General features: G+C 43.7%; 2 protein-coding genes, 1 long non-coding RNA gene and 1 pseudogene across 3 annotated transcripts; 1 reads left to right on the top strand and 3 right to left on the bottom strand.

Annotated features, from left to right (window-relative positions):
- Positions 1 to 25257: 25257 nt before the first annotated feature.
- On the bottom strand, positions 25258 to 28975 carry LOC129864822 (apolipoprotein L1-like). The gene is made up of 6 exons (XM_055937106.1): positions 28895 to 28975; positions 28552 to 28613; positions 28348 to 28422; positions 27796 to 27850; positions 27196 to 27384; positions 25258 to 27094 (listed from the first exon to the last, which is right to left on the bottom strand). Exons 1-6 carry the CDS (start codon positions 28973 to 28975, stop codon positions 26240 to 26242), a joined length of 1317 nt encoding a protein of 438 aa, XP_055793081.1. The 3' UTR covers positions 25258 to 26239.
- Positions 28976 to 28982: 7 nt separating this feature from the next.
- On the bottom strand, positions 28983 to 29790 carry LOC129864823 (uncharacterized). The gene is made up of 3 exons (XR_008761255.1): positions 29669 to 29790; positions 29352 to 29454; positions 28983 to 29159 (listed from the first exon to the last, which is right to left on the bottom strand). It is a non-coding gene; the product is annotated as an uncharacterized LOC129864823 (long non-coding RNA).
- A 13126-nt stretch (positions 29791 to 42916) lies between these two features.
- Positions 42917 to 44101, top strand: LOC129864711 (apolipoprotein L3-like; annotated as a pseudogene).
- Positions 44102 to 54518: 10417 nt separating this feature from the next.
- Positions 54519 to 64371, bottom strand: LOC129865536 (serine/threonine-protein kinase PLK4-like). Its single transcript, XM_055938401.1, has 10 exons — positions 64238 to 64371; positions 63397 to 63541; positions 58728 to 58830; positions 58428 to 58531; positions 58260 to 58343; positions 57833 to 57894; positions 57656 to 57730; positions 57065 to 57119; positions 56478 to 56666; positions 54519 to 56363 (listed from the first exon to the last, which is right to left on the bottom strand). Exons 2-10 carry the CDS (start codon positions 63520 to 63522, stop codon positions 55488 to 55490), a joined length of 1674 nt encoding a protein of 557 aa, XP_055794376.1. The 5' UTR covers positions 63523 to 63541; positions 64238 to 64371; the 3' UTR covers positions 54519 to 55487.
- Positions 64372 to 72089: the final 7718 nt, after the last annotated feature.

Genomic DNA, 72089 nt, shown 5'->3' with positions numbered 1-72089 from the left:
AAACTGGTTACCAATGTAATTAGGGCAGTAAAAATACATGTTCTGTCATACCCGTAGTATACGGTCTGATATACCATGGCTGTCAGCCAATCAGCATTCAGTGCTCGAACCACCCAGTTTATAAATAACTTTAACCCATTGTATAAGAGATTCTCCAAATTTTGAAATATTCCAGGCATTTAAATATCAATTCCAATCGTGCTTTATCAAAAGCCTTTTCAAACTCTGCTAATCTCAGCAAAAAAAAAGTCCTCTCACTGTCAACTGCGTTTATTTATGTGGAAATATTTGTACGAACATAACAAGATTCAACAACTGAAACATAAACTTAACAAGTTCTACAGACATGTGACTAACAGAAATGTAATAATGTGTCCCTGAACAAAGGGGGGTCAAAATCAAAAGCAACAGACAGTATCTGGTGTGGCCACCAGCTGCATTAAGTACTGGAGTGCATCTCCTCCTCATGTACTGCACCAGATCTGTCAGTTCTTGCTGTGAGATGTTACCTCACTCTTCCACCAAGGCACCTGCAAGTTCCCGGACATTTCTGGGGAGAATGGCACTAGCCCTCACCCTCCAATCCAACAGGTCCAAGACGTGCTCAATGGGATTGCGATCCGGGCTCTTTGTTGGACATTGAAGAACACTGACATTCCTGTCTTGCAGGAAATCCCGCACAGAACGAGCAGTATGGCTGGGTCATGTCAGGATGAGCCTGCAGGAAGGGTACCACATGAGAGAGGAGGATGTCTTCCCTGTAACGCACAGCATTGAGATTGCCTGCAATGACAACAAGCTCAGTCCGATGATGCTGTGACACACCGCCCCAGACCATGACGGACCCTCCAACTCCAAATTTATCCCGCTCCAGAGTACAGGCCTGGGTGTAACGCTCATTCCTTCGATGATAAACGCGAATCCGACCATCACCCCTGGTGAGACAAAACCATGACTCGTCAGTGAAGAACACTTTTTGCCAGTCCTGTCTGGTCCGGCGACGGTGGGTTTGTGCCCATAGGCGACGTTGTTGCCGGTTATGTCTGGTGAGGACCTGCCTTACAACAGGCCAAGAAGCCCTCAGTCCAGCCTCTCTCAGCCTGTTGTGGAGAGTCTGAGCACTGATGGAGGGATTGTGCATTCCTGGTGTAACTCGGGCAGTTGTTGTTGCCATCCTGTGCCTATCCCGCATGTGTGATGTTCAGATGTATCGATCCTGTGCAGGTGTTGTTACACATGGTCTGCCACTGCTAGGACGATCAGCTGTCCATCCTGTCTCCCTGTAGTGCTGTCTTAGGCATCGCACAGTACAGACATGTTAATGTATTGCCCTGGCCAGATCTGCAGTCCTCATGCCTCCTTGCAGCATGCCTAAGGCACGTTCACGCAGATGAGCAGGGACCCTTTGTTTTGGTGTTTTTCAGAGTCAGTAGAAAGGCCTCTCTAGTGTCCAAAGTTTTCATAACTGTGACCTTAATTGCCTACCGTCTGTAAGCTGTTAGTGTCTTAACGACCGTTCCACAGGTGCATGTTCATTAATTGTTTATGGTTCATTGAACAAGCATGGGAAACAGTGTTTAAACTCCTTTACAATGAAGATCTGTGAAGTTATTTGAATTTTTACGAATTATCTTTGAAAGACAGGGTCCTGAAAAAGGGACGTTTCTTTTTTTGCTGAGTTTATGAATACCAGGCCTGGTTTCACAGATTGTTCTTAGTGTTCTATTGTTTCCAGTATTTGTCTTACATTTTCTCCAATGTATCATCTGTGTAAAAAAACCTGTCTGATTAGGATGAATAATATCCGACAATACCTTTTTAATTATACTGATTGCGCTGTGCACTTTGCTAGAATTTTTCCATCACAAGACTAAAGTGTAAGGGGCCTCCGATTGTTTTTAATGGACTGGATCTTTCATTCTACCACTTGCGTCCTGTTTCAGTAATAATGAAATCAAACCATCTTGTTGAGTATCTGACAATCTACAATTTTTATAGGAGTGGTTAAAACATAGTAATAACTGTAAACTGAGCACATCAAAAATGGTTTAGTTTACCTCAACTGGTATGACATCCAGTCCTGGAGTTTTCCCGGACTTAAAGGCATTAATTGCATCAAGAAGTCCCTCCTCTGTAATTTGGCCTTCAAATGAGTCTTTCTGTACAGCTGTTAATTTTACATTATGAATAGGAAGAAAATCCTTACAATTAACTTCGGTTAGTGGAGATGGAGGAGACTGAAATGAAAACATATGCTATATAGTACTTTCATTCCTCTTTCAAAATATTGTTTGGAGAATCATGTTGAAGATTTTAAAAACAAAATGGTGCATTTTTCCCCATATTCCATCCAGTTCGCTTTATTTTTTAAAAATATAACACTTGATACTTCTTGAATAAGTTCCTCCATTTCAATTTATATTAACAGGTCGACAAATATGAGAAAACATTGTAACACACATGCATCAGTTTAGTATTTTTTATATCTTGTGTTTTATGAAAACAGTTTGGCTAGCTGGCTAGTTCTGATTACTACAGTAGCTGCTAGGTGTGGTACAGTAGTTTTGCTTTGTAAGCTTTGGGAATTGTCTTTGGTTAAAGATAAATAGGAATCCAAAGGTAGGCTATCCAACTCTACCTCTGAGTGATTTTGTGGGGAAAATATCAAAGTCTTGTTTAAATTTCACATATTATAACAATATTTGCATGACCACTAGTATCAAACTGGCTTTGAGCTGATGGATCTAAGAGAGTAAATGGCTGATCAAACTGGATTCTTGCATGTGAAAGAACATGATACTAGACTAATTTGTTTCTTCAAACTTGGTAACTTAAATAAAATGACCATTTATATTCCAATAATGTTTCTCAGATGGACTGTTGCTTTCCTCCTGGCTCCCCTATCTCCCCTTTAGGTCCAAGGGGTACATGTGACCCTATCCTTCCTAAAAAGACACAAACATGATAGCTCTCACTAATCTGGGACATTGGGTTATTTACATTTAATAACCTACAGTATATAATTTAATAATGCGTGTTTGGCAATACTTGATTTACTTTTCTTTCTATTGGAAATTGTGCAATGGCTTGATGATGGTAAAAATGTTATTTAATGTCCCCTACCAGTGTCTCCTCACTCTTCCTTGTTTTCAACATTGGTCATATAGTCAGCAACAACTGAAACGTATGCTCAGAGTCAAAGATTTGGTGCATTACATACTTTACATTTTTTAAATTAACTGAACTTTATCATTTTACCATCAACAAATGTTAATGTATAATGTTTCATATCAGTCAATGTTTTATTAATATGATTCTATACAATCACCATGTACCTTTATGTATTAATAGACTGAATCTGCTAATTTTGCAGTTTCTTACGATTTTAATGCAATTTGTTTCATGAAAATAATATACAGACCAAATCATCCCGACGGTTATAAAATGAAACATTTCAGAAGTAGATGTGTCTGTGATACAGATTTTGATATGTACTACTTAGTATTATCAGAGAAGTTACATATTAACTTATGATTGGATCTGTTGTTTATGCATATCGTACAATCACTGAGTAGTTGTAACGGGTGACGCTCTCCTCATCCTCGGATGAGGTGAGGAGAGAAGGATCGGTAGACCAATGCGCAGCGAGGTGTGATGACATAATGAATTTATTGAACAAAACGAACACTGACACGAACTATACTTTAGAAATGATACAAAATAACAAACGGACAACGTAGACGAAACCTGAACATGGAACTTACATAACGACAGGAAGAACACACGAGCAGGAAACAGACTACATCAAAACGAAATACAACCGAAACAATCCCGTGTGGTGCGCAGACACAAACACAGGAGACAATCACCCACAAAACAAACAGTGAGAATGCCCTACCTAAATATGACTCTTAATTAGAGGCAAACGCAAACCACCTGCCTCTAATCAAGAGCCATACCAGGCAAACCGAAACCAACATAGAAACAGATAACATAGAATGCCCACCCAACCTCACGTCCTGACCAACTAACACACAAAAACTAACATAAATAGGTCAGGAACGTGACAGTACCCCCCCCACAAGGTGCGAACTCCGGACGCACCAGCACAAAGTCTAGGGGAGGGTCTGGGTGGGCATCTAACCACGGTGGTGGCTCAGGCTCCGGGCGCGGTTCCCACCCCACCATAATCCATCCTAGCCCCCTCCCTTCAAGAATGTCCACCCTCTTCTTTCCCCCACAAAATCCTCCTAATAACAAATCTAATAATGACAATACCGGGACAGAGAGATAAACCAAGACAGAGGGATAGATAAGACTATAGAGGTAGATAAAGATAGAGAGGGAGATCAGGATAGAGGGGCAACTCCGGACTGAAAGGCAGCTCCGGACAGAGAGACAGCTCTGGACTGATGGGCAGTTCTGGGTATCTAGCCTTTTCAGGCTGAAGGGCAGCTCATGGCTGACTGACGACTCTCGATGCTCATGGCTGGCTGACGGCTCTCGACGCTCATGGCAGGCTGACGGCTCTCGACGCTCATGGCAGGCTGACGGCTCTCGACGCTCATGGCAGGCTGACGGCTCTCGACGCTCATGGCAGGCTGACGGCTCTCGACGCTCATGGCGCTCTGACGGCTCTGGCTGCTCATGGCGCTCTGACGGCTCTGGCTGCTCATGGCGCTCTGACGGCTCTGGCTGCTCATGGCTCGCTGGCGGCTCTGGCAGATCCTGTCTGGTTGGCGGCTCTGGCAGATCCTGTCTGGTTGGCGGCTCTGGCAGATCCTGTCTGGTTGGCGGCTCTGGCAGATCCTGTCTGGTTGGCGGCTCTGGCAGATCCTGTCTGGTTGGCGGCTCTGGCAGATCCTGTCTGGCTGACGGCTCTAGCGGCTCCTGTCTGGCTGACGGCTCTAGCGGCTCCTGTCTGGCTGACGGCTCTGTAGGCTCATGGCAGACGGGCGGCTTTGCAGGCTCATGGCAGACGGGCGGCTTTGCAGGCTCCTGGCAGACGGATGGCTCAGACGGCGCTGGGGAGACGGATGGCTCAGATGGCGCTGGGGAGACGGATGGCTCAGATGGCGCTGGGGAGACGGATGGCTCAGATGGCGCTGGGGAGACGGATGGCTCTGGCCGGATATGGCGCACTGTAGACCTGGTGCGTGGTGCCGGAACTGGAGGCACCGTGCTAATGACAAGCACCTTCCTACTAGTGCGGGGAGCAGGGACAGGGCACACTGTATTCTCAAAGCCTACTCTATCCCTGATGCGTGGTACCGGCACTGGTGACACCGGGCTGAGGACAAGCACATCAGGATTAGTAGGGGGAGAAGATACAGTGGGTTCAGGGCTCTGGATACGCACTGGTAGCTTAGTGCGTGGGGCCGGAACTGGAGGCACCGGGCTAGATACACACACTACAGGGAGAGTGCGTGGAGGAGGAACAGGGCTCAGGATACGCACTGGTAGCCTAGTGCGTAGTGTATACACTGTAGGTACTAGGCTGGGGCGGGGAGGTGGTGCCGGAAATACCGGACCGTGGAGGCGTACTGGCACTCTTGAGCATTGAACCTGCCCAACCTTACCTGGTTGAATGCTCCCGGTTGCCCGACCAGTGCGGGGAGGTGGAATAACCCGCACCGGCCTATGTAGGCGAACCGGGGAAACCATGCGTAAGGCAGGTGCCATGTATGCCGGCCCGAGGAGACGCACTGGAGACCAGACGCGTTGAGCCGGCCTCATGACACCTGGCTCAATACCCAATCTAGCCCTCCCAGTGCGGGGAGGTGGAATAACCCGCACTGGGCTATGCACTCGTACAGGAGACACCGTGCGCTCTACTGCGTAACACGGCGCCTGCCCGTACTCCCGCTCTCCACGGTAAGCCTGGGAAGTGGGCGCAGGTCTCCTACCTGCCCTTGGCCCACTATCTCCTAGCCCCCCCCCAAGAAATTTTTGGGAATTACTTACGGGCTTTTTCGGCTTCCGTGCCAGACGCGTGCCCTCATAGCTCCGGTTCCTCTCTCCGGTAGCCTCCGCTCTCCTCAGTGCCTCCAGCTGTTCCCATGGGAGGCGATCTCTACCAGCTAGGATCTCCTCCCAAGTGTAGCAACCCTTTCCATCCAAAACCTCGTCCCATGTCCATTGCTCCTTTCTCTCCTGTCCCTTACTCCGTTTCGTTTTCCCTTGCCGCTTGGTCTTAGCGTGTTGGTGGGTGATTTTGTAACGGGTGACGCTCTCCTCATCCTCGGATGAGGTGAGGAGAGAAGGATCGGTAGACCAATGCGCAGCGAGGTGTGATGACATAATGAATTTATTGAACAAAACGAACACTGACACGAACTATACTTTAGAAATGATACAAAATAACAAACGGACAACGTAGACGAAACCTGAACATGGAACTTACATAACGACAGGAAGAACACACGAGCAGGAAACAGACTACATCAAAACGAAATACAACCGAAACAATCCCGTGTGGTGCGCAGACACAAACACAGGAGACAATCACCCACAAAACAAACAGTGAGAATGCCCTACCTAAATATGACTCTTAATTAGAGGCAAACGCAAACCACCTGCCTCTAATCAAGAGCCATACCAGGCAAACCGAAACCAACATAGAAACAGATAACATAGAATGCCCACCCAACCTCACGTCCTGACCAACTAACACACAAAAACTAACATAAATAGGTCAGGAACGTGACAGTAGTTCAGTTGTGCAAGTAACAATCCTCTATCTTAGAAATGAATGAGATGACGTCACTCAGTTAGTCCAGGCTCTCCGGTAGCTGATAATCTGTCTGTTTGATTGACTGGAAAAACATGACTTTGACATATTTCATGTCATTTTATGATACCACATCGTAGGCCTTATGACAGAGTTGCAGTAAATGAGGGATGTGTGGGAAAAGTTCAATATCTAAATTTTTTTGCACCAAATATATATTTAACATGCATCTTAAATGTTTTCTACCTTTTGTGTCATACATTGCACCAGTCAGAAAGAATCTCTTGGACTAAACAACCCACCGTTACTTCCCCGTTGGTAGCTTTGATTTTAAAAAAGGCACATAAACAGAAAATACTATACAGATATAGGGAAGGCAATCAAAACGTGAAGAATTCCAGGTGAGTCCAATGATGCGCATAATGATGGTGAGAGGTGTGCGTAATGATGGACAGCCTGGGGCCAGAGCGCCAGAGAGGGGGAGAGGGAGCAGGCGTGACACATGCAGATCTTGACAAAACAGTCCATATTCTGTGAAGGTATCAAAGTAAAGTATGCTTTGCCTAAAATTAAAATAGTTCTCAGAGTACTCTTCTGTAGGCTTTGTCCTCTGCCTTCGTATATTCTGAGAGCGCAAAGAGGCACTTTTTCTTCAGACGAAGAGGAGGAAACCTGCCGTTACAGAAACACCCACCAACCAAGGGCCAAGCAGAGTGGTAAAGGACAGCAGCAGCAGCAGCAGCGGCAGAAGACACAGGATTCATCGAATTGGTAGGAGATTCTGGACGGCAAGGGACCCTGGACTCAGCCAGGGGAATATTGCCGTCCCAGGGCAGAGTTGGAGGCAGCGAAGGCAGAGAGGCGCTGGTATGAGGAGGCAGCACGGCGACGTGGTTGGTAGCCCGAGAGTCAGGCCCAAACAATTCTTGAGGGGGGCACATGGGGTGTGTGGCTAAGCCAGGTAGGAGACCTGAGCCAACTCCCCATGCTTACAGTGGAGAGAGGGCGTCGTACTGGTCAGGCACCGTGTTATGCGATGGAGCGCACGGTGTCCCCAGTACGCGTGCTTAGCCCGGTGCGATACATTCCAGCTCCTCGTATCGGGCGGGCTAGGTTGGGCATCGAGCCAGGTGCCATGAAGCCGGCTCAACGCATCTGGTCTCCAGTGCGTCTCCTCGGGCCGGCGTATATGGCACCAGCCTTACGCATGAGTCCCCGGTTCGCCAGCACAGCCCAGTGCGGGCTATTCCACCTCGCCGCACTGGCCGGGCTACGGGGAGCATTCAAGCAGGTAAGGTTGGGCAGGCTCGGTGCTCAAGGGCTCCTGTACTCCTTCACTGTCCGGTATATCCGGTGCCACCTCCACGTACCAGTCCGTACCAGCAGGTCCTGGCTGACGGCTCTGGCAGGTCCTGGCTGACTGGCGGCTCTGGCAGGTCCTGGCTGACTGGCGGCTCTGGCAGGTCCTGGCTGACTGGCGGCTCTGGCAGGTCCTGGCTGACGGACTGGTGCGTGGAGGTGGCACCGGATATACCGGACAGTGAAGGAGTACAGGAGCTCTTGAGCACCGATCCGAGCCTGCCCAACCTTACCTGCTTGAATATACCGGACAGTGAAGGAGTGCAGGAGCTCTTGAGCACCGAGCCTGCCCAACCTTGACCTGCCAGAGCCGTCAGTCAGCCAGGACCTGCCAGAGTCGTCAGTCAGCCAGGACCTGCCAGAGTCGTCAGTCAGCCAGGACCTGCCAGAGCTGCCTGTCACGCCGGCGATTCCGGAATTGCTCCTCAGTCCGGAGCTGCCCCTCAGTCTGGAGCAGCCCCTCAGTCCGGAACTGCCCCTCAGTCCAGAGGTGCCTTTCAGTCCTATGAGCCCATTTATTGGGGTTACCAGGCCAAGGTCGGTGGCGAGGATCGCCGATCGTAAGAGGCCACGGGGGCGGTTAAGGAGGCGGACAAAAACTATGGTGAAGTGGGGTCCACGTCCCGCGCCAGAGCCGCCACCGCGGACAGATGCCCACTCAGACCCTCCCCTTAGGTTTAGGTTTTGCGGCCGGAGTCCGCACCTTTGGGGGGGGGGGGGTACTGTCACGTTCTGACCTTTATTTTCCTTTGTTTTGTCTTTAGTTAGTATGGTCAGGGCGTGAGTTGGGGTGGGCTGTCTATGTTATGTGTTTCTATGTTTAGGTCAATTGGCCTGATATGGTTTTCAATCAGAGACAGGTGTTTTGCATTGTCTCTGATTGGGAACCATATTTAGGTTGCCTGTTTTCACTGTTGGTTTGTGGGTGTTTGTTTCCCGTGTCTGTGTTTATGCCACACGGGACTGTTTCGGTTAGGTTACTTTGTTATTTTGTATTTTTTGTCGTGTTCAGTGGATTATATTTAAACATGGACACTTACCACTCTGCGTCTTGGTCCGATCCCTGCTACACCTCCTCTTCAGACAAAGAGGAGGAAACCTGCCGTTACATAGGCCTTGAAATACATCCACATGTACACCTCCAATTGACTCAAATGAGGTCAATTAGCCTATCAGAAGCTTCTAAAGCCATGACATAATTTTCTGGAATTTTCCAAGTTATTTAAGGGCACAGTCAACTTAGTGTATATAAACTTCTGGCCCACTGGAATTGTGATACAGTGAATTATAAGTTAAATAATCTGTATGTAAACAATTGTTGGATAAATGACTTGTGTCATGCACAAAGTAGATGTCCTAACCGACTTTCCAAAACTATAGTTTGTTAACAATAAATTTGTGGAGTGGTTGAAAAACGAGTTTTAATAACTCAAACCCAAGTGTATGTTTACTTCTGACTTCAACTGTAGATATATAGATTGGTCTTTGTCTTGGGTGATCATTTTGGTTGTGTAATGTTTTCTATACACTAGACTAAGAGCAACTTGTTGCTCATGGTGGCTGCTGAGTTCCTATTACACTGTCAATGCCATAATTACATGATATTTTATTTCAGAGAGCAAAGATCTTTGGTTTCTAGGTGACTTTGTAGGTGGGGTTTGTAATGGTGCTTGAGACTAGCCCTTGATCATGACTCTCAGTTCCATTACATTACACATAATTCATTGGATGAAGCATCTTCTTTACGGGGGAGTTTTGTTAAGATCCCCGACGCTCGGTCTGAACATTAACATGCATCGCTTGTGGAATGATTTTGGAAGCATAACGACCTTATCTTTCATATCAGCGAGAAATAATTTTCCAAAAACAAAATGTTAAATTGATATACACCTTCATAGGTTTAGGGTTATGTTTCCCACACGGCCATATCTCCATGTTACCTCGTTTGTTTACAGAAGACAGACGGAAGACAGAGGGACCACCTCTGCTAATTAGCTATCTAGCATGCTCCGAAAACCTTTGTGTAACAGAAGAAGGCCACCATAAGCCTGTTGTCACTGAAAAATACTGTTGCCTGCAACTGTCATAAAGCCGGTTAAAACAGTGTACAGTAAGTGTATATTTTGCATTTGTGAAATTATTTTGATGTGACATGAAAGTAAAGGGCTATATTTTTCTAGAATCATATCGAAATTGAGAATCGATTCACATTTAGATGGAGTATTTGGCTGTTTTGGCTGCTAGAGCCCGTCTACTTCTGAAAAATAACATATGAGATCCTTGGACCTTAAGGAGTAATGGTAGGCTCCTTAAGAGTATTTCTTGGACTAGCCCCAGACATTAAAGAGCTAGCTATCAAGTCCCTACCATAAAGGAGAGGCTATAAATCGGCATGAACACTAACAGCAACTATCGTTCTGTGATCCGATATCAAGTCCCTACCATAAAGGAGAGGCCATAAATCGGCATGAACACTAACAGCAACTATCGTTCTGTGATCCGATATCAAGTCCCTACCATAAAGGAGAGGCCATAAATCGGCATGAACACTAACAGCAACTACCGTTCTGTGATCCGATATCAAGTCCCTACCATAAAGGAGAGGCCATAAATTGGCATGAACACTAGCAGCAACTATCGTTTTGTGATCCGATATCAAGTCCCTACCATAAAGGAGAGGCTATGAATCGGTGTACTATATACATCATCATGCACAGAGCTCAGTATCTTTGCTGTATCAGCAACTATTGTTCTGGGTACTCATCCTGCTTCATATTGACAACTCCCACATAGGTAAGTACATTTTTGAATTTATCAATTTTAAATGCTTTTGCCGCTGGTGCAGCATGCCTTATTGATTACAAAGGGATGTTTTAGCTGCGACTGACAGATATTAAAAAAGTGCAGATGCAACGCTTGCAGAGTGATTTACCTGTAATTCTGGCCCCAAAACATTTTTTGCAGTATTGAAGTTCCCCAAGAACACAGTGGCCTCCATCATTGTTAAATGGAAGAAGTTTGGAACCACCAAGATTCTTCCTAGAGCTGGCCGCCCGGCCAAACTGAGCAATCGGGGGAGGTGACCAAGAACCCGATGGTCACTCTCACAGAGCTCCAGAGTTCCTCTGTGGAGATGGGAGAACCTTCCAGAAGGACAACTATCTCTGCAGCACTCCACCAATCAGGCCTTTATGGTAGAGTGGCCAGACAGAAGCCATTCCTCAGTAAAAGGCACATGACAGTCTGCTTGGAGTTTGCCAAAAGGCACCTAAAGGACTCTCAGACCATGTGAAACAAGATGATGATCTGGTCTGATGAAACCAAGATTGAACTCTTTGGCCTGAATGCCAAGCGTCACGTCTGGAGGAAACCAGGCACCACTCATCACCTGGCCAATACCATCCCTACGGTGAAGCATGGTGGTGGCAGCATCATGCTGCAGGGATGTTTTCAGCGGCACGGATTGGGAGACTAGTCCGTATCGAGGTAAAGATGAACGGAGCAAAGTACTGAGAGATCCTTGATGATAACCTGCTCCAGAACACTCAGGACCTGACTGGGGAGAAGGTTAACCTTCCAACAGGACAACGACCCTAAGCACACTGCCAAGACAATGCAGGAGTGGCTTTGGGACAAGTCTCTGAATGTCCTTGAGTGGCCCAGCCACAGAGCCCAGACTTGAACCCGATCGAACATCTCTGGAGAGACCTGAAAATAGCTGTTCAGCGAGGCTCCCCATCCAACCTGACAGAGCTTGAGAGGATCTGCAGAGAAGAGTGGGAGAAACTCCCAATCTCCAAATACAGGTGCCAAGCTTGTAGCGTCATACCCAAGAAGACTTGAGGCTGTAATCGCTGCCAAAGGCGCTTCAACAAAGTACTGAGTAAAGGATCTGAATACTTCTGGAAAAGGGGGAGTTGTTGGGGCTGTGTTTCTGGACCTAAGGACGGCTTTTGATACTGTTAACCATGAGATTCTCATTTCAAAATTGTCCAAGTTCAACTTTTCCCCCGATGCCTTGAGATGGATGAAATCATACCTTGAAGGCAGAACTCAGTGTGTCAGAATGAGCAATGAGCTGACGCCCACTCTTAGCTATGATGTGGGCGTGCCCCAAGGGTCAATACCCTCCTGTTCAGCCTGTACATTAATGATCTGCCTTCTGTCTGTACTGGGTCTGAAGTTCAAATGTATGCAGATGATACAGTGATATATGTGCATGCAAAGAGCAAACAACAAGCTGCACAAGAACTCACTACTGTAATGGTCCAGGTTACAAAGTGGCTCAGTGACTCATGTTTGCATCTCAATGTGAAAAAAACTGCATGTTCTTTACAAAGAGGGCAACAGATGCTACTGAGCCAGATGTCTATGTGTCAGGGGAGAAGCTCCAGGTGGTATCTGATTTTAAGTACCTTGGCATCATACTTGATTCCAACCTCTCTTTTAAAAGCATGTGAAAAAGGTAATTCAGATAACCAAATTCAACCTAGCTAATTTCTGATTTATACGAAATTGTTTGACTACAGAGGTAGAAAAACTGTACTTCAAATCTATGATACTCCCCCACTTAACATACTGCTTGACTAGTTGGGCCCAAGCTTGCTGTACAACATTAAAACCTATTCAGTCTGTCTACAAACAGGCTCTCAAAGTGCTTGATAGGAAGCCCAATAGCCATCATCACTGTTACATCCTCAGAAAGCATGAGCTCCTGAGTTGGGAAAATCTTGTGCAATACACCGACGCATGTCTTGTATTCAACATCCTAAATGGCCTGGCTCCCCCTCCACTCAGTATTTTTGTTAAACAGAAAACCCAAACATATGGCAGCAGATCCACAAGGTCTGCCATGAGAGGTGACTGTATAGTTCCCTTAAGTAAAAGCACCTTTAGTAAATCCGCTTTCTCTGTGAGAGCTTCCCATGTCTGGAATACACTGCCATCAGACACACATAACTGCACCACATATCACACTTTCACAAAATGCATGAAGACATGGCTAAAGGTCAATCAGATTTGTGAACATAATCCCTAGCTGTGTATTGCCGCTTTCCATGTTATCTGTTGTCTTTATTTGTCGCATGCGTCGAAAATGTATTTGTCACATGCGTCGAATAAAACAGGTGCAGACCTTACCATGAAATGCATTCTTACAAACCCTTAACCAACAATGCAGTTAAGAAAAATAGAGTTAAGAAAATATTTGCTAAAAAACTCAAGTTAAAAATAAATAAATATGAGGCTCCAGTATATACAGGGGGTACAGGTACCGAGTCAATGTGCTGGGGGTACAGGTTAGTTGATGTAATTGAGGAGATATGTAAATGTAGGTAGAAGTAAAGGGGCAAAGCAGACTGCACCGTTTTCTTGTTTTTAAAATGTATGGATAGCCAGGGGCACACCAACACTCAGACATTATTTACAAAAAATGAATTTGTGTTTAGTGAGTCCGCCAGAGGCAGTAGGAATGACCACGTGTTCTCTTGATAAGTGCATGAATTTGACAATTTTTCTGCCCTGCTAAGCATTCAAAATGTAAAGAGTACTTTTGGATGCCAGGGAAAATTAATGGAGTAAAAAGTACAATATTTTCTTTAGGAATGTAGTGAAGTAAATGTAAAAATGGTCAAAAATATAAATAGTGAAGTAAAGTACAGAAACCCTCAAAAACGAATTAAGTAGTACTTTTAAGTATTTTTACTTAAGTACTTTACAGAACTGATCTTTTGTCTTGCCCATTTACCCCCTGAATGGCACACACATATACAATCCACGTCTCAATTGTCTCAAGGCTTGAAAATCATTATTTAACCTGTCTCCTCCACTTCATCTACACTGTGATTGAAGGGAATTTAACAAGTGACATCAATAAGGGATCATAGCTTTCACCTGGATTCCTAATGTTTTGAACACTCAGATTAGCTACAGATCTAAGTTAAAAAAATACCGTAAACCTTAAAATAATATGGCAAGATAAAATCAATTTGAAACTTTGCTTAAACAACGTGCATTATAATTACGTATTGCTCAGTTTACTAAACTCTAGTTTATTACCTCATTACATTGAAGAAAAGTTAATTAAATCACCTTGCCAGATTACAATGAGTTTTACAGTATTTTTGCACAGACTTTAACTGTTTACTCCATATAAGTGTCACCCGAGATGTACTGTATCAAGCCCTTTCTGTGGCTCGTATTCAACATCCCTTGTACCTTACATTCAACTTGTCTTCTTAGTTCGTCCAGCAGGGTTTGCTGTTGTTCCTCTCTGAACTCTGTGGTTTTGGCCCTCATTGTCAAAGCTTGAAGTTTCCTCTCCTGAAATGGAAAACAGTTATTTGAACGAATATGTAATAACATATATTTAGGCAGATCGTATATTTAGGAAGATCATATATCATATTGCACAACAGCTGATGAAACTAACATTGTAAAGTATGAAAAAAGAGAATCAGTGTTATTTCCAGTGTTACATCAGTTATTTCCTGTCTAAACAATACCTTCTAATCAACAGATTTGCATGGGCAAGAGTTTTGGCTTTCCATGGTGACATCACTCTGCATTAAATTGGTTAATAAACCAATAAAATGTTGTTGGTTCGAATCCCTGAACCGACAAGGTGAAATGTGCTAATTTCTCCTGTAAGTCGCTCTGGATAAGAGTTTCTGCTAAATGACTAAACATGTAAATGTCAAATAACAAAGAGAGTTTGAAAACTATCTGTCAATAACAGCTAGTTTTCATTTTTCCCCTCTCCACGGGAGACCACTAAAAAGCAATTTTTGCCCATTTTAATGGAAATCTATTACAGTAAGGTGGCCTCCAACTGCTCTTAAATACAAGTAAAACCAAATGCATGCTCTTCAACCGATCGCTGCCTGCTCCTGCCCGCCTGTCCAACATCACTACTTTGGACGGCTCTGACTTAGAATATGTGGACAACTACAAATACCTAGGTGTCTGGTTAGACTGTAAACTCTCCTTCCAGACCCACATCAAACATCTCCAATCCAAAGTCAAATCTAGAATTGGCTTCCTATTCCGCAACAAAGCATCCTTTACTCATGCTGCCAAACATACCCTTGTAAAACTGACCATCCTACCAATCCTCGACTTCGGTGATGTCATTTACAAAATAGCCTCCAAAACCCTACTCAATAAATTGGATGCAGTCTATCACAGTGCCATCCGTTTTGTCACCAAAGCCCCATATACTACCCACCACTGCGACCTGTACACTCTCGTTGGCTGGCCCTCGCTTCATACTCGTCGCCAAACCCATTGGTTCCAGGTCATCTACAAGACCCTGCTAGGTAAAGTCCCCCCTTATCTCAGCTCGCTGGTCACCATAGCAGCACCTACCCGTAGCACGCGCTCCAGCAGGTATATCTCTCTAGTCACCCCCAAAACCAATTCTTCCTTTGGACGCCTCTCCTTCCAGTTCTCTGCTGCCAATGACTGGAACGAACTACAAAAATCTCTGAAACTGGAAACACCTATCTCCCTCACTAGCTTTAAGCACCAGCTGTCAGAGCAGCTCATAGATTACTGCACCTGTACATAACCCATCTACAATTTAGCCCAAACAACTACCTCTTTACCTACTGTATTTATTTATTAATTTATTTTGCTCCTTTGCACCCCATTATTTCTGTCTCTACTTTGCACTTTCTTCCAATGCAAACCAACCATTCCAGTGTTTTTTTTGTTTTTATTTTACTTGCTGTGTTGTACTCACTTCGCCTCCATGGCCTTTTTATATTTTTATTTATTTATACATATATCTGTTTGCCTTCACCTCCCTTATCTCACCTCACTTGCTCACATTGTATATAGACTTATTTTTTTATCTTTTTCACTGTATTATATGTTTGTTTTTACTCCATGTGTAACTATGTGTTGTTGTATGTGTCGAACTGCTTTGCTTTATCTTGGCCAGGTCGCAATTGTAAATGAGAACGTGTTCTCAATTTGCCTACCTGGTTAAATAAAGGTTAAATAAATAAATAAAATAAAATAAGGTACTTAATGTTTGAGCCTACTGGTCAATGAGGATGGCACTTTAAAATGTAGACATTTCACCTTTATGCTCAGTCTCCATCCTCTCCATCAGGCTCTCACTGGTGCTCAGTCTCCATCCTCTCCATCAGGCTCTCACTGGTGCTCAGTCTGCTCTCCATGGCGGTCAGCTGGGCTGCTTGAGCTACTACAATACATATGACATTCTGTATGTTAGCAGCTGTTGATTATCATTCTGAACATTTGAAAACATTCAGAAAAACAAGTGATTGTTCCAAAGATTTGGATAACCTTTGTTCTCTCTGTGTAGGACAGCAACATTCACCTCCATGTCCCTCAGCCTTTCCACTTGGCTCTCTGCAGCTGACAGTCTGGTCTCCTTGGTTGTGAGCTGTGCTGCTTGACCAAACAACAGCATCAAATGTCATTCTCTTTGTTAGCAGCTGATTCCCAAGTTTCAAAGGGAAGTTCACCCATTTTTACATGTGGCCCTTTTTCACTCTTTCTGTGCTTCTAGTTAATTCCCTTAACAGTTTTTTTTATAGTATGTTTATTTACAGAGAACATTGGTTGTCACATATATCTCTGCACAACAACAAATTAAAAGGGAATGATGCTGTTTACAACAACAACAAAAATATGCAAATATGTGTAATACCCTTGTTAGAACCAAGTATTGAGTTTATTCTTGTTAGAACCAAGTATTAAGTTTAAGTTTTGAACAATAAAGGTCGCTTGTTAAGCTGTGGCCAATGGAAGAGACGTTGGAAAAAAGATGGACATTACATTATGACGGTTGGTGAAGAGAAATTATAAAAGAATACGATAAAAATAGAACAAAACCCATACCTACTGAGTTTTGAAGGGAAACACCGATTTTATTTTATAAGAGAGTTATTATAATTTTGTTAAGAAAGACTTTAGTAAAGACTGAAGCTATCGTCTCATCGTGGAGGTATTTGACAACCTTGAGGTTAGCCTAGCATCATGCGACACCGAGAGAGAATTGCTTGGGGAAGATTAACTAGTTCATGTTCCCATGGGATATCGGTTATTGCTAAGGAGTACTGTCTGCATTGATAGCGGGGCTTGCTGTGGATCTTGTGAGGAAACCTGCACGGAACTGCTATACTTCGCTGAGGGAATATCTACGAGTAGTGAGTAACCACAATGGTGGGGTGACTGTATGTGTGTCGTCATTTTTTTGAGCTCCATCGCGCGCCAATGGGGTTTAACCAAGCTTGAAATAACTTGGACATGGCTTGTGCACGACTCATTGGGGTTTATTATTTGTATTTATTTTGATGTGGTGCTTTGAAAATGTAATAATACACATTTTGAACCTTATGTGTGTTGCTTTGATGGAGTCATTTACAGTTTCAATTTAGTTTAATGCATCGGAAAGCATATCCTTATACAATAACAAAAATCTATAATCTTTCTACCTGAAGTTAATACCCTAGTTGTCATTACCCTAGATAGTTTACAATAGGGATTCTTATTGGAGATGTCCTTCTCACCTGACATCCCATGCCTTTGAGATATTCTATGTAAGGTCATGAGAGTCAAATTCGAGCCGTGTGAGAGGGTTACATATAGTATGGTTTTATGAGACAATGGAACATTTGTTTTTTAAATTGAGTGCAGAGACATTATCCAGACAGAGATTCAGAGATTCAGCATTTTATAACATGTTTTAGACACATTTTAATAATGCGTTATAGTCTATGGCAAGTGATGACTCTCTGTAATTAAACAAAATATTTAAAAAACGTTAAAAACAGTTTGGGGGAACAACTACAAGCACAGGAAGAGTTGAAATAAGGCCACATATAACAATGGGTGAACTTACCCTTTAAGTTCAAAACTTTGTCCATTCTTGTTAGGAATGGACATTTGTCTTCGGCTAACAGGCATGTGGCTAAAAAACAAACACATTCTCATTCTGAACCCTTGAATACACGATATAGAAATATAGCTGTTTCAACATTTGATTTGGATTACTTTCGTTAACCCTTTTGGAGTCAACAACAGCCTCCATCTTTTTCAGTTCCTCCAACTGTTCTCTGTAGCTGTCAGTCGGGCCTTCATGGCTCTTAGTTCCGTCAGAAGGTTACACATGTCTGGCTGGCAGCTACTGACTGTCTTGGCTCGGGCTGGTGCTTAGAGCTGAGAAGAACTTCAGTCTCTATGCCCTGTGCCTGCTCAGGCTGAATCTGTACCGTGATGTCATTCAGGTTCACTTCTATCATGACTCAGGATATGACTCAGAAACAGTTCAAAATATGTATTATACAAGTGGACAGGCCAGGGCAGGCATAATGGTCAGAACTAGAAAGACTCAAAAATGGGAAACCACGCTGGTAAGACTTGGCAGGACAAAACGAACTGGCAACAGACAAACAGAAAACACTGGTATAAATACACAGGGGATAATGGGGACACATGGGAGACACGTGGTGGGGGGTGGAGACAAGCACAAGACAGGTGAAAGAGATTAGGGCGTGACATCGTCACAGAGCATCTGAGTCCCAGACAGACATGGCAGCACCAGGGTCTGAGTCCCCATTCTACAACTTGTACAGTTGAAGTCGGAATTTTACATACACTTAGGTTGGAGTCATTAAAACTCGTTTTTCAACCACTCCACAAATGTCTCCACAAATGGACATCTACTTTGTGCATGACACAAGTCATTTTTCCAACAATTGTTTACAGACAGATTATTTCACTTATAATTCACTGTATCACAATTCCAGTTGTTCAGAAGTTTACATACACTAAGTTGACTGTACTTTTAAACAGCTTGGAAGATTCCAGGAAATTATGTCATGGCTTTAGAAGCTTCTGCTCGGCTAATTGACATAATTTGAGTCAATTGGAGGTGTACCTGTGGATACATTTCAAGGCCTACCTTCAAGCTCGATGCCTCTTTGCTTGACATCTTGGGGAAATCAAAAGAAATCAGCCAATTGTAGACCTCCACAAGTCTGGTTCATCATTGGGGGCAATTTCCAAATGCCTGAAGGTACCACGTTCATCTGTACAAACAATAGTACGCAAGTTTAAACACCATGGGACCACGCAGCTGTCATACCACTCAGTAAGGAGAAGCGTTCTGTCTCCTAAAGATGAAAGTACTTTGGTGCGAAAAGTGCAAATCAATCCCAGAACAACAGTAAAGGACCTTGTGAAGATGCTGGTGGAAACAGGTACAAATGTATCTATATCCACAGTAAAATGAGTCCTATATCGACATAACCTGAAAGGCTGCTCAGCAAGGAAGAAGCCACTGCTCCAAAACTGCCATTAAAAAGCCAGACTACGGTTTGCAACTGCACATGGGGACAAAGATCGTACTTTTTGGAGAAATGTCCTCTGGTCTCATGAAACAAAAATAGAACTGTTTGGCCATAATGACCATCCTATGTTTGGAGGGAAAAGGAGGAGGCTTGCAAGCCGAAGAACACCATCCCAACTGTGAAGCACGGGGGTGGCAGCATCATGTTGTGCATTGCAGGAGGGACTGGTGCACTTCACAAAATAGATGGCATCATGAGGCAGGAATATTATGTGGATATATTGAAGCAACATCTCAAGACATCAGTAAGGAAGTCAAAGGTTGGTCACAAATTGGTCTTCCAAATGGACAATGACCCCAAGCATACTTCCAAAGTTGTGGCAAAATGGCTTAAGGACAACAACGTCAAGGTTTTGGAGTGGCCATCACAAAGCCCTGACCTGAATCCTATCGAAAATGTGTGGGCAGAACTGAGAAAGCATGTGCGAGCAAGGAGGCCTACAAACCTGACTCAGTTACACCAGCTCTGTCAGGAGGAATGGGCCAAAATTACTACCTGAAACGTTTCACCCAAGTTAAATAATTTAAAGGCAATGCTACCAAATACGAATTGAGTGTATGTAAACATCTGACCCACTGGGCATGTGATGAAAGAAATAATAGCTGAAATAAATAATTCTCTCTACTATTATTCTAACATTTCACATTCTTAAAATAAAGTGGGGATCCTAACTGACCTAAGACAGGGACTTTTTACAAGGTTTAAATGTCAGGAATTGTGAAAACTGAGTTTAAATGTATTTGGCTAAGGTGTATGTAAACTTCTGACTGTACGTAAGTAATGTCAAAATTCACACAAAACTGTTTGGCCATAATGACCATCTAGGTAGCTCCTGGTCCTGTCTCTTTTCTTTCTACACCTTTCCATGTCAAATCAAATCAAATGTTATTTGTCTCATACACATGTTGTGTAGCGAAATGCTTAGGTTTCTCCAACATCTCCAACAGTGCAGTAATATCTAACAATTCACAACAATACACACAATACACGCAACCTAAAAGTAAAGGATGGAATTAGGGAATATATAAATATAACGATGAGCTATGTCTGAGTGGCATAGACTAAAATACAGTAGAATAGAATACAGTATATACATATGAGATGAATATAGCACAAATATGTAAACATTATTAAAGTGACTAAAATTCCATTATTTAAGTGGCCAGTGATTTCAAATCTATGTTTATGGGGCAGCAGCCTTTAAGGTGCAGGGTTATGTAACAGGTGGAAGCCACCTAGTGATGACTATTTAACAGTCTGATGGCCTTGAGATAGAAGCTGTTTTTCAGTCTCTCGGTCCCAGCTTTGATGCACATGTACTGGCCTCTCCGTCTGGATTATAGCGGGGTGAACAGACAGTGGCTCGGATGGTTATTGTCCTTGATGATCTTTTTGACCTTCCTGTGACATCGGGTGCTGTAGGTGTCCTGGAGGGCAGGTAGTTTGCCCCAGTCGATGCGTTGGGTAGACCGCACCACCCTCTGGAGAGCCCTGCGGTTGCGGGAGGTACAGTTGCCGTACCAGGCGGTGATACAGCGCGACAGGATGATCTCAATTGTGCATCTGTAAAAGTTTGTGAGGGTTTTCGGTGCCAAGCCAAAATTCTTCAGCCTCCTGAGGTTGAAGAGGCGCTGTTGCGCCTTTGCGCCTTCTTCACCACACTGTCTGTGTGGGTGGACCATTTCAGATCGTCAGTGATGAGTACGCCGAGGAACTTGAAGCTTTCCACCTGCTCCACTGCGGTCCCGTCGATGTGGTTAGGGGCGTGGTCCCTCTGCTGTTTCCTGAAGTCCACGATCAGCTCCTTTGATTTGTCAACATTGAGTGAGAGGTTATTTTCCTGGCACCACCTCCTCTCTGTAGGCTGTCTCGTCATTGTTGGTAATCAGGCCTACTACTGTTGGGTGGTCTGCAAACTTGATGATTGAGTTGGGGCCGTGCGTGTCCATGCAGTCATGGGTGATCAGGGAGTACAGGAGGGGGATGAGCACGCACCCTTGTGGGACACCTGTGTTGAGGATCAGCGAAGTGGAGGTGTTGTTTGCTACCCTCACCACCTAGAGGTCGGCCAGTCAGGAAGTCCAGGACCCAGTTGCACAGGTCGGGGTTCAGACCCATTTCCCCAAGTTTAATGATGAGCTTGGTACTATGGTGTTGAATGCTGAGCTATAGTCAATGAACAGCATTTTTACATAGGTATTCCTCTTCTCCAGATGAGATAGGGCAGTGTGCAGTGCGATGGCGATTGCATCATCTGTGGATCTATTGGGGCAGTAAGCAAATTGAACTGGGTCTAGGGTGTCAGGTAAGGTAGAGGTGATATGATCATTAACTAGCCTCTCAAAGCACTTCATGATGACAGAAGTGAGTGCTACGGGGCGATAGTCATTTAGTTCAGTTACCTTTGCTTTCTTGGGTACAGGAGCAATGGTGGACCCTATCAGACGAGCTAAACTACTTCTATGCTCGCTTTGAGGCACCAGCTTTTATTTTTGTAAATAATAGCTGGTGCACGATATCTAAGGAAGTCTCGAGCTATTGCTCGCCTGAGGTAGAGTATCTCATGAAAAAATGTAGACAACACTACCTACCTAGAGAGTTTTTATCTGTATGTTTCGTAACTGTTTACATACCACCACAGTCAGAGGCTGGCACTAAGACAGCATTGAATGAGCTGTATTCCGCCATAAGCAAACAAGAAAGCGCTCACCCAAAGGCGGGGACAGTGAATGAGGACTTTAGTGCAGTGAAACTTAAATCCGTTTTACTAAATTTCTATCAAATGATAAATGTGCAACCAGAGGGAAAACAACTCTGGACCACCTTTACTCCATATACAGAGATGCATACAAAGCTCTCCCTCGCCCTCCATTTGACAAATCTGACCATAATTCTATCCTCCTGATTCCTGCTTACAAGTAAAAATGAAAGCAGGAAGCACCAGTGACTAGATCAAAAATAAGTGGTCAGATGAAGCAGATGCTAAGCTACAGGACTGCTTTGCTAGCACAGACTGGAATATGTTCCTCCGATGGCATTGAGGAGTACACCACATCAATCATTGGCTTCATCAATAAGTGCATTGATGACATCGTCCCCACAGTGACCGTACGTACATACCCCAACCAGAAGCCATGGATTACAGGCAACATCCGCACTGAGCTAAAGGCTAGAGCTGCCGCTTTCAAGGAGCGGGACTCTAACCTGATAAGCTGATAAGAAATCTTGCTACGAACCATCAAACAATCAAACAGTCAAAGCTTCAATGCAGGACTAAGATCGAATCGTACTACACCAGCTCTGACTCTCGTCGGATGTGGCAGGGCTTGCAAACCATTACAGACTACAAAGGAAAGCACAGCCGAGAGCTGACCAGTGACACGACCATACCAGATGAGACAAATTACTTCTATGCTCGCTTCAAGGCAAATAACACTGAAACATGCATGAGAGAACCATCTGTTCTGGATGATTGTGTGATCACGCCCTCCGCAGCCAATGTGATTAAGATCTTTAAACAGGTAAACATTCACAAGGCCGCAGAGCCAGGCGGATTACCAGGACGTGTACTACGAACATGCGCTGACCAACTGGCAAGTGTCTTCACTGACATTTTCAACCTCTCCCTGTCCGAGTCTGTAATACCAACATGTTTTTAGCAGAACACCATAGAGCCTGTGCCCAAGAATACTAAGGTAACCTGCCTAAATGACTACCAAACCGTAACACTCAAGTCTGTAGCCATAAAGTGATTCGAAAGGCTGGTCTTGTCTCATATTACACCATTATCCCAGAAATCCTAGACCCACTCCAATTAGCATACCGCACCAACAGCTCCACAGATGATGCAATCTCTATTGCACTCCACACTGCCCTTTCCCACCTGGACAAAAGGAACACCTATGTGAGAATGCTATACATTGACTACAGCTCAGCGTTCAACACCATAGTGCTCTCAAAGCTCAGCAATAAGCTAAGGACCCTGGGACTAAACTACCCCGGAACATATCCCAGTTCACATGATCAAAACTATCTTGGAGCGTGGATTCCGATTGGTCAGACCAACGTTGAATAGTCCTTAGCACAGGTACTTCCTGGTTGAGTTTCTGCCTATAGGAAGGGAGGAGCAAAATGGAGTCGTGATCAGATTTGCTGAAGAATGTGCAGGGGAGGGCTTTGTAGGTATCCCGGAAGTTGGAGCAGCAGTGGTCGAGTGTTTTAGCAGCACAAGTACTAAAGTCAATGTGTTGATAGAACTTCGGTAGCGTTTTCCTCAAATTTGCTTTGATAAAATCCCCAGCTACAATAAATGCAGGATATGTGGTTGCCAGTTTGTATAAAGTCCAGTGAAGGGCTTTGAGGGCTGTCGTGGTATCGTCTTGAAGTGGAATATACACGGCTGTGACTATAATCGAAGCGAATTCTCTTGGGATGTAATACGGTCGGCATTTGATTGTGAGGTATTCTAGGTTGTGTGAACAAAAGGACATGAGTTTCTTTATGTTTTCACAATCACACCATGAATGGATAATCATGAAACATACACCGACGCCTTTCTTCTTCCCGTAGCGTTCTTAATTCCTGTCTGCACGATATACTGAGAACCCAGCTGGCTCTACGGACAGAGACAGTATATCCCGAGAGAGACATGTTTCCGTGAAACAGAGTATGTTACAATCCCAGATGTCTAACTGGAAGGAGATTCTCGCTCTGAACTCGTCTATTTTATATCCAGAGACTGAACATTAGCGAGTTATATACGCGAAGCGGTGGATGGTGTGCATGCCTGTAACGGCTTTCCTCTTCCTCTTCATCAGAAGAGGAGGAGCAGGGATTGAACCAAAATGCAGCGGAGTTTGTAGACATGATTTATTAAAGAAAAAACACGAACTCGACTAATACACTAACAAAACAAATAAACGGTGTAGACAGACCTAGACAACGAACTTACATAAAACATGAAGAACGCACGAATAGAGAAAATCGGCTACACAAATGAACGATGAACAAACAAACCGAAAACAGTCCCGTGTGGCGCAACGACATACACAAACACAGGAGACAATCACCCACAACGAACACTGTGAAAACACCTACCTAAATATGACTCTTAATTAGAGGAACGCCAAACACCTGCCTCTAATTAAGAGCCATACCAGGCAACCCATAAACCAACATAGAAACATAAAACATAGAATGCCCACCCAAACTCACGTCCTGACCAACTAACACATATAACAAACTAACAGAAATAGGTCAGGAACGTGACAACGCCTCGTTACGTGTGAAACATTACGCAATGTTACCGTGTCTTTAGGACTCAAGGGAAACAAGGGTACATGTTCAAGGACTCCATGAAAAATAATTAAAAGGGTACTACTCAAACAGAGTATTCTTAGCAACATAAATATTGTAGTTTATCTTGATGTTTTTATACGGTGTCTTACAGTGTAGACATTTTGTGACTCCAAGAACTATGGAGAATGTGTACACGGTTAATGTGTTTCTTTGGGTTCACCTGAGGTCAAGTCTGTCCTTGTGTGTTAACATATGGCCATTCCCAGACAGTCCATTTTCCAGTATACAGGTAAAACACAAACAAGTACCGGATACTAACAGGCTGCTAAATGTTAACGTTTTTGAAAATATATTGGTTGTTTGTACTTTTACAGGGTTTACCAGTTTGTATTTGTGCATGAAAAGGCTACCATCATCAGGCCAAGAGACAGATTTTGTGCATGATATACTTTATTTTTTATTAACTGATCTTTATCATTTTACCACCAAGAAACATTAATGTATAATGTTTCATATCAGTCAGTGTTTTATTAACACAATTCTATACAATCACCATGCACCTTCCTGTATGAATAGATTGAAAATGATCATTTTGCACTTGCTTACTATTTTAATACAATTTGTTTGAAGAAAATTATGTACAGATCAAATCATCCTGACGGTTATGGTAGACAAAATTTCAAGATTATGTTATAATACTGTAATTGCAGCAAAGGGTTGTTTATGCAACAGAATAGAGGGTTCTTAAAACTGTGTCTGCGTGAACTGAACGTGGGCCTCTGGGAAATGTAACACTGACAGAAGATTTACGATGTCTTTGGGTGATAAGCCTAACAAGACCGCATTCTATAGCATGAGTTAATGTTTCTGTACTGGGGTACCGGGGGAGATGGCTCCAGTATGGAGTTGGGGGCCAGACTCTGGTTTCTACACAATGAGAACAGTCTTTACAGCAGATACTGTTTGCTGTGAATTATTAGTATATTTCAAATGAATCCTAACCTTGTGACCCATTCCATACATCTGTGATTTGTCATGAACATCCAGGAGGATGGACTTTGCTATAAAATGCTGTGGCTTAGTCCTGCTGGTTGGGCTCTCAACTAATCACCTACGGGGGGCTCGTTGACAAGCTCCATTACTGCAGTAATTAAATAATAAAGTTGACTTGTTTTGAAGAAATGTTAAAGTCTCTCCTTTTGATTAGAATAATTCCATGACATGGTGATGATATAAAATGAAATGTTTCAGAAGTAGAGGCGTCTGTGTAATTGATCTGTACCACTTAGTTATCGTAGCTGAGTTGTACAAGCAATGTCTTAAGGATTTATGTCAGGTTCTGGGAATCAAAAAGGCAATCTGCCTATGCCTGTCTTTTGCAGACAAGTTGCATTTTAAAGTATGATTGGATCTGTTGTTTATGCATCTCGTACAATCACTGAGTAGGCCAGTCGTCTAAGTAACAGTCCTATATCTTAGGAATGAACGAGATGACGTCACTCAGTTCGTCCAGGCTCTCCTGTAGCTGTTCAGCTGTCTGTCTGATCGTCTGGATGAACTTCATGGTCTCTGACTTGACCTCAGCCTTTGGTTCTTCACATGCAGGGTTCAGCTCAGTGGTGGAGTCTGTGTCCATCACTTCTAACTTACTGGTATCACCAGACTGTTCATTCACCTTTGCCTGTTGGATGTTGTGGATCTCTCTGGCATCCATAGCGATGAAGAAGATATCAACAGCTACAAAAAAAGCTGAAAATATTCCTGTCGCCACCTCTGCCACACGCACTGCCCTGGCACTTTGGGCTGCCACCTTGCCAATATTGGCCACCTGGAGTAGTCTGAAGAGCTCTATTGTGCCCGCAAGGCCTTTCCCAGCCCTCACCCCAGCACTAACAGCGGCCTCTACATTGAAACCGGCACTTTCTATCTTAGAAGAGCTACTTTGCATGAGTGTCTCCAAACCCTCAGCAATGTTTTGTAGAGATGTCACCACAGAGTTCATCTTCTCCTGGAACTCCTTGATGATGTTCTTCATGGCTAGGCGGTCAGTGGACTGATTGACCATGTTGGTGATGTTGGATACTCCTGCTGTGGCTCCACCAGCGACAGCAATCCCAATACCCACACCAGTGACGATCAGGGAGGCGCCCAGAGTGAAGGGAGCCAGGATGAGCCCCACTATAGAGGTGATTCCTCCAGCTGCCCCAATAACACCTCCCGTCAGACTGCCTATGGTGGTGCCTTTGTGCATACTCTCCAAGCCGTCTGCCAGAGTTCTCAGCTTGTCCAAGGTTGTCTGGAGTTCCTCCACAGTTTTCTCACTCTATAGAAATGAATGAATACATACATGTATATTAATGAATGGAAATGTAGATGGTTACCAGACATATTGAATGATTGAACGATTGATATTGCATAGCAAACCTTTTTTGTGAGGAAAGTGATAATGAAGGGTTTCGCCATGATGTCACCAGCTGAAGGCCTAATGGTCGGGTCTTGTTGGAAGATGTCACACAGGAGGTCGCGGAGCTCCGGTGAGAAGCTCTTTGGTAGAGATGGGTAAGGACCGCCCAATATTTTTTCAATGAGCTTCAATGTGTTCTCTGCAGTGAACTGAGAAGAAATAACTGTCTATGATCACACGATATCCATCATTATCTAGGTGGTGGACAGGCAAAATAGAACGAGTTCAACTTGTGTCAGAAATATTGGATTTTGATCGACCCTTCAAGTCAGAATTTTGCAACCTGAGTTTACAAGTTTTTGTTGTGTGATCTTTTAACTTTTCAGCTGAAAATTGATAAAATAGAGCAATCTTACAATCTTAATCATTTTTATAAGATACATGTAGCTAGTTTAACTTTGTCAATGTTAGCTATCTTAAGCTAGCTGGGCAGACACTTATCTCATTGGTTGAATAATTATTTCTACTTTAAAACTATTTGACTGCACTCACGTCGTTTACAACTTCACCAACTGGAAAATGTGAAATAACAGCGAGCATTTGAATGCAGGATTACTTACTGCATCCTGAAGCATACACATCTCATACAGCACACACCCCAAGGACCAAATATCACTGCAAAGGATGGAAAATAAATACGTTAATTCTCATGTAATTATTATTATTTTTCACTGCATAACCCTCATGCTTATTTTTGCACTTATAAACCTGTTATAAATCCTCTATAAATGTTTCATAAACATATCCTATGGTAACACTGTGTGTGCGTGTGTGTGTGTGTGTGGTGTAACAGCCATGTCAGTGGATCTCTGCAAATGTCAACTTCACATTTTTATTATTGTCTAGGTCATCTTATTGGCCCGGTTTACCTAACGTATGGCTTGTGACATATATCATGTCATTTTATGATGCCACATCATAGGCCTTGTGACAGAGGGTTCAAGTTACAGTAAATGAGGGATTACCTAGCATCAAATGTTTTGTTAGCTTTTGTGATTTCATTCTCATCTCACGTTACCTTGAACAATTAGGGAAATTGCAAATTATTACCTCAATATCCTTACATTTTTCCAGGAATATATATTTAAATATGCGTCTTAAATGTTTTCTACCTTTTGGTGTCATAGATTCCACCAGTTAGAATCTCTGGGCCTAAATATCCCACCATTCCATCCTCGTTGGTAGTCCTAATAAAAATAAAAAAGTCATATTAACAGAATTCCCCCCCCATACTCATTTATGTAATCAAAAATACAAAACTATTAACTGATGTAACTATTAATGTATGTTGTGTAAATTCATCATGAGCCACATACTTTTCATTGGCACTTCCAAACGCTCCCAAACGAAGTGTTTCAAATTGTGTGAGAAGTATGTTCTAGTATAGATAAGAAAATACCAGTTGAGGTGTTAAGCAACAGTTTATGACATTCCATCATTTAATTTCGACACTGATATGAAACATAACATACATTGGTGTAATAATCTCTAATGTATCGCTGTGAAGTCAACAATCCCCCCCAAATCATAACATGCAGTTGATTATTTAACAGGGCTTTACATAAAACCTGACATTTTATCAACCCTCCTTTTTCTTTAAGTATATTTCCAGGCTATCTATAAACTAATAGTCTTTACAATATGTTCTGTTAGCAGTACCTGGGGTCTCAGTTCTCTGTGAAGAAGGCCCTGGTCATGTACATGCTTCAGGGCCATGCAGATCTTGACAAAGCAGTCCATAATCTGTGAAGGTATCAAAGTATTTAGTCTAAAATAAAAACAGTTGCGGTGTGGAATCTTCTAGTCATTACTTCAGTTACCTTCTCAGAGTACTCTTCTGTAGGGTTAGTCATCTGCTCTTGTATCTTCTGAGAGAGATTTCCCTTTGCACAATGGTCTGTCACTATATAGTAGCAGTTATCCTCTGTGAAAATGTATTAGTAGTTTGTGTGTGAACACTACTTGAGAATACTAATCGTGAACATATTAATACTGTAGTAGTTCACTTGTTGATTTAGCTGATACTGTATTACCTTGTAATTCCAATACATTGTCTCTGAAACAAATGAAATACATAAAACGACAAATATAACGACAAAGTTAATGATGTAGTTACCTAGAAATGAGTTTTTGTAGCTTACAATGTGGGGGTGACTAATCTGTCTGAGGCATTCAACCTTTGAGAAAATTTCTCCAGCACTTGCGTTCAGGACAGATGTCTGTCAAAACAAATTATACGTGACTTATTGAAAGATATAGGCATGTTAATTATTTAGTTTATCTTTATGAATACCTGTCATTATCAGTCATTATTGTTGCATCTGCAGAGTTGCCTATAATTGAAAACCAATTATGTATACTATCCCTCTGTGATCATTACAAAAAACTCTTAAGATGTAATCAATTCAGAAATAACAAATAGTTCTCACTTACCTCATACAATTTGATCTTTTTAATGACGAACTGGTCACCATGTTCGTCAGTAGCGATGACACCATTCTCTACCTCCTTCTGGGTAGAGTATCCTTTCTTCTCAAGGACACTCTGTGTTTTCCCCATCTTTAAATTTCACTGGAATCTGTGTTTCACTCATGTCAATTCATCTTTTTTTTAAATCAATAAAGTACATTTTAATATACACTGAGGTCACAAAACATTAGGAACACCTTCCTAATATTGAGTTTCACCCCTTTTGCCCTCAGAACAGCCTGAATTTGTTGGGGCACGGACTCCACAAGGTGTCGAAAGTGTTCCACAGGGATGCTGGTCCATCTTGATGCCAATGCTTCCCACAGTTGTGTCAAGTTGGCTGGATGTCCTTTGGGTGGTGGACCATTCTTCATACACACAGGATACTGTTGAGCGTGAAAAACCCAGCATCTTTGCAGTTCTTGACACACTAAAACCGGTGCTCCTGGCACCTACTACCATACCCCGTTCAAATGCACCATTCACTCTCTGAATGGCACAGTTGTCTCAAGGCCTAAAAGTCCTTCTTTAACCTGTCTCCTTCCTTTCATCTACAATAATTGAAGTGAATTTAACATGTGACATTAACAAGGGATCATAACTTTCACCTGGATTTACCTGGTCAGTCTATGTCATGGAAAGAGCAGCTGTTCCTAATATTTTGTACACTCAGTGTATAAACACATTGATTTGCAATAATACAACCATACCAGTAAGGTGTATATGTTATTAACACAGGTTTACCTTTGCTTGTCTGTCTGAATGTGGTGCTGCTGGATTACCTTACCTAAGATTTGAATATTGTCTGTCTTCTGGTTGTGCTGCTGTCTGACTTGACCTATGATTTGAATAGGAGGTCCAGTCTTATATGCAGGACTCCTCTACTTATGTGGTTTGATCAAACAAACACACCCATATCCGCATTACATGTCAAGCAATAATGGATTAACTATCAACCGGTGTGTCAGCTGGGAGAGACTATAGGGAAGTTTGGACTACACCAAAGCATTCAGATCATGTGATTTACAGGAAATCCTATTGTATGCCTTTAGGCTGAAGTAAAGTTCAAATGATGAAACAAGAGCTGTTTACTGTTGTCAAATTGTTCGTTTTTTCCTGCTTTTATTGTCCTCTGTACCTGTGTGTTTATAATGATACATTTTTTTTGTGTGTGGGGGGGGGGGGGGGGTAATGGGTAGATCATCTTTAATATTGCAGGCAGATCCTGGCTTCCATCAACATAATTTTCTGCATAATTTCCAATCCTCCACATATTTTTGTAGTAAAAATATAAAACATACAAATGTAATTTTTTAATGTATTTTCCATTATTATTTTTCTCTAACTCTACCATCCCTCCCCTTATTGGACAACAACACTTAGGCTTCTACTTCCAGCTTATACATACTATATACATTTTACGGACACAGTATATTTTACGGTAGTTATCTTCTGTTTGTTTTTAGTCCCATCCTTCAGCTCCACTCAACCCCTCCCATCTATCTGTCAACACCATCCAGTTTTGATTTCTATTTGCCATATCTTTTTCAACTGCGCTGTGATGTTTCAGAAAAGTGCTGAACCTTTCTATTCTCATAGATTCTACATATTGAAAATGAAAGGCAATTTTTTTTGCTAAGAGTATTATATTATTGATGGATTGACTATGACTTTTTAAATCACCTAGCGGTGGTATTTTCCGAGCTCCAGGTAAATGTTGCAATTCTTCAGCCATTCCTGAACCTGCAACCAAAAACAAGCTACATATTATGGACAGTACCAAAACAAATGATCTAATGTTTCGGGTCTCTTTGAGCAAAATCTGCAGAGCTGGGATTGTTGTATCCCCCATATATATATAACATTCTATTGGTTGCAAGAATTTTGAATAATAATTTAAATTGAAAAGCTCTAAGTTTTGAATCCAGCGTTGTTTTGTGTATCAGTTCGTAAACCATGTGTCATGGAATCGGTACATCAAAAATCTCTTCCCAACTATTTTGCAATCAATATGCCACAGCTGTAAATGTTTTGGTCCTTAAATGAAACTTGTATACTTTTTTATTTATCACAATTTTCTTTAGCCAATTTTGGTCTTTAATTTAATGCATGGCTGACAGACAAATTCCTTAATTTCTCCCTCTTTCACTTGCTGCAATTAGTTGGTTGTAATTTTGAGTAGAGCAGACATTTCCATATATTTTTGTTTGCTGCATGTGTGACATAACTCCACCAGTCCTATTTATGATATTATTTACAAAGATTATAGCTTTTATTATTATTTGTATTTTTTTGTCAATTAGTATATTTGAGTTTAACCATAGTATTTGTTGTAATATTTGTTCTGTCTTTTCTGGTGGATTAAACAGAAATTGCAACCAACTTTCTATGGCTTGTTTTAAAAATAATTATATTTTGGAGAATATTTCATTTTCAAATAACCAAAAGTGAGATGTTGTAATCTGAATAAAGGGAAAAGGGACATTTCTGAACATGGGGTGAGACATTCATACTAATCTGCTAGAGAACCAGTTCAGATTTAAGTATACATTTTGTATGACGGAAGTCTTTAGTGAGAAGTCTAATACTTGAACATTTTAATAATTTGTGCCCTCCGAATTCATATTCATTATATAAATAGGCCCGTTTAATTTTGTCTGGCTTGCTGTCTGGCTTGCCATTCGAAATAAAATGGACATTTTTTAAATACGTAAACTGGGATATGACTAAAGAGTTAATCAGGGTGATTTGTCCACAAATAGACAAGTATTTTCCTTTCCATGGTAGCAAGATCTTGTCTATTTTTGCCAACTTTCTATTGCAATGTATTGTAGTGAGATCATTTCTTTCTTTTGGGATATGAATACTGAGTATGTCCACTTCACCGTCAGACCATTTTATTGGTAAACTACATGGTAATGTAAAAGTTGTATTTTTTGTGATCCAATACATAATATTAAGTACACTTATCATCATTTGGTTGTAATCCAGAGAGGTTAGAACAATTATCTAGATCATCTATGATGCTGTGGAGGGATCCAAAGTGTGTATTTTAAAGAAAACATGAATCATCAGCAAACGAGGCGTGGGTGCCTGACGAGACGGCTGAGGCGTGGTAGCCGAACGAGGAATGATGTGCGGTGGGAGGCGGACGAGGCATGACGTGGGAGCCCGACGAGCCAGCCGAGGCTTGAAAGCCCAATAAGCCGGGCGAGGCGTGGGAGCCTGACGAGCCGGCCGAGACTTGACGAGGCGTGGGAGCCCGACGAGCCGGCCGAGACTTGACGAGGCGTGGGAGCCCGACAAGCCGGACGAGGAATGATGTGGGGTAGGAGCCGGACGAGGCATGACGTGGGGTGGGAGCCCGACGAACCGGCGGAGGTGTGGGAGCCCGACGAGCCAGCCGAGGCTTGAAAGCCCAACGAGCCAGACGAGGCGTGCGAGCTTGACGAGCCGGCTGAGGCGTGACGCGGGGTGGGAGCCTGCCTAGCCAACCGAGGCAAGGAAACCTCTTGAGCCAGTTAAGGCCCCAAGAGCCAGCTGAGGCACCCCCGGTTCCATCGGCGGCGGCACCCGGACCCGATGTCACCAACAAAACAAAACAAAAATTACCTGATGCTTCAAATTGCTGCATCTGCTCCTGCCACGCCCTCTACCTCTCTTCCTGGACCTCCCTAAACCTGCCACCACTCACCCAGTGCTCTCTCCCTCTCTCTCTCTCTCTCTCTCTCTCTCTCTCTGTATGTGATTGTGTGATTGGAGACGTGTGCTGGAATCAGAGCAGATTCCCACCAGCTGCAACCTGTTCCATAATCAAGAATCCTACAAATACTCAGCCCTGCCATTTCCACTCTGCCAGATCGTAGCCTCTACTTAGCCAGTCTGCATTTCTAGCTGTTTGTTCCTGCATACATTTTGTTATCCTGTTGTGCCTGTTTTTCCTAGCCTTTTCTCTTCCGCTACAGTCCCGTCTGCTCTGACTCTGGTACCTGTCTCCAGTCTGTTGTCTCCTAAGTCCTGCTTCCTTTCCCTGGATCCCCGCTCTACTGTTTCATTGGATTGCGCTCCAGACCTGCTTACCCGGTTCCTAATCTCCTTGCCCCCAGCCTCAGCCTCAGTCTGGATACCCCACTATCTGCCCGAGATTTCCCGGGACTGCACCCCGTCTCCTCTCCCGCTTTTCAATAAATACATTGGTTACCTACCCTTGTTTCCTGAGACTGCATTTGGGCTCACCTGCTCCGCCTCGCGTAACACAAATTGTGGTGTCAGCATTCTTTAAGGACAGACGCTTGGAGACGAGAAGCAAGTACAGGGAGTGAACATTTAATTCATAAGATGACATGAAACAGGACAGGAAAGCGTCTGGAAAACCCCTGAAAAAACAATGACCTTAATGCTGACACAGGAATGAAACAGAGGAACAGACAGATATAGCGAAGGCAATCAAAACGTGAAGGAGTCCAGGTGAGTCCAATGAGGCCTGATGCACGTAATGATAGGCAGCCTGGCCAGGAGTGACACATGCAGATCTAGACAAAACAGTCCATTATCTGTGAAGGTATCAAAGTAAAGTATGCTTTGCCTAAAATTAAAACAGTTGTGGTGTGGCATTTTCTAGGTATTACTTCTCAGAGTACTCTTCTGTAGACTTTGTCCTCTGCCCTTGTATATTCTGAGAGAGATTTCCCTTCGCACGATGGTCTGTCACTATACAGTAACAGTTGTCCTCTGTGAAAATGTATTAGTATTTTGTTTGTGAATACTACTTGAGAATACTATTTGTGAAACAAATAAACACTGTAGTAGTTCATTTGTTGAAGTTGCTGATACTGTATTAACTTGAATTCCAATACACTGTGTCTGAAACAAATGAAAACACATATAGAGACAAATAAAAATACAAAGTAAAATGTAGTTACCTAGAAATGAGTTTTTGTAGTTTACAATGTGGGGATGACTAATCTGTCTGAGGGTTTCAACCTCTGAGACAATATCTCCAGCACTGGAGTTCGAGTCAAATTATGTGACTTATTGAAAGATATAGGCATGTTAATGATTTATTTTATCTTTATGCATACATGTCATAAACATACCTATTGTAACAGTTTGTATGTGTGTGTGTGTGCATAGATGTCTGTGAACTAGAGTAGTAGGTGTCTGTAATATAGATTTTGATCTGTACCACCTAGTTATCATAGCTGAGTTGTACAAGCAATGTCTTAACGATGAAAGACAGGTTCTGTGTAAGACAGGTTCTGAGAATGCAGTTCATCGACTACAGCTCAGCATTTAACACCATAGTACCCTCCAAACTCGTCATCAAGCTCCCACCCTGTGCAACTGGGTACTGGACTTCCTGACGGTCCGCCCCCAGGTGGTGAGGGTAGGTAACAACATCTCCACCCCGCTGATCCTCAACACTGAGGCCCCACAAGGGTGCGTTCTGAGCCCTCTCCTGTACTCCCTGTTCACCCACGACTGTGTGGCCATGCACGCCTCCAACTCAATCATCAAGTTTACAGACGACACTACAGTGGTAGGCTTGATTACCAACGACGACGAGACGGCCTACAGGGAGGAGGCGAGGACTCTTGGAGTGTGGTGTCAGGAAAATAACCTCACACTCAACGTCAACAAAACAAAGGAGATGATCGTGGACTTCAGGAAACAGCAGAGGGAGCACCCCCCGATCAACATCGACGGGACAGTAGTGGAGAGGGTAGTAAGTTTTAAGTTCCTCGGCGTACACATCACGGACAAACTGAATTGGTCCACCCACACAGACAGCGTGGTGAAGAAGGCGCCACTTTAATTTCTTCTGGCTGCAAGCCCGAAGCCGGGCACAATATGACAACAGCCACTTCAAGTGCAGGGCGCGAAATTCAAAATATATTTTTTTGAAATATTTAACTTTCACACATTAACAAGTCCAATACAGCATTTGAAAGATAAACATCTTGTGAATCCAGCCAACATGTCCGATTTTTAAAATGTTTTACAGCGAAAACACCACGTATATTTATGTTAGCTCACCACCAAATACAAAAAAGGACAGACATTTTTCACAGCACAGGTAGCATGCACAAAACCAACCTAACTAACCAAGAACCAACCAAACTAACCAAGAAACAACTTCATCAGATGACAGTCTTATAACATGTTATTCAATAAATCTATGTTTTGTTCGAAAAATGTGCATATTTGAGCTATAAATCAGTTTTACATTGCAGCTACCATCACAGCTACCGTCAGAAATGACACCGAAGCAGCCAGAGTAATTACAGACACCAACGTCAAATACCTAAATACTCATCATAAAACATTTCTGAAAAATACATGGTGTACAGCAAATGAAAGACAGGCATCTTGTGATTCCAGCCAATATTTCCGATTTCTTAAGTGTTTTACAGCGAAAACACAATTTAGCATTATATTAGCTTACCACAATAGCCAGAAACACAAGCCATTCGCCAGCAGCAAAAGTTAGCGATCGTAACAAACCAGCAAAAGATATATCATTTTTGACTAACCTTGATAAGCTTCATCAGATGACAGTCCTATAACATCAGGTTATACATACACTTATGTTTTGTTCGAAAATGTGCATATTTAGAGCTGAAATCAGTGGTTATACATTGTGCTAACGTAGCACCTTTTTCCCACAACGTCCGGATATTTTTCTGACACTCACATATTCTGACCAAATAACTATTCATAAACATAACTAAAAAAGACATGTTGTATAGGAAATTATAGATACACTAGTTCTTAATGCAATCGCCGTGTTAGAATTCTAAAAATAACTTCATTACGATATGCAGTTTACGTTATGGCGAGAGCGTGCCCAAAACCTGGCCGCAAACTACTAGTACAACATGTTCGACAGATATATGAAATAACATCATAAAATGGGTCCTACTTTTGACGATCATCCATCAGAATGTTGTACAAGGGGTCCTTTGTCCAGAACAATCGTTGTTTGGATTTAGAATGTCCTCTTCTCCAGTCAATTAGCACGGAAAGCTAGCAAAGTGGCGCGAAGCTCTCCTTCCTGAACAAAGGCACACAACGCAACACGCCTAACGTCCCGAAAAAATGTCAATAATCTAATAAAACTATATTGAAAAAACATACTTTACGATGATATTGTCACATGTATCAAATAAAATCAAAGCCGGAGATATTAGTCGTCTATAACGACAGCTGTACAGAAGGCAAAACCAGGTCCCTTCACGCGCTCTCCAGAAAACAGGAAACTGGTGACACGTCATACAAAGAGCATTTATTCGACCTCAGATCAAGTTATACACTCCATTTCTTCTCTCACTGCCTGTCGACATCTAGTGGAAGACGTATGAAGTGCATGTATACTGATATATATCAAGGACATTTATAGGCAGGCCCTAGAACAGAGCATCGATTTCAGATTTTCCACTTCCTGTCAGGAAGTTTGCAGCAAAATGAGTTCTGTTTTACTCACAGATATAATTCAAACGGTTTTAGAAACTAGAGAGTGTTTTCTATCCAATAGTAATAATAATATGCATATTGTACGTGCAAGAATTGAGTACGAGGCCGTTTGAAATGGGCACCTTTTATCCGGCTACTCAATACTGCCCCTGCAGCCCAAACAGGTTAAACAATGCCACTTCATATAATGCTTACATAGCCTACATTACTCATCTCATATGTATATACTGTACTCTATACCATCTACTGCATCTTGCCATCTTGATGTAATACATGTATCACTAGCCACTTTAAACAATGCCACCTTTATATGTTTACATACCCTACATTACTCATCTCATATGTATATACTGTACTCGATACCATCTACTGCATCTTGCTTATGCCGTTCATCAGTCATTCATATATCTTTATGTACATATTCTTCATCCCTTTACACTTGTGTGTATACGGTAGTTGTTGTGAAATTGTTAGGTTAGATTACTCGTTGGTTATTACTGCATTGTCGGAACTAGAAGCACAAGCATTTCGCTACACTCGCATTAACATCTGCTAACCATGTGTATGTGACAAATAAAATTTGATTTGATGAAGACAGTGAATATGCTGGCAGGTACACTAGCAGTTTGAGCATTGGGGCAGGAACAGAAAAGCCGCTTGTTTGAATACCTAAGCCGACAAGGTGAATACTCTTGTTGATGTGCCCTTGACTGAGGCACTTATGCTTTTAACACCTGATGTTACATACACGTAACAGTGTCTTTAAACACCTGCTAACGTGTCTGTAAACCATCAAAACATAAAATAACATCACTCTCTTCTAGATTAAATCTTAATAAACACCTTTGCCACCATCTGGTGGCGGATCTTTGTAAATACCAAACTGGACATTGTTACTCCAAATGGCACGCCTCTGCAGCTTGTCAACACAGCAGTTCTGCTTTTCTGAAATTCAATGCATGCAAAGTGCTCATTAGATGTCCAGAGATGCCTGAGTAAAATTTCTAAGAAAAACATTAATTTTTGGCTAAGTATAGCCATTAAATATACACGTTGTGTATATGTAACATCAGGCGTTAAGTGATGCAAACCACACATTTTATGAGGCTTTATATACAATGACATAGTTTTTATATCACGTAAATGTATGAAAACTTACATTCATAGTCTGGATCTCTTTATTAAACATATATCTCAGTGTTAACTGCCTATTGGTCCCAATTTGCTTATGCAAAATAGCAAACTGCCCATCTTAACTGTATCTAATCACAAGAGGTTGGTTGCACCTTAATTGGGGATAACAGGCTCATGGTAATGACCGGAGCAGAAATAGTGGAATGGTATCAAATACATCAAACACATGATTTCCAGGTGTTTGATGCCATTCCATTTGCTCCGTTCTGGACAGTATTATGAGCCGTTCCCCTCTCAGCAGCCTCAACTGTATCTAATAGACAGCAATGCAGTTGGGAGTTTTGAATACTGCAACTAGTATTTGCATACAGTCACCTTGTCAGAGAGAGATTTACACGGTTATCAACGCGTCACGCCAGGGTAAGCCTTCACGAAACACAGCCATCACTTTTTGTTGTTCTAAAATTCCCTCAGGAGGCTGAAGAAATTTGGCTTGGCACCTTAAACCCTGACAAACTTTTACAGGTGCACAATTGAGAGCATCCTCTCGGGCTGTATCACCACCTGGTACGGAATCTCTCACCAATGCAGAGGGTGGTACGATCTGCCCAACGCATCACCGGGAGCAAACTACCTGCCCTCCAGGACACCTTCAGCACCCGATGTCACAGGAAGGCCAAAAAGACAATCAAGCACAACAACCACCCGATCCACTGCCTCTTCACCCAGCTGTCATCCAGAAGGCGAGGTCATTACAAGTGCATCAAAGCTGGGATCGAGAGACTGAAAAACAGCTTTTATCTCAAGGCCATCAGACTGTTAATTACTATTAAATAGCCATCTCTGGCACATTAGAGGCTGCTGCCCTTTAATAATGGAACAGTGCTCTCTAATAATGTTGACATATTTTGCATTACTCATCTCATATGTATATACTGTATTCTATCCTATTCTACTGTATCTTAGTCTATGCCGCTCAGACATTACTCGCCCAAATATTTATATATTCTTCATTCCATTCCTTTACTTTAGATCTGTGTGTATTGTTGTGAAATTGTTAGATATTACTGTTAGACATTACTGCACTGTTAGAGCTAGAAACACAAGCATTTCGCTACACCAGCAGTAACATCTGCTAAACACGTGTATGTGACAAATAAAATTAGATTTGATTGTTTTGATTGTTTTTCTCCGTTGTTGATGTGATTGTAACCCAGTAGCTAGTAGTGGTGACCTGGAATAACCTAAACTTTCTGTGACCACACCTTAGCACAGGTGGCTATTGAATTGTTTGTCTACCTTCGATAGCTGCGTTTCTGATTCTCTTCCCTTTTCCAGAAGAGTGCGCTTTACTTTCCCTCGTGCATTTAAAATAATTGGATTGGGGCAAGATTGGCTGAAGGGAGTTTCCACCACTTTCCTCCCACCAGTACATTCCTTATTATGCTGAAACAAGCCACATTTTTTATATGCTATAAGCCCAGTAAATAAAGCTGTTTTCAACATTTTCAACTTTAAACCCACGAGTGCCTGGACCGTGGATTCTTCAAACTATATCCCACTGTTATTTTTAATCGATGATTCCCCCATATAAGAGCAACGGTGGAGTTATAATTGTTTTCATGCCTGTAGCGCTCCGGACACATTATCTCAAGCTGACGTAGCCCTGTAACTTTCTCCGCTATTGCCACTCTCTCAGCTGAAATGGACATGGGTGTTTATCTAACACGAAGTAAGTAGGTGCCCTTGTGTGTGGCACTCTGGCTCATACGAGTGGAGATCATATTTACTGGAAGACAGGCAAGCTAAGTTAAGCTTACGCACATTCAAAAAGAGAAGTCCTGCGTTTCATGAACAATATAACGTATACAGTATGTAGACTGCATTCCGAAAATACATTTTCTAATGGGCACAATGTCTATAATTACAAAATAGGTATTGAACATGACACATATCAAGTCTTTATTTATGATTACAATAGTACTGTAGATTAAAATATTTGACATTGGAGATATACATATATGACATTTATGGGGCGGCAGGGTAGCCTAGTGGTTAGAGCGTTGGACTAATAACCGGAAGGTTGCAAGCTCAAATCCCCGAGCTGACAAGGTACAAATCTGTCGTTCTGCCCCTGAACAGGCAGTTAACCCACTGTTCCTAGGCCGTCATTGAAAATAAGAATTTGTTCTTAACTGACTTGCCTAGTTAAATAAAGGTAAGAAAAATATATATATATTTGAGTTGCCAATGACACCATAGTGAAAACCAAAGATGGAGAAAACACATAGTGTCCTTGAGAAGAAATATTTGTATTTATTATTTTTCAGTTTAGAGAAGAGATGTTAGGGGTGGTTTCCCGGACACAGATTTAAACTCCATTGAGAATGCTTTTTAGTCCAGGACTAGGATTAATATGTGTCTGGAACATCATCCCAATATGTTTGCAAGTTACCACAGTATAAACATAAAAACATTTAATTTATTTTGCTATAATAATACATCTCACAATATCATAAACTATTCATTTTTACAGATGATAAAAGTTACTATGTAGTGATGGACCATTGTGAGGGCGGGAAATCTCGCACAGAAGATCAAAGATGTGAAGGAGACAGGGAACCCATTCTTGGAAGAACAGGTTTCTGAACAAATAACCTATTGGTTGCGTTCCAGGCCCGACTACATTGCAGAAGTTGCATTGAATCAACCAATGGTTGCATGCCAAGTCATCGACTGTACAGTTGGGCATCAGATTGCTGTATCATATCTTAGCTGATATGTTCACCTATCCAGGCGTTGTGAGATCTGGCAGGCGTCTGCAATGTAGTCAGCCTGGAACAAAGCTATTTATATTCATGACTGCATCAAAACTATTTTGTTTCAGGCTAAACATAAATTATGCACTGGAATTCTTCCCACGTCCTGGACTGGCTTGTTGAGATCTGCATGGCCCTGAAGCATGTACACGACCAGGGCCTTCTTCACAGAGACCTGAGACCACAGGTACACACTGGTCTGCTAAGTGGTTTTCAACCCTCTCCTCAGGGACCCCTAGCCATTCCACGTTTTGATCCCAGAACTGCATTATGAAACGTCTGGGGATCACTGAGGAAAGGTTTGAAAAATAATAATGAACTGGCAGATTTATTTAAATGTTGTACATATTATCTTCTTGAAAAAATAAGTGTTAATTAAAGGTCCAATGCAGCCATTTTTTTCTCAATATCAAATAATTTCTAGATAACAATTAAGCACCTTACTTTGATGGTTTTCAATTTAAATGATCAAAAAGAAACAAAAATTGCTTCTAAGCATAAAGCTATTTCTCAAGCAAGAATGGTGCCAGTACTATCTGGAAGTGGTCTGAGTGAGCAGGGGGAAACTGAAAACTAACTGTTATTGGCAGAGAGGTTTGGAACTCTCTTTATTATTGGTCTATGATGTCACCAGACAGGCCAAAACTCCATCCCACCAAAACAGGCTGAAATTTCAGGCAGTCTTTTCAAACAGCTCTTACACAAAAAGGGCATTCTCATAATTTTCAGAATTTCACAGGATTATTCCAATGTCATAGTGTGGAAATATATAGAAAACACAGGGGAAATAAATTTTTTGACTGCACTGGGCCTTTAATGAAAGTTTTGGGCCTTTAATGAAAGTTTTAGCTTTTAGGTGGGACAATTAACTGTTATTTGATGTGATATAAATAGTTCATTTCTTGTTTCTCTCACTCAACTAAACATATATTTTTTCTACACTGAATATATTCATCACTAAATTTTGGACACTTTGTTTGGGACATTTCGGAAGACTCAATGAAAAGCATGGTACTTTTTTGATATTAATAAACTGGTCAAAATGTATTTTAATGTTTAGAGTTACATCCTGTATGATGACTGTGTACTAATGTGTTTCTTTCCTGCCAGTGCTACCGGTTCTTCAGAGGATGGAGCAGTGGCTTATTTAGGCCCAGAGATTCTGAGAGGGGGACTTTATGAAACCAAAAGGTAAATTCAAAATTACAACAAACAAAAATATATTAAAGGGGAACTTCAATCCTGTGACGTCATATGGTTGACGAAAGCGAAGACTCAATTTCTAATAGTGTTAGACATTTGCCTTCAATGTGAAATTACGATGGATAATGATTTATCAATGTACTTTGTTTCCTTTTCAGTGATATTTGGTCCTTGGGATGTGTGCTGTGTGAGTTGTGCATGCTTCAGTGTGCAGTAAGTAACACTTCTGACCTCCATGTTTGCCTCCTGATAATGCAAAATGTGGTGTAATATTAACCAGTCTTTCTTGACAGTTCGTTGCAGCAAGCACAATCAAGCTCATCCCCCAAATATTGGTAGGTTCTTACCCATCTCTCCCAGAGAGCTTCTCATCTGAGCTCCGCGACCTCCTGTGTGACATCTTCCAACAAGACCCGACCATTAGGCCTTCAGCTGGTGACATCATGGCAAACCCTTCATTATCAGTTTCCTCACAAAAAAGGTTTGTTATAAAAGATCATATGATCAATTCATATAATTTGTTTGTTCATTGATTAATTAATCCATAAGTTCATTCATTCAATCAAATTATCTGTATAAATAAATGTTCTATAGAGTGAGAACTGTGGAGGAACTCCAGATCACCTTGGACAAGTTGAGAACTCTGGCAGACGGCTTGGAGAGTATGCACAAAGGCACCACCATAGGCAGTCTGACGGGAGGTGTTATTGGGGCAGCTGGAGGAATCACCTCTATAGTGGGGCTCATCCTGGCTCCCTTCACTCTGGGCAACTCCCTGATCGTCACTGGGGTTGGTATTGGGGTGGCTGTCGCTGGTGGAGCCACAGCAGGAGTATCAAACATCACCAACATGGTCAATCAGTCCACCGACCGCCTAGCCATGAAGAACATCATCAAGGAGTTCCAGGAGAAGATGAACTCTGTGGTGACATCTCTACAAGACATCATTGAGGGTTTGGAGACACAGGCCAAGTGGCTCTTTTAACATAGGAAATTACCATTTCAACGCAAATGCTGGGGCGAGGTTTGGGAGGGGTCTGGGGTGCATACCTCCGGGTGGCCACCATTGGCAATGTGGTTGCCCAAACTGGCAGGGAAGTTCGTGTGGCAGAGGTGGCCACAGGAATATTTTCCGCTTTTTTTGTAGCGGTTGATATCTTCTTCATTGCCATGGATGCCAAAGAGATCCACAACATCCGACAGGCAAAGGTGAACAGCCGGGTGATACCAGTAAGTTAGTAGTGATGGACACAGACTCCACCACTGAGCTGAACCCTGCATGTGAAGAACCAAAGGCTGAGGTCAAGTCAGAGACCATGAAGTTCATCCAGACGATCAGACAGACAGCTGAACAGCTACATGAGTGCCTGGACAAACTGTGTGACATCATCTCATTCATTCCTAACATAGAGGATTGTTACTTAGACAACTGAGACTACTCAGTTGTATTTAATTTTTTTATTTCACCTTTATTTAACCAGGTAGGCCAGTTGAGAACAAGTTATCATTTACACCTGCGACCTGGCCAAGATAAAGCAAAGCAGTGCGACACAAACAACAACAGAGTTACACATGGAATAAACAAACATGCAGTCAATAATACAATAGAAAAAGTATATATACAGTGTGTGCAAATGAGGTAGGATTACATTTACATTTACATTTAAGTCATTTAGCAGACGCTCTTATCCAGAGCGACTTACAAATTGGTGCATTCACCTTATGACATCCAGTGGAACAACCACTTTACAATAGTGCATCTAACTCTTTTAAGGGGGGGGGGGGTTAGAAGGATTACTTTATCCTATCCTAGGTATTCCTTAAAGAGGTGGGGTTTCAGGTATCTCCGGAAGGTGGTGATTGACTCCGCTGACCTGGCGTCGTGAGGGAGTTTGTTCCACCATTGGGGTGCCAGAGCAGCGAACAGTTTTGACTGGGATGAGCGGGAACTGTACTTCCTCAGAGGTAGGGAGGCGAGCAGGCCAGAGGTGGATGAACGCAGTGCCCTTGTTTGGGTGTAGGGCCTGATCAGAGCCTGAAGGTACGGAGGTGCCGTTCCCCTCACAGCTCCGTAGGCAAGCACCATGGTCTTGTAGCGGATGCGAGCTTCAACTGGAAGCCAGTGGAGAGAGCGGAGGAGCGGGGTGACGTGAGAGAACTTGGGAAAGTTGAACACCAGACGGGCTGCGGCGTTCTGGATGAGTTGTAGGGGTTTAATGGCACAGGCAGGGAGCCCAGCCAACAGCGAGTTGCAGTAATCCAGACGGGAGATGACAAGTGCCTGGATTAGGACCTGCGCCGCTTCCTGCGTGAGGCAGGGTCGTACTCTGCGAATGTTGTAGAGCATGAACCTACAGGAACGGGTCACCGCCTTGATGTTAGTTGAGAACGACAGGGTGTTGTCCAGGATCACGCCAAGGTTCTTAGCACTCTGGGAGGAGGACACAATGGAGTTGTCAACCGTGATGGCGAGATCATGGAACGGGCAGTCCTTCCCCGGGAGGAAGAGCAGCTCCGTCTTGCCGAGGTTCAGCTTGAGGTGGTGATCCGTCATCCACACTGATATGTCTGCCAGACATGCAGAGATGCGATTCACCACCTGGTTATCAGAGGGGGGAAAGGAGAAGATTAATTGTGTGTCGTCTGCATAGCAATGATAGGAGAGACCATGTGAGGATATGACAGAGCCAAGTGACTTGGTGTATAGCGAGAATAGGAGAGGGCCTAGAACAGAGCCCTGGGGGACACCAGTGGTGAGAGCACGTGGTGCGGAGACAGATTCTCGCCACGCCACCTGGTAGGAGCGACCTGTCAGGTAGGACGCAATCCAAGCGTGGGCCGCGCCGGAGATGCCCAGCTCGGAGAGGGTGGAGAGGAGGATCTGATGGTTCACAGTATCAAAGGCAGCCGATAGGTCTAGAAGGATGAGAGCAGAGGAGAGAGAGTTAGCTTTAGCAGTGCGGAGCGCCTCCGTGACACAGAGAAGAGCAGTCTCAGTTGAATGACTAGTCTTGAAACCTGACTGATTTGGATCAAGAAGGTCATTCTGAGAGAGATAGCAGGAGAGCTGGCCAAGGACGGCACGTTCAAGAGTTTTGGAGAGAAAAGAAAGAAGGGATACTGGTCTGTAGTTGTTGACATCGGAGGGATCGAGTGTAGGTTTTTTCAGAAGGGGTGCAACTCTCGCTCTCTTGAAGACGGAAGGGACGTAGCCAGCGGTCAAGGATGAGTTGATGAGCGAGATGAGGTAAGGGAGAAGGTCTCCGGAAATGGTCTGGAGAAGAGAGGAGGGGATAGGGTCAAGCGGGCAGGTTGTTGGGCGGCCGGCCGTCACAAGACGCGAGATTTCATCTGGAGAGAGAGGGGAGAAAGAGGTCAAAGCACAGGGTGGGGCAGTGTGAGCAGAACCAGCGGTGTCGTTTGACTTAGCAAACGAGGATCGGATGTCGTCGACCTTCTTTTCAAAATGGTTGACGAAGTCATCAGCAGAGAGGGAGGAGGGGGGAGGAGGGGGAGGAGGATTCAGGAGGGAGGAGAAGGTGGCAAAGAGCTTCCTAGGGTTAGAGGCAGATGCTTGGAATTTAGAGTGGTAGAAATTGGCTTTAGCAGCAGAGACAGAAGAGGAGAATGTAGAGAGGAGGGAGTGAAAGGATGCCAGGTCCGCAGGGAGGCGAGTTTTCCTCCATTTCCGCTCGGCTGCCCGGAGCCCTGTTCTGTGAGCTCGCAATGAGTCGTCGAGCCACGGAGCAGGAGGGGAGGACCGAGCCGGCCTGGAGGATAGGGGACATAGAGAGTCAAAGGATGCAGAAAGGGAGGAGAGGAGGGTTGAGGAGGCAGAATCAGGAGATAGGTTGGAGAAGGTTTGAGCAGATGGAAGAGATGATAGGATGGAAGAGGAGAGAGTAGCGGGGGAGAGAGAGCGAAGGTTGGGACGGCGCGATACCATCCGAGTAGGGGCAGTGTGGGAAGTGTTGGATGAGAGCGAGAGGGAAAAGGATACAAGGTAGTGGTCGGAGACTTGGAGGGGAGTTGCAATGAGATTAGTGGAAGAACAGCATCTAGTAAAGATGAGGTCAAGCGTATTGCCTGCCTTGTGAGTAGGGGGGGAAGGTGAGAGGGTGAGGTCAAAAGAGGAGAGGAGTGGAAAGAAGGAGGCAGAGAGGAATGAGTCAAAGGTAGACATGGGGAGGTTAAAGTCACCCAGAACTGTGAGAGGTGAGCCATCCTCAGGAAAGGAACTTATCAGGGCGTCAAGCTCATTGATGAACTCTCCAAGGGAACCTGGAGGGCGATAAATGATAAGGATGTTAAGCTTGAAAGGGCTGGTAACTGTGACAGCATGGAATTCAAAGGAGGCGATAGACAGATGGGTCAGGGGAGAAAGAGAGAATGTCCACTTGGGAGAGATGAGGATCCCAGTGCCACCACCCCGCTGACCAGAAGCTCTCGGGGTGTGCGAGAACACGTGGGCAGACGAGGAGAGAGCAGTAGGAGTAGTAGTGTTATCAGTGGTAATCCATGTTTCCGTCAGTGCCAAGAAGTCGAGGGACTGGAGGGAAGCATAGGCTGAGATGAACTCTGCCTTGTTGGCCGCAGATCGGCAGTTCCAGAGGCTGCCTGAGACCTGGAACTCCACGTGGGTCGTGCGCGCAGGGACCACCAGGTTAGAGTAGCAGCGGCCACGCGGTGTGAAGCGTTTGTATGGTCTGTGCAGAGAGGAGAGAACAGGGATAGACAGACACATAGTTGGCAGGCTACAGAAGAGGCTACGCTAATGCAAAGGAGATTGGAATGACAAGTGGACTACACGTCTCGAATGTTCAGAAAGTTAAGCTTACAAAAAATCTTATTGACTAAAATGATATAGTACTGCTGGCTGGTGAAATAGGCTAGCTAGCAGTGGCTGCGTTGTTGACTTTGTTTGAAAGTGTAGCTGGCTAGGTAACCTCTAACTGGCTAGGTAACCTCGACAATTACTCTAGACTACACAATTATCTTGGATACAAAGACGGCTATGTAGCCAGCTAAGATCAAACAAATCAAACTGTTGTACTGTAATGAAATGAAATGTTATACTACCTGTGGAGCAAAGCGGAATGCAACTACTCGCTCCAACCCGGAAGTGCGTATCGTAGAGGGAGAGGCAATAGAAGTGTTGTTTCTTGTATTATTGTCTTTTGTGTCTTTAGAGGACTGCTTCACCTTAATGTCCCTTTTCCCCCCTTTCCCTTTTCTTCTGTCCTTATTTTGTCCCACTTTGTCCCTTCTTTGTCCCTTCTTCTCTTCTGCCAACTAGACACTCCTTGTTAGCTAGCTAGCTTCTTCCAGGAATGTCCCTAGCAACTGCCTAGCAACAGGTAAACAACTTAGCTAGCTAAGAAAACGATATAATTTTATGAAAAAATTGTTACTTTTTCAAAAGCCTTTCTTCTTTGTTTGCTGCTTGTTTGGTCTCCTATTCAGTTTGCAGTTTTCTTTTGATTTTTTTCGATGTACTTTACTCTTAAAAAAACCCATTTAAATTTCAATATTTGTAGGAGCTCATCTTTTCAGCTGCTGCTGCTTAATTTGGATAAGGATAATTAGGATAAGGGAGGTAAGGCAATAAATAGGCCATAGTGGCAAAATAATTACAATATAGCAATTAAACACTGGAGTGATAGATGTGCAGAAGATGAGTGTGCAAGTAGAGATACTGGGTGCAAATAAGCAAAATAAATACAATAAATAGCAGTATGGGAGATGAGGTAGTTGGATGGGCTATTTACAGATGGGCTATGTACAGGTGCAGTGATCTGTGAGCTGCTCTGACAGCTGGTGCTTAAAGTTAGTGAGGGAGATATGAGTCTCCAGCTTCAGTTATTTTTGCAGTTCGTTCTAGTCATTGGCAGCAGAAAACTGGAAGGCGGCCAAACTAGGAATTGGCTTTGGGCATGACCAGTGAGATATATCTGCTGGAGCGCGGGCTACGGGTGGGTGCTGCTATGGTGACCAGTGAGCTGAGATAAGGCGGGGCTTTACCTAGCAACGACTTATAGACGACCTGGAGCCAGTGGGTTTGGCGACGAATATGAAGCCAGCCAACGAGAGCATACAGCTTGCAGTGGTGGGTAGTGTATGGGGCTTTGGTGACAAAATGGATGGCACTGTGATAGACTGTATTGATTGTAAAAGATGCAGAAACAGGAAATAGAACAGAAACACAGGTATTGGCAGTCTGACTGACACCCTGATAGGCCCACAGATTGTAATCATGAGCAAATTCCTTTATACATTCTCAAATGCTTGCACAAATCAGCTATAGTAGGTAGTAGAGACCTAAGTGTTTATCCCAGACAGCTCTGCTACTGAGCTTGTTCCTAGGTAGTTACTGTCAACATGATTTGATCTGTATGTTATATATATATATAGTATTGCACGTTGAATCAATTTGAAACTTTGCTTAAACAACCTGCATTAAAATCAGTTTACTTGTCACGTTCCTGACCTATTTATGTTAGTTGTTATGTGTGTTAGTTGGTCAGGATGTGAGGTTGGGTGGGCATTCTATGTTTTCTGTTTCTGTGTTGGTTTTGGGTTGCCTGGTATGGCTCTTAATTAGAGGCAGGTGTTTGGCGTTCCTCTAATTAAGAGTCATATTTAGGTAGGCGTTGTCACAGTGTTCGTTGTGGGTGATTGTCTCCTGTGTCTGTGTTATGTCTTACACCATACGGGATTGTTTCGGTTGTTCGTTTCGTTTCGATGTAGTATGTTTCCTGTCCGTAAGTGTTACGTGTTAGTTATGTAAGTTTATGTTCAGGTTTCGTCTACGTCGTTTTCTTGTTTTGTATTTTTGAAAGTGTTTTGTTTTTTCGTGTTGCCATCAGCGTTATAAATAAAAAGATGGCTTATTTCCCTCAAGCTGCATTTTGGTCTGAAGATCCTTCTCTCCTCACCTCGTCCGAGGATGAGGAGAGAGACAGCCGTTACAGAATCACCCACCACGCTAAGACCAAGCGGCAAGGGAAAACTAAACGGAGTAAGGGACAGGAGAGAAAGGAGCAATGGACATGGGACGATGTATTGGACGGAAAGGGTTGCTACACTTGGGAGGAGATCCTGGCTGGTAGGGATCGCCTCCCATGGGAACAGGTGGAGGCACTGAGGAGAGCAGAGGCTACCGGGGAGAGGAACCGGAGCTATGAGGGAACGCGTCTGGCACGGAAGCCCAAAAAGCCCGTAAGTAATTCCCAAAAATTTCTTGGGGGGGGGCTAGGAGGTAGTGGGCCAAGGGCAGGTAGGAGACCTGCGCCCACTTCCCAGGCTTACCGTGGAGAGCGGGAGTACGGGCAGGCGCCGTGTTACGCAGTAGAGCGCACGGTGTCTCCTGTACGAGTGCATAGCCCAGTGCGGGTTATTCCACCTCCCCGCACTGGTAGGGCTAGATTGGGTATTGAGCCAGGTGTCATGAGGCCGGCTCAACGCGTCTGGTCTCCAGTGCGTCTCCTCGGGCCGGCATACATGGCACCTGCCTTACGCATGGTTTCCCCGGTTCGCCTACATAGCCCGGTGCGGGTTATTCCACCTCCCCGCACTGGTCGGGCAACCGGGAGTATTCAACCAGGTAAGGTTGGGCAGGCTCAATGCTCAAGAGTGCCAGTACGCCTCCACGGTCCGGTATTTCCGGCGCCACCTCCCCGCCCCAGCCTAGTACCTACAGTGCCTACACTACGCACTAGGCTACCAGTGCGTCTCCTGAGCCCAGTTCCTCCTCCACGCACTCTCTCTGTAGTGCGTGTATCCAGTTCGGTGCCTCCAGTTCCGGCACCACGCACAAAGCCTCCTGTGCGTCTCCAGAGCCCTGAACACACTGTATATTCTCCCCCTACTAATCCTGATGTGCTTGTCCTCAGCCCGGTGTCACCAGTGCCGGTACCTCGCATCAGGGATAGAGTAGGCTTTGAGAGTACAGTGTGCCCTGTCCCTGCTCCCCGCACTAGTAGGAAGGTGCTTATCCTTAGCCCGGTGCCTCCAGTTCCGGCACCACGCACCAGGTCTACAGTGCGCCGTATCCGGCCAGAGCCATCCGTCTCCCCAGCGCCATCTGAGCCATCCGTCTCCCCAGCGCCATCTGAGCCATCCGTCTCCCCAGCGCCATCTGAGCCATCCGTCTCCCCAGCGCCGTCTGAGCCATCCGTCTGCCAGGAGCCTGCAAAGCCGCCCGTCTGCCATGAGCCTGCAAAGCCGCCCGTCTGCCATGAGCCTACAGAGCCATCCGCCAGACAGGAGCCGCTAGAGCCGTCAGCCAGACAGGAGCCGCTAGAGCCGTCAGCCAGACAGGATCTGCCAGAGCCGCCAACCAGACAGGATCTGCCAGAGCCGCCAACCAGACAGGATCTGCCAGAGCCGCCAACCAGACAGGATCTGCCAGAGCCGCCAACCAGACAGGATCTGCCAGAGCCGCCAACCAGACAGGATCTGCCAGAGCCGTCAGCCTGCCATGAGCAGCCAGAGCCGTCAGCCTGCCATGAGCGTCGAGAGCCGTCAGCCTGCCATGAGCGTCGAGAGCCGTCAGCCAGCCATGAGCGTCGAGAGCCGTCAGCCAGCCATGAGCGTCGAGAGCCGTCAGCCAGCCATGAGCGTCGAGAGCCGTCAGCCAGCCATGAGCGTCGAGAGCCGTCAGCCAGCCATGAGCGTCGAGAGCCGTCAGCCTGCCATGAGCGTCCAGATTCGTCAGTCAGCCATGAGCTGCCCTTCAGCCTGAAACGGCTAGATACCCAGAACTGCCCATCAGTCCAGAGCTGTCTCTCTGTCCGGAGCTGCCTTTCAGTCCGGAGTTGCCCCTCTATCATTATCTCCCTCTCTATCTTGATCTACCTCTATATTCTTATCTATCCCTCTGTCTTGATCTATCTCTCTGTCCCGGTGCTGTCCTTATTAGTGATGTTATTAAGAGGATTTTGTGGGGGTAAAAAGAGGGTGGACATTCTTAGAGGGAGGAAGCTAGGATGGATTATGGTGGGGTGGGGACCTCGCCCGGAGCCTGAGCCACCTCCGTGGTTAGATGCCCACCCAGACCCTCCCCTAGACTTTGTGCTGGTGCGTACGGAGTTCGCACCTTATGGGGGGGGTAATGTCACGTTCCTGACCTATTTATGTTAGTTGTTATGTGTGTTAGTTGGTCAGGATGTGAGGTTGGGTGGGCATTCTATGTTTTCTGTTTCTGTGTTGGTTTTGGGTTGCCTGGTATGGCTCTTAATTAGAGGCAGGTGTTTGGCGTTCCTCTAATTAAGAGTCATATTTAGGTAGGCGTTGTCACAGTGTTCGTTGTGGGTGATTGTCTCCTGTGTCTGTGTTATGTCTTACACCATACGGGATTGTTTCGGTTGTTCGTTTCGTTTCGATGTAGTATGTTTCCTGTCCGTAAGTGTTACGTGTTAGTTATGTAAGTTTATGTTCAGGTTTCGTCTACGTCGTTTTCTTGTTTTGTATTTTTGAAAGTGTTTTGTTTTTTCGTGTTGCCATCAGCGTTATAAATAAAAAGATGGCTTATTTCCCTCAAGCTGCATTTTGGTCTGAAGATCCTTCTCTCCTCACCTCGTCCGAGGATGAGGAGAGAGACAGCCGTTACATTACTAAACTCTTGTTAATCACATCCTTGCATTGTTGAAGAAAACTTACGAATTAAATCACACTGCCAGATTACAATGAGTTTTACTGTATTTTTTGCACAGACTATTTTACTCCATAAAAGTATCTCCCGAGATGTACTGTATACAGCTATTTCTGTAAACTCTTTTTCTATTCAGTATCCCCTGTCCCTTACCCTCAATGTGTCTTCTCAGTTCCTCCAGTAGGGTTCGCTGTTGTTCCACTCTGAACTCTGTGGTGTTGATCCTCAATGTCAAATCTTGAAGCTTCCTCATTTATTTAGGCAGATCATATTTCATATTGCGCAACAGCTGATGAAACAAAAAATGGGATCAGTGTTGTTATTTCCTGTCTACACAGGACCTTCTAATCAGCAGATTTGCATGGGCAAGAGTTTTGGTTTTCCGTTGTGAAATCACCATACAGTAAATTTGTTAATAGACCAATAAAAAAAGTTGTTGGTTCGAATCCCTGAGCCAACAAGGTGTCAATGTAACCTTTACCCCAATTGCTCCTATAAGTTGCTCTGGATAAGAGTTTATGCTAAATGACTAAACATGTAAATGTTAAATAACAAAGGCAGTTTCAAACCTATCAACCACTAACAGCTAGTTTTCAGTTTTCCTCTCCCAACTCAGACCACTAAAAAAGCAATTTTTTCCCCACTTTAATGGACATCTATTACAGTAAAGCACTTAATTGTTCGGCCTACTGGTCAGTGATGATGGCACTTTAAAATGTAGACAGGTGAAAATACAGTGCACATTTCACCTTTATGCTCAGTCTCCATCCTCTCCATCAGGCTCTCACTGGTGCTCAGTCTCTATCCGGCTCTCACTGGTGCTCAGTCTGCTCTCCATAGCTGTCAGCTGTGCTACTTGAGCTATGACAAGACATACGACATTCTGTATGTTGATTATCATTCTGAACTTAATATATTCACAAAAATAAGTGATTGTTCAAAAGATTTAGATTACATTTGTTCTCTCTGTGTAGGAGAGCAACATTCACCTCCATGTTCCTCAGCCTTTCCACTTGGCTCTCTGCAGCTGACAGTCTGGTCTCCAGGGTTGTGAGCTGTGCTGCTTGATCAAACAACAGTATCATGTGACATTTTCTTTGTTAGCAGCTGATTCCCAAGTTTCAAGAGGAAGTTCACGCATTTATACATGTGGCCTTTTTTCACTCTTTCTGTGCTTCTAGTTAATCCCCCTAAAAGTTTTTGTTCATATTTTGTTACAGAGAAAATTGTTTGTCACATTTTGCTGATTCTTCACTTGCCATTGACTCCAATGCATTATCAAAATGTGTCTAAAGCATGTTATAAAACACTCCAAACCAACTGAAATTACATCAGAATCTCTGTCTGGATAATGTCTCTGCACAAAAAAAAAATCACAGTGAATGATGCTGTTTATAACAAAATTATGCAAATATGGTATTAAGGGACAGTGGAACATTTGCTTTTTAAATTGAGTGCAGAGACATTATCCAGACAGAGATTCTGATGTAATATTAGTTGGGTTGGAGTGTTTTATAACATGTTTTAGACACATTTTAATAATGTATTGTAGTCTATGGCAAGTGATGACTCTGTAACTAAACAAAATATACAAATCATTTTAAAAACAGTTTGGGGGAACAACTACAAGCACAAAATGTGTGAAAATAAGGCCACATATAAAAATGGCCAAACTTCTGCTTTAAGTTCAAAACTTTATTGCCCATTCTTGTTAGGAATGGACATTTGTCTTCGGCTTACAGGCATCTGTCTCAAAAACAAACACATTATCAATCTGAACCCTTGAAAACATGATATAGAAATTAATTTGTTTAAACATTGGATTTTGATTACTTTCAGTTGCATGTAGGAGTCAACAACAGCCTCCATATTTTTCAGTTCCTCCAACTGTTCTCTGTAGCTGTCAGTCGGGCCTTCATGGCTCTTAGTTCCATCAGAAGGTTACACATGTCTGGCTGGCAGCTACTGACTGTCTTGGCTCGGGCTGGTGCTTGGATCTGAGAAGAACTTCAGTCTCTACGCCCTGTGCCTGTTCAGGCCGAATCTGTACCGTGATGTCATTCAGGTTGATTTCTCCAGCATCTTCACTGAGCGTTTGAGTCCCAGACAGACACGGCAGCACCAGGGTCTGAGTCAGTCGTTCATTCTACAACTTGTACGTAAGTAGTATCAAAATTCACACAAATCCTCTCGGCTATCTGGGTAGCTCGTTGTGCTGTCTCTTGCCTTTATATACCTTCCCATGTGAAACATTACACACTGTTACAGTGTCGTTAGGACGCAGGGAAAAAAGGAGACATGTTCAAGGACTCCATGAAAAAATAAAATAAAATGGAACTATTCAAACAGAGTATTCTTAGGCAGCATGGATATTGTCATTTAGCTTGATGCTTTTATGCAGTGTCTTACAGAACAATTTGTGACTCCAATGGGAATTGAACTCACGACTCTGAAGTCTTACCGACTGAGCCACACAGGACCACATGTAACGATCGATGTTGGAAGGATGGTCGGACCAAGATGCAGCGTGGGGTAGGTTAATAATTTTTATTTATGATAACCGGTACAAAACAAGAAAGCGTAACAAACGAAACGTACAGCTTTGTAGGGCTAAAAAAGCAACAATACAAAATCAAGATCCCACACACAACAGGTGGAAAAAAGGCTGCCTAAATATGATCCCCAATCAGAGACAACGATAGACAGCTGCCTCTGATTGGGAACCATACCAGGCCAACATAGAAATACACAAACTAGAGTACCTGCCCTAGTCACACCCTGACCTAACCAAAATAGAGAATAAAAAGGCTCTCTAAGGTCAGGGCGTGACACCACATGGGTAATGTGTACACGGTTAATGTGTACTCATGTGTATAATGTCCATTTTCCAGGATACAGGTGCAACACAAACAAGTACCGGATACTAACAGGCTGCTAAATATGAACGTTTTTGAAATATATCTGTTGTTTGTACTTCAACAGGGTTTACCAGTGTGTATTTGGGCATGAAAAATGCTACCATCAGGCCAAAAGACAGATTTGGTGAATTGTACACTTTTTTTTTCTTTTTATGAACTGATCTTTATTATTTTACCATGAAGAAACGTTGATGTATAATGTTTCATATCAGTCAATGTCTTATTAATATAATTCTATACAATCACTATGCACCTTCATGTATGAATAGATTGAAAATGATCATTTTGCAGTTGCTTACTATTTTAATGCGATTTGTTTCATGAAAATAATATACAGATCAAATCCATCCCGACAGTTATGATATAAAATTAATAATTTCAGAAGTAGAGGTGTCTGTGACATAGATATTGATCTGTACCACTTAGTTATCATAACTGAGTTGTACAAGCCATGTCTTAAGGATGAAAGTGAGTTTCTGGCTGTCAAACAGGACATCTGCCCATACCGGTGTATTACAGAGAAGTTCAATATTAAAGTATGAGTGGATCTGTTGTTTATGCATCTCGTACAATCACTGAGTAGGTCAGTCGTCTAAGTAACAGTCCTCTATCTTAGGAATGAACGAGATGACGTCACTCAGTTCGTCCAGGCTCTCCTGTAGCCGTTCAGCTGTCTGTCTGATCGTCTGGATGAACTTCATGGTCTCTGACTTGACCTCAGCCTTTGGTTCTTCACATGCAGGGTTCAGCTCAGTGGTGGAGTCTGTGTCCATCACTTCTAACTTACTGGTATCACCAGACTGTTCATTCACCTTTGCCTGTCGGATGTTGTGGATCTCTCTGGCATCCATGGCGATGAAGAAAATATCAACAGCTACAAAAAAAGCGGAAAATATTCCTGTCGCCACCTCTGCCACACGCACTGCCCTGGCACTTTGGGCTGCCACCTTGCCAATATTGGCCACCTGGAGTACTCTGAAGAGCTCTATTGTGCCCGCAAGGCCTTTCCCAGCCCTCACCCCAGCACTAACAGCGGCCTCTACATTGAAACCGGCACTTTCTATCTTAGAAGAGCTACTTTGCATGAGTGTCTCCAAACCCTCAGCAATGTTTTGTAGAGATGTGACCACAGAGTTCATCTTCTCCTGGAACTCCTTGATGATGTTCTTGATGGCTAGGCGGTCGGTGGACTGATTGACCATGTTGGTGATGTTTGATACTCCTGCTGTGGCTCCACCAGCGACAGCCACCCCAATACCAACCCCAGTGACGATCAGGGAGGCGCCCAGAGTGAAGGGAGCCAGGATGAGCCCCACTATAGAGGTGATTCCTCCAGCTGCCCCAATAACACCTCCCGTCAGACTGCCTATGGTGGTGCCTTTGTGCATACTCTCCAAGCCGTCTGCCAGAGTTCTCAGCTTGTCCAAGGTGATCTGGAGTTCCGCCACAGTTTTCTCACTCTATAGAAATGCATGAATACATTTAGAGTAATGAATGAATGGAAATGTAGACGGTTGGATGGATCAACATACATATTGAACAATTGATTGATTGATTGCAATTGCATAGCAAACCTTTTTTGTGATGAAACTGATAATGAAGGGTTTTGCCATGATGTCACCAGCTGAAGGCCTAATGGTCGGGTCTTGTTGGAAGATGTCACACAGGAGGTCGCGGAGCTCAGATGAGAACCTCTCTGGGAGAGATGGGTAAGAACCTCCCAATATTTGGGGGATGAGCTTGACTGTGTTCTCTGCAGTGAACTGTGAAGAAAGAACTGTCTATGATCACCCAATATCCTTTAGCTAGGTGGTGGACAGGCAAAATAGAACGCATTCAATATGTGTCGGAATAATTGGATGTCGATTGACCCTTCAAGTCAAAATTTTGCAACCCGAGTTTACACGTTTTGATATATGATCTATTAACTTTTCAGCTGAAAAGTGATTATACAGAGCAATCTTACAATCTTAATAATTTGTATAAAATACAGGTAGTGAGTTTAACTTTGTCAATGTTAGCTATCTTAAGCTAGCAGGGTAGATGCTATTATCTCATTAGTTGATGAATTATTCCTACTTTAAAACCAATTGACTACAGTCAACTTCACCAACTGGAAAATGTGAAATAACAGCGAGCATTTAAATGCAGGATTACTTACTGCACCCTGAAGCATACACATCTCATACAGCACACACCCCAAGGACCAAATATCACTGCAAATGATGGAAAATAAATAGATTAATTATCATGTAATTCTCATTATTTTACACTGCATAACCCTCATGCTTATTTTTTAACACTTATAACCCCATTATAATGCCTTCATAGATATGTCATAAACATATCCAGTGGTAACAGTGTGTGTGTGTGTGGGGGGGGGGGGGGGGTGGGGGGGGGGTTAACAGCCATGACAGCTGATCTCTGCAAATGCAAATGTCAACTATTTTTACATTTTCATATATGTCTTAGTCCTCTTATTGGCTTGGCTTACCTAACATACAGTATGGCTTGTGACATCACTTTGACATATTTTATGTCATTTTATGATACCATATCATAGGCCTTGTGACAGAAGGTTCAGTAAATACAGTAAATGACTGATTATCCACCCCTCAAATGTTTTGTTAGCTTCAGTGATTTCATTCTCACCCCACTATACCTTCAACATTTTGGGTAATTACTAACTATTTAATCAAATCAAAAAAATTCAGAAATATATTTTTAAATATACATCTTAAATATGTTCTACCTTTTGGTGTCATACGTTCCACCAGTCAGAATCTCTGGGCCTAAATAACCCACCATTCCATCCTCGTTGGTAGCCCTGAAAAATACTAAAATACTCATTTATGTCATCAAAAATGCTCAACTATTAATGTATTTAACTATTAATATATGTTGTGTAAATTCATCATGAGCCACATACTTTTCGTTGACACTTCCAAACGCTCCCAAACGAAGTGTTTCAAATTCTGTGAGGAGTATGCTCTAGTATAGATAATAAAATACCAGTTGAGGTGTTAAGCAACAGTTTATGACATTCCATTATTTCATTTAGGCACTGACATGAATCATATCATAAATTGTTGCAATAATCTCTATTTGTATTGCTGTGAAGTCAACAATCCCCCACAAATCATAACGTGCAGTTGATTGTTTAAGAAGGCTTTACATGTGTAGGCAGTCACTGTAAATACGAAATTGTTCTTAACTGACTTGCCTAGTTAAATAAAGGTTACATTTGAATAGCTTTACATAAAACCTGACATTTTATCAACCCTCCTTTTTCTTTAAATCTTTTTCCAGCCTATTTATAAACTAATAGTCTTTACAAGATGTTTTATTAGCAGTACCTGGGGTCTCAGTTCTCTGTGAAGAAGGCCCTGGTCATGTACATGCTTCAGGGCCATGCAGATCTCGACAAACCAGTCCATAATCTGTGAAGGTATCAAAGTAATGTATATTTAGTCTAACATTATAACAGTTGTGATGTGGATTCTTCTAGTCATTACTTCAGTTACCTTCTCATAGTACTCTTCTGTAGGGTTAGTCATCTGCTCTTGTATCTTCTGAGAGAGCTTTCCCTTTGCACAATGGTCTGTCACTATATAGTAGCAGTTATCCTCTGTGAAAATGTATTAGTGGTTTGTGTGAATACTACTTGAGAATGTGTGAATACTCGCGAAACATATTAATACTGTAGTAGTTCACTTGTTGAAGTTGCTGATACTGTATTACCTTGTAATTCCAATACAATGTCTCTGAAACAAATGAAATACATTGAAATACAAATATAACGACAACGATAATGATGTAGTTACCTAAAAATGAGTTTTTGTAGCTTACAATGTGGGGATGACTAATCTGTCTGAGGCTTTCAACCTCTGAGACAATTTCTCCAGCACTGGAGTCCAGAACAGCTGTCTGTCAAAACAAATTATACGTGACTTATTGAAAGATATAGGCATGTTAATTATTTAGTTTATCTTTATGAATACCTGTCATTATCAGTCATTATTGTTGCATCTGCAGAGTTGCCTATATGTCACGCCCTGGCCTTTGTATTCTTTGTTTTCTTTATTATTTTAGTTAGGTCAGGGTGTGACATGGGTAATGTTTGTGTTTTTGTTTCGTTTTGGGTGGTTATATGGAAAAGGGGGGTGTTGGGTTTAGAGTATGGGTTTGTGTTGAGTGAGTGTTTCTAGGTATGTCTATGGTTGAGTGAATGTTCTAGGTATGTCTATGGCTGCTTGAGTGGTTCTCAATTAGAGACAGATGTCTTTCATTTGTCTCTGATTGGGAGCCATATTTTAGGCGGTCATAGGCATCAGGTTTTTGTTGGGTCATTGACTTAGTCGGTGTCTTAGTCTGTGTCTGTGTCTGTGTCTAGGTTGCATGTTTGCATGTTTGCATTTCGTTCGGTTCTAGCTTCACGGTCGTCTATTTGTTGTTTTGCTTCGTTCGTTTTTCTCCTAAATAAAGAGAAGATGTTTTTTTTTACATGCTGCGCCTTGGTCCTCTCTCTCTCCCATGGTCAATCGTGACAGAATGACCCGACCATTCAGGACCAAGCAGCGTGAAAGGAGGGAGCCAGAGCCCGTTGTGCAGATACTGGAGGTGAGCAATGGGAAGGATATAGAGACTGTTAAGGATTTATTGAGGAGTTTGGAGGAGAGTGAAAAGAGGGAGCTGCTGTGTTGGTGCGTGAGGCACGACATCCACCTGACAGAGCGTGTGCGGGATGTGATGTTACCTGAGTCAGCTCTTCATGCTCGTCCTGAGTTGCGTGCTAACCGTCTGGGAATGACAGTTCCACGAACCAGGCCTCCTGTGTGCATTCCTAGTCCTACACCTCCTGTAACACCTTCCCGTCCCAGCCCGGTACCACCAGTTCCGGCACCACGCCCCAGGATTCCAGGGTGTGGGAAGGATACAGAAACTGTTAAGGATTTATTGAGGAGTTTGGAGGAGAGTGAAAAGAGGGAGCTGCTGTGTTGGTACGTGAGGCACGACATCCACCCGACAGAGTGTGTGCGGGATGTGATGTTACCTGAGTCAGCTCTTCATGCTCGTCCTGAGTTGCGTGCTACCCGTCTGGGAATGACAGTTCCACGAACCAGGCCTCCTGTGTGCATTCCTAGTCCTACACCTCCTGTAACACCTTCCCGTCCCAGCCCGGTACCACCAGTTCTGGCACCACGCCCCAGGATTCCAGGGTGTCTCCAGAGCCCTGTTCGCATTGTTGCTTCTCCCCGCACTCGCCCTGAGGTGCGTGTCCTCATTCCGGTACCACCTGTGCCGGAACCACGCACTAGGCCTATAGTGCGCTTTGAGAGCCCAGTGTGTCCTGTTGCTGCTCCCCGCACTAGCCCTGAGATGTGTGGCCCCAGCCCGGTACCACCAGTTCCGGCACCACGCACTAGGCCTAATGTGCGTATCCAGGGTCCAGTATGCCCTGTTCCTTCTCCCCGCACTAGCCTTCAGGTGCGTGTCCCTAGCCCGGTACCACCAGTTCCGGCACCACGCACCAGGCCTATAGTGCGTCTCAGCCGGCCAGAGCTGCCAGTCTGCCCCGAGTCGTCAGAGCTGCCAGTCTGCCCCGAGTCGTCAGAGCTGCCAGTCTGCCCCGAGTCGTCAGAGCTGCCAGTCTGCCCCGAGTCGTCAGAGCTGCCAGTCTGCCCCGAGTCGTCAGAGCTGCCAGTCTGCCCCGAGTCGTCAGAGCTGCCAGTCTGCCCCGAGTCGTCAGAGCTGCCAGTCTGCCCCGAGTCGTCAGAGCTGCCAGTCTACCCATCGCCATCTGAGCCATCCGTCTACCCGGCGCCATCTGAGCCATCCGTCTACCCGGCGCCATCTGAGCCATCCGTCTACCCGGCGCCATCTGAGCCATCCGTCTACCCGGCGCCATCTGAGCCATCCGTCTACCCGGCGCCATCTGAGCCATCCGTCTACCCGGCGCCATCTGAGCCATCCGTCTACCCAGTGCCATGTGAGTCATCCGTCTACCCAGTGCCATGTGAGTCATCCGGCTACCCGGCGCCATCTGAGCCATCCGTCTACCCGGCGCCATCTGAGCTATCCGTCTGCCCAGCGCCTTCTGAGCCATCTGTCTGTCCCGAGCCATTAGAGCCGTCCATCAGTCAGGAGCTGCCAGAGCCGCCAGCCAGTCAGGAGCTGCCAGAGCCGCCAGCCAGTCAGGAGCTGCCAGAGACGCCAGCCAGTCAGGAGCTGCCAGAGACGCCAGCCAGTCAGGAGCTGCCAGAGACGCCAGCCAGTCAGGAGCTGCCAGAGACGCCAGCCAGTCAGGAGCTGCCAGAGACGCCAGCCAGTCAGGAGCTGCCCTACAGTCATGAGCTGCCCTACAGTCATGAGCTGCCCTACAGTCATGAGCTGCCCTACAGTCATGAGCTGCCCTACAGTCATGAGCTGCCACCCAGTCATGAGCTGCCACCCAGTCATGAGCTGCCACCCAGTCCGGACCTGCCGGAGTCCCTCAGCCCGGACCTGCCGGAGTCCCTCAGCCCGGACCTGCCGGAGTCCCTCAGCCCGGACCTGCCGGAGTCCCTCAGCCCGGACCTGCCGGAGTCCCTCAGCCCGGACCTGCCGGAGTCCCTCAGCCCGGACCTGCCGGAGTCCCTCAGCCCGGACCTGCCGGAGTCCCTCAGCCCGGACCTGCCGGAGTCCCTCAGCCCGGACCTGCCGGAGTCCCTACGCCCGGACCTGCCGGAGTCCCAACGCCCGGACCTGCCGGAGTCCCAACGCCCGGACCTGCCGGAGTCCCAACGCCCGGACCTGCCGGAGTCCCAACGCCCGGACCTGCCGGAGTCCCTACGCCCGGACCTGCCGGAGTCCCTACGCCCGGGCCTGCCGGAGTCCCTACGCCCGGGCCTGCCGGAGTCCCTACGCCCGGGCCTGCCGGAGTCCCTACGCCCGGGCCTGCCGGAGTCCCTACGCCCGGGCCTGCCGGAGTCCCAACGCCCGGACCTGCCGGAGTCCCAACGCCCGGACCTGCCGGAGTCCCAACGCCCGGACCTGCCGGAGTCCCAACGCCCGGACCTGCCGGAGTCCCTCAGCCATGACCAGCCAGAGTCGTCCCCCAGCCATGAGCAGCCAGAGTCGTCCGCCAGCCATGAGCAGCCAGAGTCGTCCGCCAGCCATGAGCAGCCAGAGTCGTCCGCCAGCCATGAGCAGCCAGAGTCGTCCGCCAGCCATGAGCAGCCAGAGTCGTCCGCCAGCCATGAGCAGCCAGAGCCTTCCGCCAGCCATGAGCAGCCAGAGCCTTCCGCCAGCCATGAGCAGCCAGAGCCTTCCGCCAGCCCGGATCAGCCAGAGCCTTCCACTAGCCCGGATCAGCCGGATCCGTCAGCCAACCATGAGTCATCCAGCCAGGATCCGTTCCTCAGTCCGGAGCTGCCGTCCCTCAGTCCGGAGCTGCCGTCCCTCAGTCCGGAGCTGCCGTCCCTCAGTCCGGAGCTGCCGTCCCTCAGTCCGGAGCTGCCGTCCCTCAGTCCGGAGCTGCCGTCCCTCAGTCCGGAGCTGCCGTCCCTCAGTCCGGAGCTGCCGTCCCTCAGTCCGGAGCTGCCCCTTATCCTGGTGCTGCCCCTTATCCTGGTGCTGCCCTTTAGTCCGGTGCTGCCTCTTAGTCCGGTGCTGCTCCTTAGTCCGGTGCTGCTCCTTAGTCCGGTGCTGCCCCTTAGTCCGGTGCTGCCCCTTAATCCAGTGGGGTTAAGGTGGAGGATGGCCATTGGGAGGAGGCTACGGAGGCGGGTAGTGACTATGGTGGGGTGGGGACCCCGACCAGTGCCGGAGCCGCCACCGTGGAAGGAAGCTCACCCAGACCCTCCCCTAGACTGTGTGCTGGTGCGCCCGGAGTTCGCACCTTAAGGGGGGGGGGGTTATGTCACGCCCTGGCCTTTGTATTCTTTGTTTTCTTTATTATTTTAGTTAGGTCAGGGTGTGACATGGGTAATGTTTGTGTTTTTGTTTCGTTTTGGGTGGTTATATGGAAAAGGGGGGTGTTGGGTTTAGAGTATGGGTTTGTGTTGAGTGAGTGTTTCTAGGTATGTCTATGGTTGAGTGAATGTTCTAGGTATGTCTATGGCTGCCTGAGTGGTTCTCAATTAGAGACAGATGTCTTTCATTTGTCTCTGATTGGGAGCCATATTTTAGGCGGTCATAGGCATCAGGTTTTTGTTGGGTCATTTACTTAGTCGGTGTCTTAGTCTGTGTCTAGGTCTGTGTCTAGGTTGCATGTTTGCATTTCGTTCGGTTCTAGCTTCACGGTCGTCTATTTGTTGTTTTGCTTCGTTCGTTTTTCTCCTAAATAAAGAGAAGATGTTTTTTTTTACATGCTGCGCCTTGGTCCTCTCTCTCTCCCATGGTCAATCGTGACACTATAATTGAAAACCAATTATGTATCCTATCCCTCTGTGATCATTCCAAAAAAACTCAAATATGTAATAAATTCAGAAATAACAAATAGTTCTCACTTACCCCATTCAATTTGATCTCTTTAACGACAAACTGGTCACCATGTTCGTCAGTAGCGATGACACCATTCTCTACCTCCTTCTGGGTAGTGTATCCTTTCTTCTCAAGGACACTCTGTGTTTTCCCCATCTTTAAATTTCACTGGAATCTGTGTTTCACTCATGTCAATTAGCAATGCAATATTATTTGAAAATCAATCAAATTGCAATTTACACTAAGTGTACAAAACATTAGGAACACCTTCCTAATAATGAGTTGCATCCCCTTTTGCCCTCAGGACAGCCTGAATGTGTCTTGGCATGGACTCTAGAAGGTGTTGAAAGTGATCCACAGGGATGCTGGCCTATGTTGCCTCCAATGCTTCCCACAGTTGTGTCAAGATGACTGGATGTCTTTTGGGTGGGGGACCATTCTTGATACACAGGGGAAGCTGTTGAGTGTGAAAAACCCAGCAGCGTTGCAGTTCTTGACACACTCAAACCGATGCACCTACTACCATACCCCGTTCAAAGGCACTTCTTTGGTCTTTGGTCTTTGGTCTTCCCATTCACCCCCTGAATGGCACGCATACACAATCCATGTCTCAATTGTCTCAAGGCTTAAAAATCCTTCTTTAAGCTGTCTCTTTCCCTTCATCTACACTGACTGAAGTGGTTTAAAAAGTGACATCAGTAAGGGATCATAGCTTTCACCTGGATTCACCTGGTCAGTCTGTCATGGAAAGTACAGGTGTTCCTAAAAAATTTGTACACTCAGTGTATAAACACATTTGCGTTTGCGGTAATACAAACATACCAGTAAGGTGTATATGTTATATGTGTATATGTTATTTACACAGGCTTACCTTTGCTTGTCTGTCTGCTGGTTGTGCTGTTGCTTTACCTAATCTATGATTTGAACAGGAGTTCCAGTCTTATATGCAGGGCTCCTCTGCTTCCGTGGCGTGATCAAACTAACCCAACCACACCCATATCCGCATTACATGTTCAGCAATGCTGGATCAACTATCAACCATTGTGTCAGCTGGGAGGGACTATAGAGAAGTTTGGGCTAAACTAAAGCATTCAGATCATGTGATTTACAAGAACTCATAAATGCCTTGAGGCTGAAGTGAAAGCATTCACAAGTTCAAGTGTCGAAACGAGCTGTATACTGTCGTCAACATGCGTATTATCAGTTGAACAGGGTGAAATAATTCTGTTTTCCTTTTTGGCACACTGCTAAAAAATAATTTACAAATTCATATTAAAAAGTCAACAGATTTGAGAAAACGGTTTAACATACTGTACATGCATCAGTTTGCTATTTTTTTTCAATCTTGTCTTTCAGTAAAACAGTTTGCTAGCTGCTTGGCTCTGCTTACTAGCTGGCAGGTGTGGTAGAGTAGTATTGCTTTGGGAATTGTCTTTGGTTAAAGATTAATAGGAATTCAAAGGTAGGCTATCCAACTCTACCTCTGAGGGATTATGTGGGGGACAATATCATGGTCTTGTTTACATTTCGCATACTATAACAATATTTGCATCACACGTAATATCAACCTAGCTTTGAGCTAATGGTTCTAAGAGAGCGAATGGCTGGTTAAACTGGAGGCTTGTATGTGAAAGAACATCACAGTAGGCTCATTTGTTTCTTCAACCTTGGTAACTGAAATAACATGATCATTTATATTCCAATAATGTTTCTTAGATGGACTGCTGCTTACCTCCAGTCTCCCCTATCTCGCTTTTAGGTCCGGCTGGCCCCACATGACCCTTTCCTTCCTAAAAATACGACAAACATGATAGCTCTCACCAATCTTAGGACCGTCTGTAAAAGGCGGCACATAAAGTCATATCACAGCTGTATCACACACTACACTGCCATGTGGAGGTACTGTTGTCTACTCTACAGTCTCCTACGAACACTCTCAGGTTCTTTATTGGTTGTTTATTGGTTGAAGCTCTATTCAACCAGGTTATGTGCCGAGAGCAGTGTGTTGGAGAAGTTACTACTAGTTTATTCTTGAAGCAACATGCAACTGGAGCCACTGCAACGCATTAACCCATTGACAACAAATACATTTTTCAAGACAGACCTCGGGTCCTATGAGGATGACACTCAACTACTTTTCTGTCAGCCTGTTTTGCTGGAATGGAGTTTAGGTCTTCCATGGTGACATCACCATGTGATACATTTGTTAAAATAGACCAATAACAAAGAGATTTCGAAACCTCTCTGTCAATAAACAGCAACAAAAGAATCCCCTTCCCATTCAGACCACTCGCAGACAGTCCTAGCAAATGTCTTGCTTGAGCTATTGCCCCTTTGCGAAGAAGCAATTGTTTTGTTTTTTTGACCATTTCAACTGAAAACAATCACAGTCAGGTAATTCATTGTTACCCAGAAATGATTTGATATTGAGGTACAAACAGCTACGTTGGACCTTTAAAAAAGAGCAAGCTACACAACAAACAGTCTCTTAGTCAGCTGTATAATAACGGCACCTCAATATGTGTTCCCTATTCTGAAATGTAACCTAGGAAACACATATTGAGGTACTACGCCCTTATTAGTCCCCTCCTTGAGACAGCTTGCTAAGAGTTTGTTTCTTGTGTAACTTGCTCTTTATTAAATATGAAAATGGTGAAGGGGTTATTAAGGATTGGCCAGTAATGCATTACTTATAACTAAGGCCTAATATATGGCTAATGAGACGTAATAAAGACCTTATAAGATACTTATGCTCACTTCTAAACTACAAATGAGTGGCTAATATTTGTACCTTCAAATAAAGTGTTACCTACTTTTCTTTCTACAGACCTGTGGCGACCCGTCATATATTATATTATATATTTTTTTTAATGGGTGGGGCTTGCCTGTTTTGCATGTTATTTTGGCATTAATACGTGTCACATATCAGTTTGCAAACAATATAAAAATATATATATATATATTTCATTCACTTAATAAAGTTGCATACACACATGGTCTCTTTTTTGTTTTCTTGAGTAAGGCAGCTCCAAAATGCAGGTGTTTCAGCTTAGCTCTGTGCTTTCTGTGGTGGTGGGGTGAGCCAGCAGAAAATATGAGCATTGCGCCGTGATTGGCTCAGTATTCTGTCACTCATCGCCAAGTTTAAGTGCTTAGTAAGGGTAGACATCCAAAATGTCAGTCCTTTGGGTCCTGCAATAGAGTTATATTACAAGTGCCCTTCCAAGAAGGCTCAAGGTCATTGGCTACAGACAAAATGACGTCAAATCACATTATACACAGTCAACATCTTACTTTCAAAGTCTTAGCTAGCAGTCATCATCATGAATCAAGTCGACAATCTACTGGCAAATCCTTTTTAATCCTTGTCATATGAAGAGAAATAATGAAGAAAAATGATAGATAAAACGTATCGGTGCCCATCGGCCATTGGACATAAAGATTACACAACAAGTTGGAAATCTCAAATTCAACAATGAGTCGTTTGGAAGGAATCAGTGGCTAACAGCAAGCATTGCAAAGCAACCACTAATGTTAGCCTGATATTCAATGGAGTGGCTGTGTGTTTTTTTCCCCGAATTCCCACCATAAATCCAGAGAATGCCAGACTTTGATGACAAAATTTGCCCACAAAGGACTGCTGCGTCCAAATATGTCATGTATGCTGCTGCATAAATTATGTAATATGTAAGGGAGATATGTATACTGTAGCTAAGAAAGTAATACTACTTGTATGTTGTGTAGTAAGCTGTTAGTAGCCCATGTGCCTCACCCTAATAATTTGGTCTATTTTCACCAACGCGGTATTGTAAACACATCGTTTGTGACCCGGTCTGTGCTTTTTTGCCAACTTTTTTTGTACAGGTTTGACAGTGCTACTGATAGTAGTGGTGGAGCTTGGCTTGCACGTGCAAATTCAACACACACAACATTCTATAATAGAATTGTGTTATTTGACCTGTCAAATGAAAAGCTTATTTAACAGGTCAAATAGTGTTATATGACGTGTATCTTTTTTGACACGCAAAGACCCAAACGGCGTTCATTGTGCCTCACCCTAAAAATGTGGTCTATTTTCACCTCTTAATTTCGCCTACTGTTCTAACTTGGTGGTGCACATGTTGCCTATAACCTGTTTTAGAGAAATGTCATCATTGACTATTATAAGAGCTTTCATTGTCTGTTTATATGCCCACTTTATTTATCCTACGGTTTTGACTTGTTGTACAGGGAGTAGACATCCAAAGTAGCGGCCCATGTTCTGAATTATGTCACTGTACATTTCAAAAGTGCTGAACAAATAGTTATATTGACTACGTCCGTCATCGCTGTTTCATTAATGTCTTAATCAAAATTGCGGATTGCCTCTTATCCGCTTGTCGTCCCCTTATGCCATAGTTTGTACATCTCAATTGTCAGTAGAGACCACATTTGTTTAAGCAAGTCAGCCATATCAGCTATGTTTTTTTAAAAGGCAGTAAATGAGGCTGAATGAACTGTTTTGCTGCCTGACAAGGCTCCACTGAAAGCCAGGTGTGGCAGTGGTAAGGTGTTGGGACTCTGCTGTTGGCTTTATGTAGGCCCTAAAAGTTTATGGTCACCGTTGGTCAACGTTATAGTGTAATTCATGTATTGTTTAGTGTTGTGTTGTGTAGTGGCTTTGCTGGCATGCATCCCACTTTTTTTTTGTTTTGCCCCACCAAGATTTACATGTTAAAATCGCCACTGCTACAGACATTTCTACAACATTGCATACGGTAACATTACATCTAGAACTTCGAATTACCCACAAACCTCTAAAGTCACATGGCAACTTTTCAGTGACTTTAGTAACTTAAACAACATTTAGTATTTCCCTTGTAGTTGTGTGTACACACATACTTATTTGGGTTATTGTACATTGAATTAATTCAATTGATGTTATGTCAAAATAACTGTATTTTTATCTATGATGTATTAACTCCGTGAATATTCTTTTCACAGTGAGACCATAAAGTAGGGCACTGATTACATCCTGACCATGTGACATTGTCAAGTGTGCTCCCTCTCCGGCTCTAGGTCACCAGGCTGCTCATTATGGCGCACACCTGTCACCATCGTTAACTTCTACTTGCACACAATCCCGGATCCGGGAGCACCCCCATCAGTAAAAAAGCTGACTAGCATAGCCTAGCATAGCGTGACAAGTAAATACTAGCATCTAAATATCATTAAATCACAAGTCCAAGACACCAGATGAAAGATACACATCTTGTGAATCCAGCCATCATTTCTGATTTATAAAATATTTTACCGGGAAGACACAATATGTATTTCTATTAGCTAACCACGATAGAAAAAAACACAACTTTTTTCCCACCATTTTTGTCCTGCATAGGTAGCTATCACAATTTCGACCAAATAAAGATATAAATAGTCACTAACCAAGAAACAACTTCATCAGATGACAGTCTGATAACATATTTATTGTATAGCATATGTTTTGTTAGAAAAATGTGCATATTTCAGGTATAAATCATAGTTTTACATTGCAGCCACCATCACAACTCTCACCAAAGCAAATAGAATAACTACAGAGACCAACGTGAATTACCTAAATACTCATCATAAAACATTTATGAAAAATACACAGCGTACAGCAAATGAAAGACAAAGATCTTGTGAATCCAGCCAATATTTCAGATTTTTTAAGTGTTTTACAGCGAAAACACAATATAGCATTATATTAGCTTACTACAATAGCCAACCACACAACAGCATTGATTCAAGCCAACAATAGCGATAACGAATAAACCAGCAAAAGATGTTAATTTTTTTACTAACCTTCTCAAACTTCTTCAGCTGACAGTCCTATAACATCATATTACACAATACATATCGAGTTTGTTCGAAAATGTGCATATTTAGCGGCACAAATCGTGGTTATACAATGAGAATAGTAGCCAAGCTGCCAACAAAATGTCGGGAGAAATCTTGGGAGAGGCACCTAATCTAATCATTAACTAATCATAAACTTGACTAAAAAATACAGGTTGGACAGCAAATGAAAGATACATTAGTTCTTAATGCAACCGCTGTGTTAGATTGTTAAAATTAACGTTACTACGACATACAGCGTGCGTTAAAGCGAGACCGCACCGAAATTCATGGCGGAATAGGAGTTTTACATTTTTCAACAGAACAACGAATTAACATCATAAATAGTTCTTACTTTTTGATGAGCTTTCATCAGAATTTTGGGCAAGTTGTCCTTTGTCCAAAAGAATCGTTGCTCGGTTGTAGATTGTCGCCTTCAACTTTGGAATTAGCAGTAAACATTAGCCATGTGGCCCAGACGTGCCCAACTCACTATAACGCAGCACAAAGAAATATCCGAAAATCGCAATATACTGATATAAACTGATATAACTCGGTTTAAAATAACAACATTATGATGTCTTTAACACCTATATCGAATAAAATCAGAGCCGGATATATCTAAGGCCTATAACGGGAGCTTTCCAGAACGCCATCCTGAGGTCTGTCTTGCGTCATGGCAAATGTTGAAAAGACTTCACCCCACGTTCCAAGACCCTTTATATGGCCTCAGATCTGCCTAGCAACTCCATTCCAATTCTCAATATTTGCTGACATCTAGGGGAAGGCGTATGCAATGCATCTCGACCAATAGAAGACATGCAAATTAATAAACTGACCCCAGAACAGCCTGACTGATTTCAGATTTCTCACTTCCTCACAGGAAGTTTGCTCCAACTTGAGTTCTGTTTTACTCACAGATATAATTCAAACGGTTTTAGAAACTAGAGAGTGTTTTCTATCCAATAGTAGTAATAATATGCATATTGTACGAGCAAGAATTGAGTACGAGGCAGTTTAATTTGGGAACGAAATTTTTACAAAGTGAAAACAGCACCCCCTATTGAGAAACGGTTTTAAGCGCACCTGCGCATCATCAGACTCACCTGGACTCCACTTCCCTGATTACCTGCCCTATATATGTCACTCCCTTTGGTTCCTTCCCCAGGCATTATTGTTTCTGTTTCAGTTTCATGTCTGTGTGTTTGTGTTTCTTGTTTTGCATTATGTTGCGTTTATTTATTAAAACACTCACTCCCCGAACTTGCTTCCCGACTTTCAGCACACAACGTTAGCCATGACCAGGGAAAAATTCCTGTTGGCCTATAAGAGTTCTGATATGCTCCTGGTCAAGCCGCACAGCTAGGAGTCAAGGCCCAAAAGTATGGAGGAAAAAAGTTAAAAAGGGACTTTTTTTTGTTCGTTTTTTTAACCACAGAGTTTGAGACAAAGAAAGCACCTGAGGACTGCAATCATAGGAACGACCCCAGGAACTGCACTTACATCTCTGTCACAACCAGCCCGCCTTACATAGTGGAGATTAATTAATGGAACCCCAGAGAGACTTGGGGAATACCTGGGGATCGTCGGGGAAATACAAAACGAATCAAAGCACGGTAATGCAAAGTATCCAGCAGATTGTGTTTTCTTTCATCTTGTTCTAAGGGCGGCTTTGCCTCGAGGGCAGAAACTAATGCAATGAAGTGGTAAAGTTTAGGCAAGTAAGTTTAGATATTGTTTACGTTTGGGCAAGTAATTCCAATTGGTTAAGGTTAGGGTGGGATTCAAACCAGTGACCTTGTGTATGGCAACCCACTTGGATATTTTTACGAACCAGATGCTTAGACATTACCAGAACCTCTCAATTCATCACCAATTATTCAAACATACTTAATTAATTAATAACAAACAGATTAACATGCTGATGTTAAAATTGTAAAAAAAGAAAATCCTAATATCTTATGAATCTCACCTTTGTATTAATCCTTTTTCTTGCCAATGAGTCAATGATTGTGTTGTATGAAAATGAGACATTGTTTTTAAAAAGTCGCCTTGTACAATGGAACAACAATGGAATTGATCAACAAAACACCAGTAAATTGTCACGCCCTGACCTTAGAGAGCCTTTTTATGTCTCTATTTGGTTTGGTCAGAGTGTGATTTGGGGTGGGCATTCTATGTTTTGTTTTCTATGATTTTGTGTTTCTATGTTTTGGCTGGGTATGGTTCTCAATCAGGGACAGCTGTCTATTGTTGTCTCTGATTGGGAACCATACTTAGGTATCCCTTTTTCCCTCCTTTCGTTGTAGGTAGTTGTCTTTGTTTGTGGCACTATAGCCCTTAAGCTTCACGGTCGTTTTTGTATTGTTTATTGTTTTTGTCGGCGTCATTCAAATAAAAAGGAATATGTATGCACACAACGCTGCACCTTGGTCCACTTCCTTCAACGACGGCCGTGACATAAGTGGTATAACCAAAATTGGTACAGTGGATTCATCCTACTCAGGTGTATACCGTCCTGTGTAAACTTCCATTATTTAATACTTTGATTATTTTTTCAGATGGAGGTGATGATAAATTAAATTGCCTATGATCCTCATATAAAAATAATCCAATTGCACTTGTCTCTACTTTAACTTAACAACCTGACCCTGAGGTCGAGACATTGGCCTTAAAAAAAAATTTATTTCCGGGGGTCCGTTGAGGATGATGGTAAGCTTCAGAAAACCGTATTTGAAATGTAAATGTTTTGACTATGCTGACACCAATTGTTGCACGTATACTAGCATGCTCGCGCACACACACACACACACACACACACACATGCACGAGCACACACATACACACACACAAACACACAAACAGGA

Source organism: Salvelinus fontinalis, chromosome 11 (genome assembly GCF_029448725.1).
Source record: "Salvelinus fontinalis isolate EN_2023a chromosome 11, ASM2944872v1, whole genome shotgun sequence".
NCBI classification, from domain to species: domain Eukaryota; kingdom Metazoa; phylum Chordata; class Actinopteri; order Salmoniformes; family Salmonidae; genus Salvelinus; species Salvelinus fontinalis.
The sequence above is the reverse complement of the archived record's forward strand: the minus strand, read 5'-3'. Positions and strand labels throughout refer to the sequence as shown.

Excerpts from the sequence above, each read along its gene's own strand:
- LOC129865536 (XM_055938401.1), bottom strand. The coding sequence starts at position 63,522 with ATGGGGAAAACACAGAGTGTCCTTGAGAAGAAAGGATACACTACCCAG. Across the intron at positions 57,895-58,259 it reads ACAGAGAACTGAGACCCCAG|AGCATACTCCTCACAGAATT; the intron begins GTACTGCTAATA and ends TATCTATACTAG. Across the intron at positions 56,667-57,064 it reads TGTGTATGCTTCAGGGTGCA|TTCACTGCAGAGAACACAGT; the intron begins GTAAGTAATCCT and ends CTTTCTTCACAG.
- LOC129864822 (XM_055937106.1), bottom strand. The coding sequence starts at position 28,975 with ATGGACTGCTTTGTCAAGATCTGCATGGCCCTGAAGCATGTACATGAC. Across the intron at positions 28,423-28,551 it reads TTTGGAAGTGCCAATGAAAA|GACTACCAACGAGGATGGAA; the intron begins GTATGTGGCTCA and ends TATTTTTATTAG. Across the intron at positions 27,851-28,347 it reads GGAATCTATGACACCAAAAG|TGATATTTGGTCCTTGGGGT; the intron begins GTAGAAAACATT and ends CATCCTTTGCAG.